The sequence below is a fragment of the Equus quagga genome, chromosome 11 (genome assembly GCF_021613505.1).
Source record: "Equus quagga isolate Etosha38 chromosome 11, UCLA_HA_Equagga_1.0, whole genome shotgun sequence".
Classification (NCBI taxonomy): domain Eukaryota; kingdom Metazoa; phylum Chordata; class Mammalia; order Perissodactyla; family Equidae; genus Equus; species Equus quagga.
Window position 1 is genome coordinate 80,667,652 of NC_060277.1, and position 71,368 is coordinate 80,739,019.

General features: G+C 50.8%; 1 long non-coding RNA gene across 2 annotated transcripts; it reads left to right on the top strand.

Annotated features, from left to right (window-relative positions):
* The first annotated feature begins 25,947 nt into the window (after positions 1 to 25,947).
* Positions 25,948 to 53,903, top strand: LOC124246501 (uncharacterized). 2 transcript variants are annotated; one of them, XR_006890516.1, is made up of 5 exons: positions 25,948 to 26,218; positions 40,598 to 40,733; positions 41,240 to 41,304; positions 41,830 to 41,957; positions 53,835 to 53,903. It is a non-coding gene; the product is annotated as an uncharacterized LOC124246501 (long non-coding RNA). The 2 variants fall into 2 exon arrangements; XR_006890515.1 differs by lacking the exon at positions 53,835 to 53,903 and adding an exon at positions 48,376 to 49,584.
* The last annotated feature ends 17,465 nt before the right edge of the window (positions 53,904 to 71,368 follow it).

The following is a 71,368-nucleotide window of genomic DNA, read 5'->3' on the forward strand; positions in this document are numbered from 1 at the left end:
ATGGGAAAGGTTCCAGGTGAGGAGCCAGGATTGGAGCCCTGCCTGGAGGAGGATGTGCCTGAATTGGGGAGGGGAGCAATCACGGGCAGAGACGCTGCAGGGAAGAGGCTGTGGGAAGAGGCGAAGGCAGCACAGAGCCCAGGGCCCAGAGCTGCAGAGTGGAGGAACCCCTCCCAGGGCAGGGCTAGGGTGGGGCTGCCTATGGCCCTGCCCATGGCACCATCCTCAAAGAAGCAGCAGGGCCCAGGGCCTAGGAGGATGGCCTGGGGTGCTGTCCAGCAACCTGTCCACACCGGCAGACCAGGCCCTGACACAGGCCATTCATCTGGCTAACAAGCCAGCAAGCATTTACCGCATGCCCGCCGTGTGCCAGGGAAGAGGCAAGTATCTGCTCCTGGCCATCAGAGAGCCCAGCAAAACCACGGAAACTGCCACTGGGAAGGAGCGCCTGAGTGCCCAGATCCACGGATGGCCCGGGTGCCGTGCCCTCTGTCCTGCCCTTCATGAGCATTAACTCGTCTTTAACCTCACAACTCCCCTGGGAGGCAGGTACCATCCTCACCATCCCATTTGAGAGATGAGGAAAGGGAGGCACAGAGAGGGGGAGTTCCTGGTCCAAGAGCACAGAGTTGAATTCCCAGGGGAAGAGGCGGCACTGAAACTGGGCCATCCTGCCTCCTCCCCAAGGAGTCCAGGGAAGAGACCTCAGAGCGGCCGTCTCCTCACGCACCTCCTCCCGTTCTGGGGACAGGGAAGCAGGGCACGGGCTGGGTAAGCGACTCGCGAGCCATGTTCAGTCCCAGGCGGATCTGACTGTGGGGCATGTGAAGATGCCCTATGGCCTCCTGCACCTGGGGCGCCCCCGAGATTCACGGCCTGAAGGTCAGGGGGAGAGGTTTCTTCCGGGGGGCGAGCTTTCTTTGGACAAAGGTTCCTGAGCCAGCTGGGTCAAGGTCACCAGACACACATAGAACATAGATGTGCGTGGGTGACTGTGCATGTATGAACACGCATGTGCACCGCATTTGTGGGCATCGGAGAGTCAGCGATCAGGAGCCCCATTTAAGGGGGAACCAGGAGTAGATCTAAGGCATCAGGCCACAGCAGCTGAGAATGCTGCCGGACTTCCACTTACATGGTCGTGAGGCTCTGGGCAAGTGGCTTCAATTCTCTGACCCTCAGTTTCATCATCTGAAAAATGGAGAAAAATAGCACCTACTTGATAGGGCACAAAGTGAGGGTTCGATACTATGTTATTTAATCCTCACAACACCCTCTGAGGTACCTTCCATCACTGGCCCATTTACAGATGGAAAACAAGGCAGAGAGAGGTCAAGTCACTTGCCCAAGCTCACACAGCTGGAAAGTGGGAGTCAGGATTTGCACTCAGGCCGTCTGACCCCTGAGTCCACAACCTTAACATCTGCCCTATTGTGAAATAACAACAATAACACAGGTGTTGATGGCTTACTGCGCTCCCGGCACTGGGCCAACCATTTCACCTGGATTATCAGATAAGCCACCTAGTGCAACCCCTTCTCTTCCAGGGGAGGAACAGACTCAGAGGAGGGAAGGGACCCCTTCTCATGGGGAAGTCTTGAAGCCCAGATTTGTCGTGAGGAGGGGGCTGCCCCCTCCCTGCCCCAGGAGTCCTGTGCTAGGGACAGACACAGGCCCATCTGTCCCAAGACCCAGGTGCCCAGCTCCTGTAGCCTGGCCTAACCCTCCCCATCCCACCCCTTGCCCCAGCCTCTGCTGGTGCCATCTGGCGGGTGGCAAGGTGCCCACCCCCGGGGTATGGGTGCCAAGGGCCAAAAGGGGAGCAGCTGGGAGGCTGGGCTGACCCCATGAGCAGCAGCCCAGCCCCAGGGCTCTGTCTGGGGAGCTGCAGTGGCGTCCCTGCCCCTTCCAGCCCCTGAGACACTTTGTGAGGGTCTCCCACTGCCTGCTAGCCACGCCAGCCGGCCACAGCACACCAGCTCAAGCTGTTTACCATTGGGAACGCCCATCTCTGGAGACTCACCCCTGCCCCACAACTCACTCCAGGGAAGGTGCACGGGGCACAAAGTCTTCCCAAAGACCCTGACAGGGCACTAGCTCACTCTGCTGCCGTGGTTCCTTGAGCAACAACAGCTCACACTTCCGTGGCTCCTACCATGTGCCAGGCTCCGTTCCAACCCCTTTACGTCAATTAACTCATTTACTCTTCACACAACTCTGGGAAGCAGGTGCAGTTATTATCCCCATTTCACTGATGGGGAAACTGAGCTGCCAGGTGGATAACTAACTTGCCCAAGGTCCCACGGCTGGTAAGTGGCAGAGCTGGGATTAGAACCCAAGCAGTCTAAGTTCTGAACATTGATTTTGTGCTTCCTATAGGCCAGGCACCGTTCTGAGTGTTCCACGTGGATCAACTCATTGAATCCTCACAATTTTACGGATGAGGAGACTGGGGCACAGAGAGGTTCTGTAGCTTGCCTCAGGTCACACAGCTAAGAGGAAGTGGTGGGATTTGAACCCAGACAGTCTGGCTGATCACAAGGATCTCAGGGTTTGTGGGTGAAGGGGCTCAATAAAGTGCCGTAAGGATAAATGGAGGTGGGCTCATTCCTGCCCTGTCCAGTCCGGCAGCCTCCTTCTGCCTCCCCTCCCATCTCCTCTCTCCTCTTCTCCCCACTGCCCCGTTCTTGGTGGTCACAGCCAGGCAGACAAGGCCCAGGGAGGAGAGAGCATCTGTGAGCCGGGCAGGCAGGCGGCAGAGGCGGGCAGAGCCTGCACATGCTCAAGACATCTCTTCTGTGGCCAATTAAACAAATTGCAGCAAAACACCATTTTATTAGTATTTGCCCATAGCAGTCTGGGGCTGCAATAAATTTCCTCCTGGCTGCTGCGCTGGAGAGGCGGGCGGAGGGTTGTGTGTGTACGGGGGCGTGGGGGGGGGGGGGGGAGATCCGTACCATTGGGGGGGGTGTGGGGAGCAGGGTGCGGGAGAGAGAGCTGGCATGTTAAGCAGTGGATGGTGGAGGAGAAACATCAGAAATGGCCCTGGGGGCTGCTGGGTATCAGAGTGGCTGTCTTCCCAAACAACCGCTCCGCTTCATCATGAACACGGGGAGTTACAAGGCGGCGCTGTGCACTGCACACCAGCAGCAGTGCCAAAGAACCTGCCTGCCCAGGCTGGGCTGGGGGTGGGCGTGGAAGCCCAGTGCCCAGCTGTGGGTCCCACCCAGCGGGACGGCACCTGCCCTGGGTCTGCCCCTCCCCATGGGATGCCTGGGTAGCTGAGATGGCCTCCTCACTGCTCCGTCTGCCTCCAAGCTCTATTCATTCATTCAAGAAGTATTTATTAAATGCCTGCTGTTTGCCAGGTCCTGGAGTGAACTGTCTGTAAAACATGTCATTCTTCTATTGAAAAAGTCTTGAATTCCCCCCTGGCGCTTTGAGCATCCGTCCCCAGCTCTGAGCCTGCTGTTGAAGAGCCTGCACAAGCCAGCTTCTGCTTCCCTTTGCAGCCTCCTCTCTGCCCATCTAGCATCACGAACACTGCTAGCAGCCGACTCTTAGCAAACGGACAGTGCCAGTGCCGTGTGAGGTGCTTTGCCTGTACCCGCTCATGGCGTCCCCAGCACAACCCTGTGAACGCGGGCTGAGTCACCTGTGATAACAAACAACCCCCCCAGCCCCAGCACCTTAAACGACCAAGGTTCCTGTCCTGCTGAAGCTCCGCGTCCACTGTGCGCTGGCAGGGACTCTGCTCATCGGACAGACTCAGGGGCTCGGACTGATGGCACAGTCGCATCTCTGTTGTTGGGCACTGCACTGGGCCAGGGGAAAAATAAGAAACAGAGAGCTCTGGGGGCTCTTCCTCGGACGTCAGGCCTGGCATCCCCACTTCTGCTCACGACTCATTGGCCTGGACTAGTTACGTGCCCCCACCTAACCACAGGTGGGCAGAAAACACACTCCTACCTGCGCCTAAGGCTATTGACTACCTAATGGCTGCCACAACTATTCTTAGCACCTATCAACAGATGAAGAAATGGAGGCACAGAGAGGTTAAGCAAACTGCCCAAACTCACACAGCTAGAAAGTGGAGCTGGACTTCAAACATGGGCCTTCCCCTACAGTGGCCTCACAGTTTCTCAAACCCAGCTTTCCTCACTCCTGCATGCTTTGCTCACGTCTTGCGTCTGCTGAGAATGCCCTCCCACTACTTCCTTGCCTGGCAAACTCCTACTCACCCATCAAGACCCTGCTTGATATCCCCTCTTCTCTCTGGTCCCAGGGAGAGGGAACTGTTCCCATTTCTGAGCCTGCCCAGCACCTGCCCACCACTATGGCACTGATCACACTGTCCGAGCAGTTTGTGTGCACTGCAGGGGTCCACAGGGGCAGACCTGCTTTACTGTCTTTGCACGCTTGGTGCCTCGCACTAACATTGGACTGGCATGGGGCTGCCTGGCAGGGGTGGGGGCAGCAGGCATTGAGGCCCAGCTGGGCTCATGAAGTGAGAGCTCACTGCCCCCCCACCCCCGCCCCCATTCTGGAAGTCCCTGGGCCAGGCCCTATTGCTCTTGAGGCCCCAGACTAAGGAGCCTAATGAGACCTGAGGCTGGAGGAAGAGAGAACACGCTCTGGAGGCTGGTCTGGGGAGGGAGCAGCAGGCCCCCTCACTCCCCAAAGCCTTCCTGATGGCACGAAAAGGTCGCCAGCTCCTAGGACCTGCCTCCTGGCTTTGGGCCCAGCTGCCGGGCAGTTCCAGTTGAGAAATCTCAGCCACAAAGCTATTCTTTTTTTCACCTAACTAGTTTTCCTCCCCTACCCACCTACCTCCAGGCCCCGAGGGGCTAACTCAGATCAAACCAGTCCTTCCCGGGTCTCCCCACAAGCATGGCTGGGTTTCAGGAGCTGAGCAGCCCCTCCCGTGGCAGGCAGCTTCCACGGTAGAAGATGAGCAAAGAGCGGGCGGCGGGTTAGGGGTTCAGTCCAGGGCACCCCGCTGACTCACGGTCAACCCACCACTCATGGTTCCAGGGCTCCCCCACCCACTGGAAAGAGCCAGCCTCCCCGCCTCCACTCTGCCTTCCTTTTCCTCCAGGAAAACATCCTTACTTTTTAGCCATGGTTCCCTCATTTTGGTGCCCTTCCCTCCACTGCTGAGCCCAGAGGCCGGCACACAGTAGGGATTCAGTGAGTGTTTGCCCAGTACATGAATGAAGGGATAAAATTCCATTCAAAAGAGACAGCATATCTCTTTCTACCCACAGTCAGGAAACGGAGCCTGAGTCCCCATCTTTATCTGGCCGTGAAAAGCACCATCATTTTGCTGATATCAAGCCGCTCCATCCACATCTTAACTTCTGAACCCCTATTGGTATATAAATCCTGCTGGCCCCCAAGAGCAAGGCAACCTCAGCCTTCTGCTCTCAAGAGGATTTCACCAAAGTCCAAGGAAATATGCCCTCGATTGGTCATTCGACAAACGACATTCGCTGAGCACCTACTGTGTGTAGGGCCTGGTGCTGGGAGGCCCAGAGACAGGGAGGCCACATCGCTGCCCCCCGCTCGCTACTCATGAGCCAGGAGCAGAGCAGAGCCAGGTGGGCTCCAGCAGGGGCAGGTCGGGAGCACATCATAGAGACGGGGGCAGCGAGGAAACGAAGGAAAGCCGAGTGCATTTCTTTCTTTCCTTTTCCGTATATTCTCGTATTTAAATATTTTCTAAGGAGCACGTTTTGCACTTGTAATTTTTTCAAGAACTCAAAATATTGAATTTTTTACTGAGAAGGCATGGTGCCCATTTGCAGGAGGCTTGGGAGAAGGTGGGTAGAGGCCTCACACTCTCCCGGACTCAACTGCAGTAGGCTCAGGGGTATGGGACCCTCAGACAGCAAGGCAGGAAGGCCAGGTTCAAGGCCTTGAATGACTTGCAGTGGGAGCCAAGGTTGTGGGCCAGGTCCACTGGGCACGGAGAACAGGGCTGCAGGCTTCATCCTGGCCTGGCTCAGCCACAGGGGAGAAGGGACCCCCCCAGAGATGGTTTGAGTCAGTGGGGATAAGAGCCCCAAGCTCCAGTGAATCGAGTCTAGCGAGTCTAGGCCAGGCTCTGGCACTGACAAATGGCCTGGGGTTGGGGGGCATGGAGGTGTCAGCAGAGCAAGGCTGGGGGATGGGAGTAGGACTGGGTGAGACCCCTGTGACTGGCTGGAGCGAGGAGGGGATACATAAATCTGCACGATTATGTGTGTGGCCTCTTATGTGTACAGAGTGCTTTCACATTCCTAAGGTCTTGTCATCAATAGCCCAGTGAGACGTTATCCCCATTTTTCAGATGAGAATCCTGAGGCTCAGAGAGAGGAAGTAATTTGCCAGAGATCACACAACTAGTGATGAGAGGACTCTTAACCCAAGTCTTCTGATTACAAAGAACTGAGAGTTCTGGGTCGTGAAGGGGACAAAGAAATAGCCCAACACAGCTTCCAAGCCCTCTCCCCAAACAGCTGGGGGGAGACCAGGGAGAGAACAAGAGCCCCCACCAACTTGGTGGTCCTGCTGTAGAGTTCCTAGGCTCTCCTCCAGGACACACTGACTCACAGCCCTGAACAGTAATAGCACTTTGAGGCCTATACGATGCTCTCTTGGGCTTCTTGTGAGCCTTAAAATGTTCAATCCTGAGAGGGGTGGGGCTGGTAAGACTGTCCAAGTTGAAGAAGCTAAAACTCAGAGAGGTGAAGCAATTGGCCCAAGGTCACACAGCAAGTAAAGGTCTGAGCTGGGACTAGACCTGAGTGCATAACTCCAGCCTTTGCTTTCTGGGTCCTCTCTGTGTCTCCATCCATCTTCCTGCCTCCCTTCCCATCTCTCCTCCGGGGGTCGGAGCTGATGGTTTCTGGGCACCAGACTCGGCCATTCTGCTCTGGAGATAGCTGGGCCTTTATAGAGAATTCCCACCCCTTTCTCCAGAGAACAACCTCTAGGAGTCTGGCACAGGCCCCAAGTAGTGAAGCTCTGGAGAGGAGTTTGGGCCAGAAGTGGCAGGTTCCTTTAAAGGCCTTGGTTGAGTCCCCCCATGGGGGCCCCTAATCTTACCTCCCTCCCAGTTTGAATAACCAGTGAGGTCTTGGGCCCATTAGGGGACACCTCTCCCTGTTGGGTGTGTCATGCCAAGGAGGCAACAATGCTGGGCATTGGTGACTGACAGCCGCAGGCCCCAGAGGTGGACGATGAAGATAACTGCTCTTGACAGATGAAGACGCAGCCCAGGCAAAAGCTACATCCTATTTGGCTTTTAATTTGGAGGCCCCGAGAGTGAATTCTGAAGCTCCCGCTCACGTCCTCACGTGCAAAGTGGATCTGACTTTCAGGAAATGACCTGAAGTGAAACCACATTACTTAGCGTGCCTCTAGGATTCACAGCCTTCACGCTCCCACCCCCATCCCCGAAGGGATCAGGGTTTGTGTTCCCTCACACACACCTCTATCTACACACCTCTATCTTATGAGGGGGCAGCTGGCTGGCCTAGACCTCTGGTAACCCCAAGGGTGTGTGGGTGGAGAGCTGTGTTCAGCTATAGGCTTCAAATTGGGAAACTACCACTAACAATTTCATCAAAACCAGAAATCTGCAAATGAGAGCCCATAGGCCAAATCCAGCTGGCCCACCCTTGTTTTTATATGGTCACGAGCTAAGAATGACTTTTAAAAATGTTGAAAAAAATCAAAAGAAGAAATTTTGTGACATGTGAAAATTATATGAAATTCGACTTTCAGTATCCATAAATAGTGGGTCACTGGAGCACAGACAGGCCCACTCATTTACGCGTTGTTCGTGGCTGCTTTTGAGCCATCACAGCAGAGTAGTTGAGACAGATAGTATGGCCTGCAAAGCCTAAAATAAAATAAAAGCTGACTCCTGATCTAAATTCATTTCTCCCAATTGAAAGCATTTAAAAATCAATTGGGGGTGGGGGGGAACAGAAGAGGAGTGGTCCTGAAGCCCTCCCCCTAGGAGGCGAGGTGAGGGAACTGTCTGCTAACTCTTCCAGCATCCCCGTATCTCAGAGGAGGAAGGTGGTCATCAGGCATTCCAGGCCCCGTTATCACATTTAGGAGCACCGGCCCTCATCAGCCTCTGCAGTAGGGAGTGGAGAGAGAAAGATAACAGAGACCTGCTTCTGCCACTCCCTCCTTCAGGGCTGGGTATTGACAACCCACCACGGCAGGAGGAAGCCCCAGGGACAATGGCAGCGCCCCTTGGCCCTACACTCAGGGGTTCACATTCTGGGCAGGAGGTCTAGACAGACAGGTAAACAGAAAACCACCACATGGTAGGTGTGACTTGGAGATGCGCCCTGGAGTGCAGCAGACGCAGGGGGCGGTGCCTAACCCAGCCCGCAGCTTAGGAAGGCTTTCTGGACAAGCAGAGCTTAACCCTGGCTGCACGTGGGAATCACCCAGATGGCTTCGAAAACCATGCCAATACCCAAGGCCCCAGAGATTCTCGCCCCAGCCTCTCAAGTGGAGCCTGGGCCTGGGGAAGTTTGTAAAGGCTCCCAGGTGATCTGAATGTGCAACCAGGGCTGTGAACCCCCTAAACGATGGGTCGGAATTGGCCTGGGAGACGTGCGCAGAAGATGGTCCAGGCAGGGCAGGGGACAGACGGGGACAAAGGCAGGGATTGCCTGCATGGATGTGTGAGCCGTCCCAGCTTGCAGGCCACTGGGACCCTCCCCACAGCACGTCCCCCCACCCACCCCAGGTCCTCAGGCAGCCATTCTCCCCAGAGGAAGTACTCCCCCCCATCCTGATAACCCCCTTATCTCTTCAGGAAAAGTGCTGATCCGATCAGACTCATTCACAAACTGAGCCAATTCCCTGGGCTCAGGAAAAAGAATGTCCCTCGGTGTTAAGATAAGGGAGGAAATGATAATCTACACATCATTAGGTCAGATGACCCCCAGCCCCCATTCCCTCTCCCAGGGTGGAGAGCTCTCCAGGCCCAGGTGGGAAGACACTTTGAACCTCCATTTCCCCTTCTCCCTGACCCCTTGGAATTCCCTCAGGAATGAGGCCTGAAAAGAATGTGTGTGTGTGTGTGTGTGTGTGTGTGTGTGTGTGTGTTGGGGGGAGCTCAGTCAGCCTCTTGGTCCTCCAGGCGCTGACTCACACCCCTATCTTTGATTCTTTGATCGCTCAGGTAATGGCCTGGCCTGCTCTCCGGCGGAGGCAGGGAATAGAGTTAACACCCACGCTCTGGGAGCCCTGACAGCCCGTTTAACAAGGTGTCCAACATCCCATTTCCTCTGCACTTCCTCTCGCCTTAATCCTTTTATGCGAAACTCACTCAGGAGCAAGCCCTGTGAAATTGAGGCCTCTCTGTACACACGGCCTGGCCTGCTCCCTCCTCCTCCCTGAGCACGGCCCCCTCCCATCCCAGGCGCCTGGGAAAAGCAGGCCTGGGCAGAGGAGGGCACCTGGGTGCCCCAGAGGGTCACCCCCAGACTCTGGAGGTTGGGATGCAGATAAGGCCCCCCAGAGATATCTGTGTCGCTGGCCCCGAGGTGGGGCTTCTGGGGTAGCAGCTCAGGTCTGACGGCCAGGCTACCTCCTTTCTCCCTCCTCCCCAGGTCACAGCCCCTCCTGGGTTGGGGGCCCTCAGACCCGGAGTCAGAATTGGAAGAAGGAAGCTCCTGGTGGCTCCAAGGAAACCTCTGACCCCTTGCCCTATCCCTTCCAAGAAAAACAAATCATTAACAATTTAGCATTAACAGCCAGGGGCGGGAAATGAGAGTCCTCCAGGCCATCAGCCAGGGCACAGACAAGAGCCAGGTTCTCCTGGACAATGGTGGTGACGAATATAAAATGTCACTACTCCAGGAAAAAGGCAGGAGGCCCAGTCCTCCCCCTTCTCTGGCTTGGCCTCCTTCTCACCTTCAAGTCAGCGCCCTTCCTGCCCTGGATTCCATTCACCTGCTGCGTGACCCTGGGCAAACACCTCAGTTTCCCCTGGGGAAAATGGGGACAAGCCTCCTTCTTCGCTGACGTGGGGAGCATCTGGCCCACCATAAGCACTCCATCCATGCTGGTGCCCCGGTGGCTTCCCATTCCTCCCCTCCCTTGGACACAGATTCTTTGCTTGACCAAACTTTAGTCTGCCTCCTGAACCTTCTAGAAAGGGCAACCGTGCACTTCCTTGTAAAATCCAGTTTTAGCAAGAATCCTGCTGTGTCAGGTCCCTGCGCGTCCCCCACCCCCCACCCAGGTGATGTCTGGTCGCCCTGGCCTGTCCTCAGCAAGAATCCTGTTTGGTCAGCTTAGTCAGGATCCCCCACACCCCTGAAGTTTCCCATCCACTGCCTCCACCCTGCTCCTTGCCATAAAGGCCCACTTGCCCCTGCGGTATTTAGAGTTGAGCCCCAAATCCCTGTAAAACCCCATTGCAGCCGTCCCACCATTTATTGTGATGGTCCTGAACCAAGCCTGTCTTACTGTCTCTACCGACTGTCACAAATGATTTTTCTTGAACTCCTTCCAGGCCAGCTCCTGCCATCTACCCCCTCTAAGGCCTGCTGGTGGGGCTGGGGGCAGGGGTCTCAGGACCAGTCCCTTCTCCTTTTGCTCCTCAAACCTGCCTTTGCTGAGGACACAGGACAGGTGCGAGCCACACCTGGACAGTCGGCCATGGTGGGAAAGTAGCTTCGGCTTGTGGGGGTTTGTGGCAGGGGCAAGGGCCCCACGGCCCCCAGGCTGTCCCTACCCCTTTTCCTCCCTGGGAACTCAGGGCCTCAGCAGCCTAGCCCAAAGTACCTCTTCCTCAGGAGGGGCCTGTCCCCGTCTGCCCCAACCTCACTGCCTTGTGTACAGCTTGGAAGGGGGTTTGTGGCTGTGCCCTCGGCTCACCGACCATCTTGAGGTTTGATGTGTCCTGCTGGATCAGACACTGCACAGGCCGAGCACATGCCAAGAGCACTAGCAAAGTGGGGCCACCTGAATACAGTTTTGGAAAGAATTTAATATTCCAAAGAAAGCATATAAGTAATATGAAGGAATTGGAAATTTGTTGGCCTTCCTTACACCTATTCATCACTGAGTTGTTGGGTCGTTAAATTACATTTGGGGAGCGGCATCTAAAGATCTCAATGGGGCCCTAATGCTCACCCCATCACAGGTGGTGTTGAAGCACAGACGTCTCCCTTGCCCCCTCCCTGGGTGAGGTTAGGGTGTCGGTCAGCACAGGATTGTAGGACTCTGGGCAGGCACCCCCTTCCTGGGACCTCATTTGATAAAGGAGGGTAAAGGCCCCCCAGAACTAGGGCATCTCCTCTCCTGGGCAGCCTCCAGGCTCTCCAGCCTTCAGGACTGCCACACGCTGCCTACAGGGTCTTGATGTCCAGCCCTGTCAATTTATGGAAGAGGAAACAGAGGTCCAGCCAGCCTCCATGGTTTGGTCCAAGAAGAGGCGCAGCATGCACCGGTGGCTGTGGAAGGTTTAGGCCTCGCCCACTGCCCTCTCGGCCCCAGGCCTCCCTGAGATTTGGAGGAGGGCCTGGCCTGTTGTCAGGGAGCAGCGAGCAGGGCAGAGAAGGATGGCCAGAGGTTCCCAGGAACTGAAAAAAGCGCACATGGAGACAGACCCTGGCCGAAAAAGGGAACGTGAGCTTTGAAGGGAGACAGCAGGGACAGGGAAAGGAGGGTAAGACAGAGAGAAACAGAGAGAAAGGAAGATGGAGCGGCCTCCGAGGAATCCTGATCTTTAAAGCTGACTGATAAAAAGCTTGTTCCAAAGACAAATTCTTTCAAACCAACAGCTCCAATGAGACTTTCCGTCATTCTCCCTATCAGAGCCTGGCCCCTTCTCTCCAGGAAGAAGATGAAAGAACATCTTCATCTCCTCTCTCAGCTCCTGGCCTCCCTCCCTGCCTGTTCATCCCCTCTCCCAGCACAGGCCATAATCAAACCTCCTCTGAGTCTTCCTGGAGGCTCTCCCTGCCCCCCTCCCATTCTGCACCCCCTGCCCCTGCTGCCCCACCTCCCCAGTTCCCACTCCCTCCCTCTAATTCCCCTTTCTCTGCACCAAGAGCACCTCCAGCCCCATTCTCTTTCCTTCTCCTCCCCTCTCCCCGTTTTCCCTCTCTTCACTGTCTTTACCTCTGACGTCGCCCTGGCCCCGCCCCACCGCGATGGCTCATGAGCGAAGGCCCCAGGCTTTCTCCCTGGATTTCTGAAGCAATCATATCAGCCAAAGCTTCTTGGCTGGGGAAATTGAGGACATGAAGCGCCCTCTTCTCATCTCCTTCTCAATCCTTGCTGTCCTGGCCCCTCAGAGGGTCTGAGAGCCAGGTGTGGTCCATGGCCCCTGGCACCTAAGCCAGGCCTCCTTTTGGGGTTGGAGGTGGGCATCCTCTCCTTCCTCTGCCTCCCCTCCCACCTATGGCTGAGGCCAGGCACTCCTCTTCCCATTCCCTCCGACCTCCCCTTGCCCTCTGCAATTAGTTCTGTCTAGTGCCCACAGTTGGGAAACACCTCCCACATGGGTCCCATGCTACCTGTAAGAGCATCTTGGTCCAAGATCCAGAAAAGAATTCCACCTCTTTTTGTTCCCATTTAAGGTCTCTCTTCTGTCAAAATCTCCGCTCCCTTCAAATTCTCTCTCTCTTTCTCTGGAACAATCCCCACTTATTCTTCAAGGCCTTATTCAACTGCCACGTCCTCTGGGAAGTCCTCCTGACTCACCCAGCTGCCCCTTCTGAGACCACTTTGCATTGTAACAAGTTGTTATGTGAGTCCATCCCTGTTGGGATTGTGAGTCCCTTGAAAGGATCAACTTCATCCTTTTATTTAGCAAAGATTTGTTGAGCACCTACTGTGTGCCAGGCTGGGGATGTATTGGTGACAAAAACAGACACAATTCCTCTTCCCCTGGGGCTTACACTCTTGTAGGGGATATAAACCCACAAAAGAGTCACATAGAGGATGGTAAGCAATGTGGTGGAGGGAAGCGAAGGGCGCTCTGGACCCTGAGGAGGGCACCTAACCCAACTTGGAGAGTTGAAAAGTCCTCCTGGAAGAGGGTGAATGAGATCTATTCAGGGGAAGAAGAGGGGAGAGGAGGTCTTGGACCAAGGGCATTGAAAGCACGAGAGATCATGGCTCAGATGGGAACCCCTAAAGGCAGGTAAGGCAGGAGCCGTTGGTGGGAGGGGCAGGTGGGCAGACACGAGAGACCAGGCCTCAGTCATCATCTTTCTCCAGGGCCTAGTGCTGGTTGATAGCCCAGAGTAGGAACCAGGTAAATTTTTTGACATTGAATGAGTGGATTTCAGCTAATACACTCTAATAAAGTGGGTACCATGTGCAGGGCACTGGGGCTTGGGATAGAAGACACGATTTACAAGGATAATAATCATCAACAATGGCTAACATGTATTAAGTTGCTCATCTACTGTGTGCTGGGCATTGTGCCGCGTTTTACAGGTGTCATTCCTCACGAGAGTCCAGTATGGGAGGATTATGATGATCCCCATAGTACCCAGTAGGTGTACTAAGGCTGAGAGAGGTGAAATAAATTTCCCAAAGCCACACTAGAGCCAATATTTGAACACTGGCTTAATTGCAACACACTAGCCTCTCCCCAGACAAAGGAGGGATTGGCCTTGCCAAGCTTGCTGACTGCCATCTTGCAGAAACTGGACCTCTGAACCGCCACCTTCCCTCCCTCGGAGGCAGCCTTTCCAAGAAACCCATTGCATTCTCCCCGCCTCCTCTTTCTTTCCTCTGCCCCCACAGCCTGGGTACTTCCGTTCCTCCCTGGCCTGTCCCCTCCCCTGAAAGAGAGAAAAAATGGAGAGAAAATGGATCTTTAAAGATACATGTATCCATCACTATTATTTACATTCTAATGTGCGTTTGTGGCACAGCTCCAGTGGGGGAAATGTAAATCAGGTGGACACGGCTCCCGAAAGCCCTAAAGAGCTTGGCTCCCCCAAATTAGAATAGAAAATGCTCTTTTAAAATGCACCTTTAATATGTAAAAGCCTGCAGACCTGGGCTCTAAATAAACCAAACTTGAACTAGATGCCAAATAGAGTAGATGAAGGACAGGGGCACAGAGGGTCCCAGGCTGGGGAATGAGACCTAAACAGCTATTTATATTAATGCAAAGAAAGTTCAACATTCTTCCCCTTGATATATGCTGCAGTGGGAGGTGGTTTTTGTCCCACCAGCGAGAATAAAACGTACAGCTCATGATGGGCAGGGTCACATGTGCGAGATAAAAAGCTCCGGCTGTAATATATGTCTCCACCGCACAGTCTCAGCAGGCTTTGAGTTAGATCTGCGGATGACAACGAGAAAGCACTTACTCAAGGTTAGACTCTGCTCGCCAGGCCCCCAGTCACAGCACCCTGTCCTGAGGGAAGGCAGTTGCCTCAAAATGGGCCCCGCAGAGCCCCAGGCTGGGCTCCTGGGTGTTGAGCCAGCAGGTGGGCGCTGCTTGGGGCTGGAAGGTTCCGAAGTCAGGGAGTGCCCGCATGTGCTGGCTGTGGGCTGGGTGCGGGAAGTGTGCCTCCTTCCCACTGGGGACAGCCCTGACTGTCCACAGATTCCCTGCAGACGAGCTCCCAGCTGCCTGGGAAGCTTAGAAAGCAGACATATATGACCAGGGGAGGAGGTGTGCTTTCGCAGGTGTGTGACATGAAGTCCTGGCTGCTTCTTTGTGTCTAAGTCAGGATTCACTCATTCATTCATTCATTTCATGCAGGCAACATTCATGCATTCAACAGAGTGTTCCTGAGAATCTGCAGGACTCTAAGTGGAGATGGTAGAATGGTAGAGGTTCTGGAGGACATAAATGAAGATAATAAGAAGACTGGTTCAAAGAGACCAGCCAGATACGGTGTGTAGCCCTGTGTGGGGCAGTGGAGCGCAATCAATACACATTGGCCTCACCGTAGTTGTTGTTGTTGGCAATGTGTTGGAGTGAAAGGGGACACGAAATGATGACCAAGGCACTGGTCACATCATGAGGACCTTACAGTCTAGGGAGGACTGAGCATACAGACAGACAAACCACTAAGAACAAGTACACATGATAAGCTAACTATGTGCAAAGTAGGGGGTGTGTGCTATGAGGGGTACAGATCAGGATGGACCAGGGAAGGCTGAAAAGAACACATAATACTTGACCTGGGACTCTAAAAATCAGTAGAATCTCCTTGGGAGAAGAAGAGTGGAAAAGCATTTTAGGCAAAGGGAACAGCATGTATAAAGAGATGGCTTGTGAGAGAGTTCAATGTGAGGAGGAAATGAGGAGAAACTCAGTGTCTGTGGGGCCTGAGATGTGAAACAGGGTTGGGAGCAGCAGGAAATGTGGTTGGAGGGGCAGGCAGGGGTCAGCCCACGGAGGACCTTGTAGCCCAAAACAAGTTAAACATTGATTCTGTTTGGTATGGTAACTTACAAATTGAGGAACTGTTTTCCCTGACTGGGGTAGGGTATGCATTTGACTCAAAGGCAACTAACCCCCACACGGGCTCAATTCATGGCCTGGCCTGGGCAGAAAGATTAGCTGGAGCAGCCAGAGGCTCTTCCTCAGTGGGTTAGTCAGGACAGCCTAGGTTACACTGTGGTAACAAACATCACCCAATCTCAGTGACTTAACACAACAAAGACCTCATTCTGGCTCATGCAAATTCTTCGCTGGGTCTGGGCCACTCTCCAGGGCAGCTGCCACCATGTCAGAGCTGAGCGTTCCAGGCCAGTTCCACCACGGCACCTCCATACCAACAAGTGCTTCCATGAGGGCCATGGAAGAAGGCATGTAGAATTGTACATCGGCTCTTAAATCCTTCTACCCGGAAGTGACACGTACAACTTCTGCTCACATTTCATCGGCCCAAATAAGTTACACAGCCTTGCCTAACTTCAGTGGGGCAGGGAGTACAAGCTTCCTGTGTTCCCAGAAGGTAAGCAGAACCCAAAATACCATTGAGCACTAGTAATGTCTATTGCACTTGGGGAATACAGAGAGAGAGAACTAGTTCTTGGTGAGGGGAAAAGCTGAGAAGAGACGGAAGGAGAGGAGCCACATAGCCCCATGGTGGCCATGAACAAGACATGGTTACAATTGTTGGCTACTGAGCAAGCAGGTCTTTTGTTCCTGGCTTCTGGCTTGGTATGGGCCTCAGTGGCTCTTTCATAACGCTCCTCCCAGTTCTAAACCTTGAGATTCTAAGATTTCGTAGAAGCCTTGTGATCTCCAGGAGTGGGGAGGGGATGCTGACAGTACAGAGGAAAGGGAAGGGGGCCCCAGCCAGAAGTCAGAAGTGCCTCCCACTTGCCCTTCCCTCAGAGGAGGAGGGTGGCAGGAGTGGGGTCATAACCCCTGCCCCTCATTCCCCCAAACACCTCCAGATTGCTTCAGGGTTTGGCTCTCAAGGAGTGTAGCTGATGCCACAAATCATAGAGGTGGCAGTCCAGCTAGATGGCCTCCATGGACCTTTACAACACAGATAGGAATCGTGGGGCCAAGAGCTGGGTCCTGCGGGAGGGCAGGGAAGGGAAAGTGTGTCCAGTCTGCTCCTGAAGGATCATGGGAAGGGAGGGAGGAGCCTGGTGCTGTGGCCCAGGGAGGTGGGGGCAGGGAAACAAGAGGAGATGGAGGAGGAAGCAAGAGAAGAAAGCAGTGAAGAGGAAGGAGAAGGAAGGAGAGAAGGAAAGACAGGAGGAGGAGGCAAGGAGATCAGAAGGAGAAGAGAAGAAAGAAGGAAAAGAGAAGGAAGAGAGGAAAAGAGGAGAAATAAAGGGGAAGTAAAAACAAAGAAGAGAAAGGAAAGGGAAAGAAAGAGCGGAGCCGCACGGCACTCCTGGGCCCTGAGAGCCAAACTCAGGGCACCCCAGCTGCCTGGAGGGGAGCCCTGGCAGGCCGGCCCTCCCGCCATAAAGGAGAGCACAGTAGGCCGAGTGAAGATCTATTGGGCCCCGCAGTGCCATTGTCTTCAGAAGGAATTAAAAACAAATTGCTGAGGGCCAGCACATAATTTAAAGACTCACGGCAATTTTATGACTTGCTAATGTTCCTAATTACATGCCCGTGAAAGGCTTAATTAATTGGGGGATGTAGCAAAAAGTGGAGCCTGTGTTTGTTATCATGGTTCCACTGCATTGATTTTAGTGCCTATGGAGAATTTAGGGCCTCTTTATTTGCACAAAGAAAATGCAAGTCTCTCAAAAAAATGCACATTAAGATCAACCCCTCACTGCTATCTAATATACTTTCCTCTACTTAACCAAAGCGCTTGTAATCATATTTTGTAAATGTTGGTGCCGTTAATTGCATTGTGAGGGAAAATAGGTTCCGCTTGGCTGGTCGTGGAGAATTTTATAAAGTTCGTTCCCTGCACCCCATTCCAGCGGACGCTTCCCAGGGAACTTGTGGAGAAGTTGGGATGCCCAGACTCGGAAGTCCGCATGGCTGCCCTGAGTTTCTCTGCTCCTGGCCACCCCTCGGCCTTCACTACCTCTGGCTGCCAGGGCCCTGATGGTGAGCAGAGGGCGCTTGGCCCAGGAGGGCCTGGGAGTGAGGGCAGTGAGCACGGAGGAAGGCCACATATGGATATTCCTCTCAAGAGCACTGAACAGAAGACTTGGTTCAAGGGTGAGCCCAGCCACACTTTACCTGTGTGGCCTTGGATAAGGCACTTAGTTTCACTGAGCCTCAGTTTCTTCATCTGTAAAATGGGATAATGGTCCCTGCCCTACTGACATCATCAAACACGGGAATGGAAGTGAAAGAGGCCCAGATCTAAGGCTTGTGGTTATTGTCATCAGCCACTGTCGCCTCGCTTCCTTCCTCAGGGGACCGCAGGGAAGTTTTCCTTCCAGCTGAGGGCTCTCTGTGAGAGAGGTACAACCACCCCATGCTCTGCCTTTTATAGGGAAAGGCACAGGAAAGTTCTGCAGAGATGTGATGGGTCCGGGGACATAGAGGGGAGGAGCAGCTCATGTCACCTCCTCTAAGAAGTTATTCCTGACACTGTCCCTCCCGAGAATAGGCACTCGCCCTTCCTCTGTGCTCTCCCTGGCCCAGAAACTTCCCGTGGTTGTCATTGTTTGTTTACCGCAAACTCCTCCAGGGCAGAGACGGGGCCTCTCCGCTCTCCATCCCTAGTGGTTACTCCTGGCACATAGGAGACACCCAGTAGCATTTCACTGGATGAATGAATCAACGGACGAAGTCACTAACTTGGGCAATGGGCCTTGATCAGAGTGGGATACCCAGGCCTAGCTCCCTGTTTCTGCCTCTGTGGCTGGGTCCACTCCCCAACAGCTTCTCCCCACCCTGCCCCCCACCTCACACACACACTCCCCTGGGACCCCTATCTGCTGAGGAGGGTCTTCTTCTGCAGATGATTAGAGTGGGAATCTGAGGTTCTAACACGGGCCTTGTCACCATCCTTTCACCACATGGTGACCAAAGTGATCTTTAGAAAAAATGCAGATCAGATGATGTCAAGCTCCTGCTTAAAGCCCTGAAAGTTTTCCATTGCACTTAGACTAAAAGCCAGACTGCTCCCCAGGCCTGCAGGGCCCATCACCGTGACTGCCCCTTCCTCTTTCCCTTACCTCCTTCCTGTATCGCACTCCCTCAAGAGCACCCCAGCCAGCACACTGGCCTTTTTCCGCTCCTCAACAGGCCAAGTTCAGTCCTGCTTTGGGGCTTTGAACTTGCTGCGTCCTCTGCCTGGGATGCTCTTCCCCGTCATCCTTGCGTGGCTGGCTCCTTCTCCTCATTCAAGTCTTATCTCAAAAGCTCTTTCCTGGCCACCAGTCCACTGCTACCTTTAGTCCTTCTCAATTTCCTCTCATCTCTCTTTAATGAGCATCTCCAGTGCTCATTGTTTCGGCAGACTGTCACTCACGGTTGCTTCTTCCTTGTACCACGTGCAGTCCTGGAGTGGGGGCTCATGCTTGAGGAGTTTCTTTTCTGAGAATCCTGCCATGTCTGGTTTGGAAGTATGTCCCTCCAGAGAAGTTCTGTCTTTGCCTCAACCCTAAGGCTGCTACCACTCCTGGTCCATTTTAGTTCATTTATAGCCTTCAGCTTTTCTGCTCTGCAGAGTGGTGGAGAGCAGAGCCCCACCCCCTATGAAGGCAGTGCTGCGGTTAGGAATTCTCAAGACGGGCTTTTTCATTTCACTCAGAGTCCAGGTGTCAACAGGAATAGTCAAGTTCCTCTGTTGATTTCCTTTGTGTAGGTAGACTTTCCCCCCTAGTTCATCCTTTTACTGAGGGTGTAGCTTTCCAAGGGTCTCAGCTTTATGGGTGTGTGTGGGAGACGAGTGTCTCAATCCCCCCTCGCTGCCTTGTCCCCCCTCCCTCTCAAGGCCTTTACAACTCAAAGTTCCATGTTGCCAAAATCGGCAGCAGAAGCTTCAGGTTTCCAGAATCTTCTTTGGTTTTGACCCACGATGATTTCCCTCAATTTTTTGCCACCGCAGCTGTACCTGGAATGGGATGTTTGTTCTATTTCATCCAGCATTTCTAGTGCTCTTTTTGGCAGGGCGTCCATTCATGTACTGTGAGGAATGGAAGTCCCTCAGACGCTCTCAGTCATATTCCCCAGGCTTGCTGTCTTCACAGCACTGGTCACTACTTGAGGTGACAACGACCCTTTCTTGCCTCCTTCCTTGCTTGCTCCCATGGTGTGTAAGCTCCGCCAGAGCAAGAAGCCTGCCCACCTAGCTCCCTGCCGGCCCCGCAACACCTGCAACAGTGCCTGGTTCCTGCCCAAAGGCCTTGTCGTTAGAGAGCCTGGTTAGAGCCCAGCTTAGCCACCCGGAAGGGCTACTGAGACCCTCACCGTCAGAACTCAGTTGCCTCAGTTATTCAATGAGGGCAGTGATTTTTAACCGACAGGAGTTTCTGAAGATGGAAGGAGGTATTTGTCAAGCACTCACTGGGATCACTCTGGACACTCGGTAAATGTAGTTCCTATGACGGATGACTTCCGGGTCCCATGTTGCCCTGTCCCGCCTACCTCCCCTGAAGCCACAGCTCTTCCTGCCCCCCCCCCCCCCGGGGCTCTGCCAATAGGAAATCAGCGCTCCACTCTTCCCCTCTCTGTGCAGGAACGGAGGGGCCCTCTCTGATCTCGCAAATACAAGGGACAAACTCCTTATCTCCAACACGTGGCAGGCCCCCTTGGCCCCTGAGCTGCTCACAGTTTCTCTTCCCTGCCTCGAGAAAACGCCTGGGGCCTGGTGGGAGGTGTGAGGCAGAGATGAGAGGAAAGTGCTCTTCTGTGTAGAGAGGGTGGGGAGAAAGCCCCAGAAGAGGGCCTGAGTTGGGGATGGGGCCGGTGCAGAGATGATGCAGCAGAGTGCTTAACTGCTTCCTGGTTCCGCCACTTACTCTGCTGGTCTGGAGTGAGAATACTTAACCACTCTGGGCCTCAGTTTCCCTATCTGTAATCTGGGATAATAATGGTGGCTACTTCATAGAGCTGTTGTGAGGATAGATAAGTAAGTAAATGTAAAGTGCTTAGAATTCTGCCTGAGATTTATGTGTGGATTTTTATGATGTCAGTTTTGTTCGCTGTTGAGTTTCCAGCACCGTGCATGGTGCCTGGCACATCATAAGTACTCAGTAAGTGCTTCTCGAATGGACGGATGGATGCACGGATGCATGGGCGGACTGGCCTGGGGGGAAGTGTGTGCAGCAAACACCTCAGTTATGCCCTCTGAATTTTGCTGACAATCCTAACAGAGTTTAGATAGAGCCTACCACATCACAGAATCCCACAGTGCTAAGATTGCAGGGTCCTCAGAGGTCATCTCAGCCAGGTGTGGGTACCACGATCCCCAGGAGCTTTTTCAAATGCCTGCTTTCTCTTCCCTTATGGAGCATCCACCTTAGCTGGATGCGGAGGGGTGACTGTTGACTCTGATATCTCTGCCCGGTTGACTGTCCCTGATCTAATCCACTAACCTCATACTGCAGATGAGGAAACTGAGGCTCTGAGAGAGATAGTGTTTGTGCGAGGTCACACAGGAGTTGTGAAAGAGCTAGGACCTAAGCTCCGGCCTCCTAGTCCTGGTGAGCTGCCCTATGAACAGTCTGCTTCCCTGCACCCTCCCTGCCTGGCTGAAGCAACTCAACTAGCTGCCATCTTTTATTCCTGTCTTCCTTTCTTTTTTTTCTTTCTTCTTTTCCCTCCCTCCCTTCCTCCCTCTCTCCCTTCCTTCCTTCCTTTCTTTTGCTGAGGAAGATTGGCCCTAAGCTAACATCTATTGCCAACCCTCCTCTTTTTGCTTGAGGAAGATTGTTGCTGAGCTAACAGCTGTGCCGATCTTCCTCTATTTGGTACGTGGTTCACTGCCACGGCACAGCCTTGGTGAGTGGTGCGTAGGTCTGCACCCAGGATCCAAACCTGCAAACCCCAGCTGCCGAAGTGGAGCAAACGAAACTTAACCACTACACCACAGGGCATGCCCAAGTCTTTTTTTTTTTAAAGAGAAAGGGGGCCTCTTTGATAAGGATATGGGGATGACTTGAGGAATCGCTGGGCAAAAATGCAGCTAGCCTGAGGAAGGGAGGCCGGGACCAGGCCTCGGAGGCATCAGAACCTTCTCTGCATATCCACCTCCTCTTAAATAATCCTTCCCCATTCAGCCTCCCACCTCCATTCTTATTTTTTAAATTATCTTTTTTATTATGAAATATTTCTCGCACAGAGAAAACTATAAACAATAATATAATGAACACCCATGTATCTCCTACCCAGCTTTGTTAAATCTGAGAGTTTTGCCATATTTGCTTCAGATTTATATTTTTTTAAAGAAACAGAACGTTATAGACACAGTTTGAACTCCCCGTCTCTTCTCTCCCTCCCTCGAGGTCGCCACCCTCCTGAATTTAGGGTTGATTCTTCCATGCAAGTTTCAACTACAGATTCTGAACACGTAAGCATATATTGCACAGGTTTGCATGCTTCTAAACAGCATATAAATTGCATCCTGTATGTAAACTTCTGTACCTTGGGTGTTCCGTTCAGTATGTTTCTGGTTTATCCTTGCTGTTACATGTAGCTTTGTGCCATATTCATTGAATGGAGGTCTATGCCTCCATTTATCCTCCATCTATTGATAGGCTGTGATAAGCACCGTGGTACATATCTCCTTGTGCACAGGTGCAAGGGTTTTTCTGGGGCATACAGCAAGGAATGAAGTTGCTGGATGACAGGTCTATCAGTTTTCTATTGCTGTGTCATAAACCACCCCAAAACTTAGTGGCTTAAAACAACATCCCTTTTATTTGCTCACAATTCTGTGGGTTAGGAATTCAAGTATGGCACAGTAGCAACAATTTGTCTCTTTTCCACAATGTCTGGGGTCTCAGCCTGGGCAGCTCGAACATCTGGGATAGTTCAACTGGGGCCATATGTGTGGGGCCTTGGTCCTAGCTGTCAGATGCGTTCCTCGGTTTTCTTCCAAATGGCCTCTGCCTGGGGCTAGCTTGGGCTTCCTCACAGGTCTGTGAGACCTCACAGAATGGTGGTCTCAGAATTCCAAAGGACAAGCCACATTGTGCAAGTGCTTATTAAACCTCCACTAGCCTCACTCGCTCACTCGTGCTTTGGCCAAAGCAAGTCACATGGCCAGGCCTAGAGTTCAGTGTGGGAGGGTGTGGATACCAGGAGATGTGGTTCATCGCGGACCACTGATAGAACATTCTACCACAGTAGGATACAGCATCATCAGTTTCATGAGATATTGCCAAATGGCTCTCCAAAGGTAGTATCAATTTTTAATCTCTCAACTCTTGAATAGTTCCCTCCTAAAGATGTCCCAAAGTTCCATCCACAACAATACATGGGTATTGCTAGACTTTTAAATTTTGCTAATCTAATGGACATGAAATGATGCCATAGTATAGTTTAATTGCATTGTCTTGATTACTAGTGGGGTTGATTATTCTTTTTCCTCCCATCTTTAGTGAGATATAATTGACATATAAAATCGTGTAAGGTTAAGGTGTACAACGTGTGGAGAGTTGATTATTCTTTTCTGTTTCTTGACCATTTCCCTGGGTTTCCTCCCCTGTGAATTGCCTGTTACTATCTTTTGCCCATCTTTCTGTCAAGTTCTTTTCTTCGTCCTATTAACTGTTGTTTGTATTTTCTGGGTTCCCAATTCTTAAATGTTTAACCTGAGTGTGGAGGGAATGTCTCCTCACACTCAATATCCTGGAATGGAAGGCTGTTACTGAGGACCTTGAGGCAGAAACTTAGGTGGGGAGTTTGGGACACTAAGGTTACTTGGGCTGTGACTCTAAATGGCCTCAGCATCTGTCCTGCCCTCCAGGTGTCTCTGCCAGAGTTAGGGTGCAGATGGGGAGACCGTGCGGTTCTCACATGGCCCACAGCCATTTGGCTGCCCTCCTTGCTTCCCCCTTTCCTTCCCATCACTTCAGGAGGAGGGTGTCCTCCTCCGTCAGCACACAAGGCTCCCATGGCCCCCATGGGAAAACCAGACACTGGTCGGAGCAGGACAAGGTGAAAGAGACTACAGCTCAGAGGACCGGGAGATCTCTTATCCTATGGAGCCAATATGCATCCTGTGCACAGGACATTGACCCTCAGCGCAGTCCTGCCTCTGTGCCTTTGCTTATGCTGTTCCCACTCCTCCAAGATCCACCTCAATGCCCCCTCCACGAAACCCTCTCCTACCCCCATACTGGATACAATCTATCCCTCTTCTGACACTCCATAGAATTTTCCTTACACCATTTGTTACCTTTTACAGACCCAAATTTGAGTTCCAGACTGGACGAGATTACTCAACACACAGACGTAGTGCTTTAGGATGCTCCCAAAACAAAACCCAAACCCAAAAGTTCAGCTTTGATAAACCTAATCAGAATTTTGCAAGCAGAAAGTCTAGAAAGAAGTGATGTTAATTTAGGGTATAGCTCTGAGCTGTCTAATTCAATACCAAGTAGCCGCGTGTGGCTATTTCAATGTAAATTTAGATTAATTTAAGTTAAATTAAAAGTTCATCTCATCACTCACACCAGCCACATTTCAAGTGCTGAACAGCCACATGTGGCCACTGGCTACCATATTGCATAGCGCAAATGTAGAACATTTCCATCATTGCAGAAAGTTTTATTGGACAGTGCTGATTTGTATTAGTTTTATGTTTTACAGCTTAATGTTGTTTCTATTTTGAAACACCTATGTCAGGGGAGAAACAAAATCTCTTCAGTATTCATTACTCTCTATTCCAAAGGTCTAAATATTGCCCCTGGTCCCAACTCAGCCACTAATTTGCTGTGTGACCTTCAGAAAGTCACCCTCTCTGGGCCTCAGCTTGCTCATCTGTAAAATGTAGAAGGCCCTCCCTTCTCTGACCCAATCTGGTTCCACCTTGGGAAACAGTTATTTGTGTCCAGGCAGGAAGAGCAGAGGGAGGGATGGGGAGGGGAGAGGGAGGAAGGAGGAGGAGGAGGAGGAAGCGGAAGAGGAGGAGGAGGAAGAGGAGGAGGAGATCATTAATGGCTCCCAGATTCTTGCCTTTGATCAGGTAGTCTGGAGTGAGGCGAGGGGCCAGGAGACAGGGCTGGGAGGAGGAGAGGAAGCAGAGGGCCAGGTGAGGGGTCAGGTGAGAGGCAGCTGCCTGAGCTGGAGGAGGGAAGTCTTCCGCCCTGCTTCTCTCCACCCAGGAAAGAGCTGAGTCGCTGCCCAGGGGCCCGCCCCTCCAGCCCCTCCCACCCCTCCATTATTCCAAGGGGGAGTTTGAGGAGACTGGGTGTTTCTGCTCACCCCCTCCTCCACCAGCTCTCCAGTCCTTGCTGCCACACAGCAAATACAAAGGCAATGTAGGGCTGATGTGCCTGCCGGAGGGAAAGGAAAGTTGGGCTCCGGGATGGAGGCCTGGATGCCTGTCTGTTCTGCCTGTGCAGGTGGGGTAGGGAGGAGAGGGGCCCACCGAAATTAGTGCACTTTGAAATAAGGAAGGGGCAGCCTCTGACAAGCTGTTGGCTTTGGGAACTGAAGCATATAACGGGGTTGGTGACCAGGAACTGGAACTTTTCTTCCATCTTTGGGGTGGGGATAGGACTCTCCAGTGGGGAGACAGCTCTGGATTGGGGATCCAGTTTCCAATCTGAACTCCTTGGATAAGTTATTTAACCTCTCAAAGCTTCATTGCCTCATCTGGAAAATGGGACCCAGGAGACAATAACAACTGTGAGGGAGAAATGAGGCCAACCAGGTGTGTAGATGCTCCATATATATTTGGGATCATATGCATTTTGGGGCCTTCTGAAATCTAAGCTTGCACCCCTGAGGGGAACCCTGTGCACCCCACCCTGACAGCTACCCCTAACCCAGGGCTCTAACTGCACGGTGGGAAGGGGGCCAGGACCCTTTGATCTCACAGGTCGGAAGCTGCAACAGCATCTCTGGAGGGCTGGGCGAGGTGGCTGGGGACAGGGCACTGGCGTCTGGGCCTGCTTGGCTCAGACCCAGGAGTCCGGGTTTCAAAGGCGAGCTTCAAAGGCAGGGCCGTGTTAATGTGGCTTCTTTTGTACCTGCTCAAGGAAGGAAAACCAGCCAGTGCCCCCTCCTGCCCCAGGATGGCAGCTCAGGTCCAGGAGACACCCCCTGCCCCCTTCATGCCCCAATCCAGTTAGTCTGATCTCTCCATCCACAGGATTTTTGTCAAATTAGTGATCAAGGAGCTGATTAGGGTGGGCCTTACCCTGGCTCACCTGTGGCCCCGGGCCACCCTAGGGGTTCTGGTGACTTGTGGGGGAGGGGCAGGGAATGAGAGGGAAGGCAGGCCAGGAACTGCAGCTTTAATGGGAGGGTGACCGGAGGCAGTGAAGCAGAGCGGGCAGGGAGAGGTTTGAGAACCAGGAAATTGGCTGGGAGTGGTGGCACAAAGGTGCCTGCTGTGGCCTGTAGGAATGGGGGAGGCTGAGAGGGACTTCCCTTCACCCCCTCCCCTCCTCCAGCCTTCAGAGGAGGCCGCTTCCCTGTCACCAGACCTGAGGGGGCCCTCCCCTCCTCTTCCTTCACTGGCTAGACCTCCACCCTGGCCAGCACAGGAGGGGGCCCCGCCTGGCTCCCTCACCGCAGGGGCCGGCCGTGCCAGCGTTTCAGTGACCCCACAGGTGCCCTGGCTGGGCTCCAGCGGGGGAGAGGGGTGAAGAGAAGGTGAGTACCCCAGCCCCCTCCCCCTGCAGTGGGGCCGGAGCCACTCCAGCGGAACAGGGCCGGGGCGGGAGGTGGCTGGTAGACAAATGAAGTGCTTATTCTTCTGTCAGGTTACCCACAGCTTGGCCTGAAATCCTGGGGCCTCAATTATCTAGATAAATTCTGCCCCTTGAAGAAAAGCCCCCACTGCTTGGTCTTTGCCCTCCACCACTCCGGTAGAAGAAGTTTCAAAAGTCTGGAACCTTGGACAAGCAGTATTCTCTTGGCACTGATTTGCAGATCTTGATTTCTAAGTGAAGCACCCCATGCCTCTCCCGGGGAACAGCCCAAGTGCAAATTCTTTCACTCATTCATTCATTCATCCAGCAACATTTTATTGAATGCCTATGTGTGTCAGACATCCTCACCACAAGTCTATACATTAGGCATGAGCATCCCCATCTTAGAGGGGAGGAAATTGAAAGTCAGGGGTTTGGGCAACTTGCCCAAGGGCACAGGGCTGAGAGGCTGGTAGACCTGTTAATCCTTTTAGTGCCGGGAGCCCATTGTGTTGCCTTGTACAGTCCAGTCTTGGCTTGGCCGTGGGACCCTGAGCAAGCCCTTCTCTCGGGACACAGCACCACTATTGTTATCTGGGCCACACTTCCTCACCAGTAAAGCGAGGAGGTGGTGGATGGACTGGCTTAGTGGTTCTTTTGATCCTGGCTGGGTATTAATAGGTATTTAAAAAACACTGATGCCTCCTCTCCCACCCCCACGGGTGGTGGCCCAAGACATTCTGACTTCACTGGCCTGGACTGGGCCGCAGGCATCGGTATTCCTTAAAGGTTCCTAGGTATTTCAGTGGCAGTCAGAGCTGAGAACCGCTTGGACTAGAGGATGGCTAGTTCTCGGGGTGGGGGGGAGGGGTGTCTAAGGGCAGAGCCCAGCCCCTTCCCCAGGCTTCTGAGTCTCTATTCTCAGGGTGATTACACTGCAAAGAAACCTGGGGCAGCTGTCTCTTTAAGGAGATGGTGTGCTGGGAGGCATCAGAGGGCCAGCCCTGTGGGCCAGGTGGCTGGGAGGAGGCTGGAGCTCAGCAGGAACCCTGGGAGGCAGACTTCCAAAGGGAGGCAGCGGTGAGGAGGGGAAGCTCCTTCAGGCCTGGGGTGGGAGCAGAGGACTGAGGTCCCCTCTTTTCTGGAGAGAAGCAGCTCCTTGCTCTGACCCTCTGGGCCCAGCTCGGGGAGTGTAGGCCCCGGGAGGGGCAGGGACAGGCTCTGCAACCACAGTGCCTCTGGGGAAGGTGAACCCAGTGCCCTTGGCCACCTGCCCTGGCATCCCTGCACACGGCGTTCTTACACGTAGTCCCCACGTGGGAGGGGAGGGAACTAGGGGCACCTTGACTCTCCTTCCAAAAAGATCTGCTGACAGAGACAAACCTCCCCATCCCCACCCTCTCCGGCTGCGGCTGGCAGGCACCTCAAGAGGTTCAGGAGCGGGAGGGCCTCCTCCCTCCCTCCTTCCCCTGTGCCCATGGCCACGCGCTGTCAGGCTTCAGCAGTCCCAGAGTCTGTGTGAGCTGCTCAGAAATTGGGTACCCAGGGCAGGGGGAAGAGGGAGCCTTTGAGACCTGGGCTTGTCCTTCCTCTATTCAGATTTCAGCTAGAAGAGGGTTTCTCAAACTGTGATGGGCACACACATCACCCCCAGATCTTGTTAAAATACTAATTCTGATTCGGCAGGTAGAGCTGACACTCGGCATTCCCGACAGACTCTCAGGTGATGCTGCCCGTCTGTGGACCACACTTTAAGCAGCAAGAAACTAGAACACCCCCATGGCTGTTCTCTGAGCCTGGCCCTTGGATGGGCCTGCAAGCAGCTGGCACTCACCAGGGTAGGGCCAGGCTGGGCTGACGGCCACCAGCCCCTGGTGCCCCTAAGGAACAAGTGGTCCTCACCAGCCTGGCACGTGGCACCATTCATGGCTTAGAGCCCAGAATGGGGAAAACATAAAATCTCATTTCAAGCCCCAATGATGGTTTGGTTCAGCTTTCCTAGCTTTTTAGGAACTTAATTCCATGCATTTTTCTTAAATGCAAGGCTGCAAGACACTTGCTTAAAATGGTTTTTTCCCTTCTACATTTGAATAAAGACAGGCCAAGAGTGGCGAACACTATTCCTTCCCTGTTTCAGGCCTCTGTTTCGCCCTGTCTCTATGTCTGGGTCGGTGCCTGTCCTTGTTAGCTTTTCTTGTCTGTTTCTGTTCTTCCTTAACTAGTACACGGTTGACACCTGTACAGACCTGCGTCTGAGTCCTTCCTTTGCCACAGTGGATTAGCGTTGTGACTTTGGGCAAGTCTCTTGTTCTCTGAGCCTCAATTTCTTCATCTATAAAATGGGCTCATTCAGAGTGGCTTCGCAGAGCAGTTGTGAATATTTTTATACGAGATGCATAAACATTGAAGCACCTTGTAAAGTGAAAAGGATTGGCCAACGATATGGAATCATTATAGGGCAGCAGTTAAGAGCACAAGAACTGTAGCCAGCGTGTCTGGAATGGAATCCCAACTTTACCAGTTACTAGCTGTGCAGCCTTGGGTGAGTTACCTAACTGCTCTGAGCCTCAGTTTCCACATTTGTAAGAAAAGGATGAAAATATTATTACCCCACTGGATTATGAGGAGGAGGAAGCAAGATGAGGGATGTGGATACTGCTGAGCACCAGGGTCTGGCATAGTCTCACACCTCCTCCCCGCAATTGGGCTTGTACTATTTCGATCCTGATACTCCCGCCTTGATGTCCCTGTGTGGTTAGGTATGTTGATGGCCACACAGTATTCCATTAGATGAATGTATGGAAATTGGCGGCTTAACTCCTTTATTGTTGGTCATTGTGGTTGTTGAGCTGGGGGTCTGGAGTAAAGGTTTACAATGGACAAGAGGAGGCCCCAATAACCATTTCCTTTCCTCCCTTTTCAGCCACCCAGGTGAAAGGCCACTCCCTGGCCCAGGAGCCCCCCACCCCCACCCCAAGGCTTCGAGCACCTGGCCTCCTCACTCAGGACCGCCTGCTGGTCAGGGAGCTCAGGATCCTTCTCCTCCTATGGGTTCCTTTGTTAACCCCTCATGCTGCACTGCAGGGGGGCAGAGGTTACGATTTGCCCATTGCTGTCAGAACCGGACACGTGACCCAGCAGAAATATGCAGGAGACACAGGCAGACAAGCCAGCAAGAAGCAGGGACCTTCGTGAGGCTGACAAAAAAAGCGCAGGCAGGGCCTAGCGATGGAGGTGTCCAGGGGCTGCGGGCAACCCACTCACATTCTGTTTATGCCGGAGGAGGGCTTCCTGGAGGAAGTGGTGGACGCTGGGGCAACACGGTGAGCCCAGCTGAGCAAGGAAGATGTGAGCCTTTCCAGCCTCTCAGGAAGTCCCGCCATTTACTAGTCGTTGCCCCTGGGAAAGACCTTAACCCCTCCCTGCCTCAGTCCATCTGCTAAAGGGGGTAAGAGCATCCAGTTCCTCAGGCAGGTGGGAGGATCTCATGAAACCAGACCTGTAAAGCAGCGCATGCCCCTTAGCGAGGGTTCAAAGGATGTAGCTGCCACTGTTGTTACAGCCTCTCCCATCTCCCGGTCTGAGTCTATCCATCCCCTCTCCCCGCCCCTCCACCTCCTTCCCAGCATCTCATTGCCACCAACACTTTTACAGCCTTCCCTCCAGTAAACTCCGGCTCTCTCCTGGGAGGCATTACCGAGAAGCAGGACTTACTGTGGAATTGTGTAAAGAGCCACCACAAACCTGAAACCCTGGTGTTAGGGCCCAGCCCACCCCTGCTAGAGCAGTGTGTCCAGAGGCCACGGGGAAGAGGGGTGTGGGTGACAGGAAAGACATATGTCCTGGTGGGCAGGGTCTGGAGGTTCCTCAGCTTCAAGAACACGACCTTTGCTGTCGGTAGCGTTGTTTCACAAAGGGCCAGACCAAGCAGCCTCCCGTATCCCCAGAAGACCCAACAAGAGTCAGTGGATTAAATTAAAGCAGCAGAGATTTGAGTGGGATACAAGGAAGGCTGTCCTGATAGCCTGGGATAACACGCAGGAGAGGCCGAGGGTAGCAGGCTGAGCTGCCCTGTCCCGGGAGGGAGGCCTGGACTGGGTCAGGTCCGAGGGCCGGCGCAGGGGCGCAGGGAAGCTGGTCCACTGAATAAACCGGGGGCAGGAGGGTGGATCATTTCGTCTCTCCTAGCCTAGAATTCAATAATTTCCTTTCGGTGTGATACCTAAATTTCCTTTAAGCTTAAAGAAAAAAACCATCTATATGCGCTTGAATGTGGCCTTCAGCAAAGGCCCTCACAGACAGGGGCCCCCACCCTCACCTTCCAAGCTTCCTGAAGGCACGTTTTGGCTAAGAAACAAAGTTCGAGGTGTGAAACCCAACTGTCGATACAGTCACTCTCTGCAGTCAGGCAGAATTAATTGTGTGAACACCATTGATCAGACCACTTAATACTTACAGGGGCTGAGAAGCAGCTGAAACGTAATTTCATTACCAACCCGCTCACCCCTAATGAAACTCCTAATAACTCTCTAATTTTTCTTTCAGATAAGGGCTGATAGGTGGAATGAGGAGAGAGGAGGTGGGGGAAGGGAGAGGGAAACTTATTTTCTCTTCTTTGCTCGACTTTATCTACATAGATCCAAGTTGCACACCAACTCCCAGAAGCATCCTGCCAGAAGTCACTTTAAAGGTTGTGGTCAGCCCTGAGATTTGTGCCTGGGATGGGGTGGTGGGTGGAGGAGGGGCCCAGATTAGCCTAAACTGCAAGTGAGGTTAACAAAAATCAATTCTGATTTGCCTTAGGGTGATTATTTAGTGATTCAAGGGCAGCTGACACCTTTTCAGGCTGAAAAGAGAACACGTGTGGGTTCTCCGGGCCCACAGAGGTAGTCACAGGTTCAAGATGTCAGAGGATAATAATACTGAGAGCGGTTGGGAATGGTCACCAAGTAGTATGAGTCCTGGCTCAGGTCCTGCGGGGGCAGGTGTGAAAGTTCCCTTTCTGGGGCCTGCACACACAGACAGAGCATGGACCCATGCAGTGTGCCCACGTGCACACACAGACACGTGGGCCAATGGAAGTTCCAGGAGGGCAGAAACACTGTCATACTTGCTCTTTTCTCTTGTGCCCTGTGGGGTGTCTGAAATGTAGTAGGCACTCGATAGGTATTTGGAAAATATGCACAAATAGCACGTGCATACGCATACACATGACCTGCACACACCAGGCATGTGTACACACAAGTGCATACACTCTCTCCCACCCTTTGTTCTCTGGGAAGGCAGGGACCCTGGCCGTGTTACTTGGCATTTTATCCCTGGCACGTAGTGGGCACTGGGAAACATTTGTGCAAAGAAGAGCTGGATGAAACCGGCCTCCAGCAAAGCTCATCTGTTCACAAGGCTGGATCCTCCTTTAATTCCCATTTGAGCTCTGGGATCCCCGCTCCCCGGAGGTCAGTCCCACCCTGTCGTGCTCTCAGGGACTGCTGCTCACCTGCAGGAGACCTGTTTACATGGGAGGCTCTGGGTGTCTTTAGCATCTACCTCCCTCGTCAGACTTGTCCTCCCAGATTGCCCCCTGCTCCCCCCTCTACATCAGACCAGGAACTTCTTGAGAGGAAGGCCCTGCCTCCTAACAAAGTGGGAGCTCCCGGATGGCACTCCCCTGCCCCATCAGACCGGGATTTCTCCCGTTAGTCTGAGAGTTCCTAAGGCGGCAAGCCTTCCTCGTTAGATTCTTGTAAGAGGTCCCTCCTCCATCTGTTTGGGCTGGTGAGACGACACCTTTTTGCTTAGCTCTCTGCTGGACCCCCTGGAGTCCCCCAGTGTACGACAGATGCCAGAAAGCCTGCCCAGTGCCCAGGTTCCAGGATTGGGCTCAGAGGGTGGGTTTGTAGGCAGAGGAGAGGGAAGCAGCATAAATAACTGGGCCTGGAGGTGGGTACGTGTGTGCGCGTGCACCAGCGCCCGTGTGCAGACAGGGCCTGCCTTCCCGGACTGAGCCAGTATGGGCAGGAACATCCAGGTTTCTATGACCCAGCTCCACCATGCTCTGCCTAGGACTCCCCCCAGCCCACCTCAGGCCCTTGAATTGTGGCCTTTCTGGGGCAGGGATGGAGGAGGGGCATCCCCCACATCCAGGGCTTCACCCCCACCTTCCCACAGCGTTCTTCCCCGCCCCAGCTCCCTTTACCTGGCTTCTGAGGCCTGGGAAGGAGGGAAGGAGGAGAGAGGGGTGGGGTGAGAGGTGGGGGTAGTGGAGGGTAGTTATTTACAAAGCCTGTGCCCTGGGGACCCTTGTCCTGGACAACAATTACAGCCCCTTAATTAACTGAAATGCAGTCCGCCTGTCGATGGAGGCATGTACCCCACTGAAGTTTGCTGTGCCTGCCGCTGTCTAGTACTGGTTAATGAATATAAATCAGATAGTTTATAGTTAGCAAGCAGGGAACAGGCTGGCAAGGGCCTGAATTCCAATGCAGAATGCCCGAGGATAGGAACATGCCCTCTATAACAGAGGCCAGGGCACCCGTGGGGGCAGCACCGGTGGGGGGCGGGGGTAAGTCTGCCCACCTTGCACTCGGGCTGAGTGTACGCACAGGTGTATGTGCAGCCTGTGCACAGAAGGATCCCCCAGCACAGGCATGCCCTACACACACAATGTTACACACCCACAGAAGTGAAAGACACCCGTGTGGCCCACGCCCTCTACAAGAAACACAGAAACCCTGAGCAAGCATGGCCCCCAGGAACCCCTGGCCCCTGCCCTCTTCTGAAATCCACCGGGCCCCGGCTCTGGGCAGCTTCCCCCTTGGAAGCCCGAGTCCCTGCGCACTGCTCCTGCAAGGGCCAGATCTCCTCTGATCCCCAGGCCAGCTCCCTGCTGATTCTGGGGTCAGCCCAGGCCCAGGATGCTGACTCAGTTTCCCCTCCCCAGGCTGGAGTTGCCAGACTGACTGCACCTAGTGGGGGCTGGGGTGGGATCCCTGGGGTGGGTCACTATGGCTGTAGAACCCTGACTCTAGGCAAGGAGGCTTCCAGAATGTGTGTGGGGATTTTACCCAAGGCCCTCATAGCAGCAGAAGAAGCAGACTGATATGGTCCTAGCTCAGGGCCAGGTTTACAGGCTGGTGATGTGTGTACCCAGCCCTGCGCTTAGAAGCTTTAATGGTTTAATGCTCTTCTCTTGCTGTCTTGGAAGTCTTAATAATTTTGAACAAGGGGCTCTGCATTTTCACTTTGCACTGGGCACCCCAAATCCCGTAGCCGGTCCTGTTCTCAACCTTGACATAGGGCCAGTGGGACAAGGCTGTGGGCAAAGTGTGAGTTTGGGGTTTTCTTGTTTAGGGGGTCCCCGGACAGAGCTCTAGTGACAGGGGTCTCTTGTGGAAAGTGCACTCTATCAGACCTGGGGCTCTGTCCTGCTGGCCTTGTTACCTGGGCAAGTCACCTCACCTCTCTGAGTCCCAAGTTCCAAGGAGATGACCTCCGATCCCTTCTAGCTCAGCCACTCACCCCTGGGGAAGAGGCCAAACCTCTCTGCAATCTTGGTACACACACACACACACACACACACACACACACACACACAACACAGCCAAAGCTTCAACATAGGGCTGCATTGTTACCTCTGGAGAGATGGATCTGGGCGTCCCCACACCCAGGCAAGTCCCAACAAGCTGCTTCTAAAGCCCAGAGACCAGCCAACACATTTCCGGGACTTGTTTACTCCCCTACTAGGGGGTGGGGGGCTCCAGCTGCGGGGCGTGGGGGTGATTGTGGCTTGGAGGGGCTGGATAAAGTAATTGGCATGGAAGGCTTGATGACACCCCCGCGTTCTACCTGCTGGTCCGGGCTGGGAGGGGCCACAATTATTTACTCCTCCTGGGCTCCCCTGTGGGGAGAGCTATGGGCAGAGGGAGAGCATCTGCGGGTTCCGCAGACAAAAGAAAATGATCCTATGACTGCGCGGCGGGAGTGGCAGGGACGCGGGCCAAGGTGGCTGGGCGGCTGAGGGGCGTGCGGGATGTGCACGCAGGGCGAGTCAGCGACCAGTGACCCCACGTGACCGGGGAAAGGGGCGCCGCCTCCCCTGGGTTGCCCCGCCCAGCACCGCGTTGGGTTCTAGTGCCCTGCCCCACCGTCGTGGTGTGGGGCGCCGCGTCTGTGGGGCTGCAGGTCTGCGGGGGGGAGGCTGGCTTTTGCACCCTCTGTGGGCACCTCCGAGGCCCCGAAGTCTGCTAGTCTCGGGGCAGCAGTGTAGGGTGCCCCCAGCCTCCACCCTTATCCCATAGCCCAGGAGAGGGGCAGTCACTTATCCAGGCTGCTCTTTCTTTTTGATGGAGCCGACTAGGGAGGAGCGAAGCCGTGCCAGAGCCTCACACCTCAGTGGGTAGGTCTTTCACAGAGGCCTCTCCCAACCCTGGCTAAGCTGCTGTCAGTACACCCATTTCACAGGTGGAGAAGGACAGCGAGAAGGCACTCACTTCCTGGAGTCCTGCAGCAACATGGCCTTTAAAGCTTGTTACTTCTCCCTGATTCCAGACCAGGGCCCTCCAAGGAAGTCAGCGCTACCACCCCTAATTCTTCCCCGACAGCCGCATCACATACTCCAGGAGGTGGACAGGACTCCACATCCCTGGCAGACTTGGGAGAGAAGGCCTTCCGCCTGGTGGCTCCAATGCTCTGACAAGTATCGCCAAACAATGTGTCCTTATAAACCCTTTCATGGCCTGGGGACATCTGCTGAGCGTCACAGCCCTGGGTGAGGGAGACCAAAGGGCATCAGGAACTGAATGCACAAAGGTTGAAGCCAGAGAAGGCACTAGAAGAGGTTTGCCCTGTGACTCATTCGGAGTTGAAATCCGTCTTGACTGCTAGCCCGGAGCACCCACAGACATCCCTGAGGTGCTGAAAGTAGACTCACCCTAGGGAAGTGGGCTCCCAGAGTGGGGGCGGGGTGGGCACAGGGAGGAGGGTGTTTTTCATTTGGTTTTGCTTTGGTGAGAATCTGGCCAGGCTCTCCCACCCTCCCTTCTCTGAGAGAGAGAGAGAGACTTGGTCCTCAGTTGGGGACATCATGTAAAATGAGTCTCTAAGACATGCTCGGATGCCAAGGGCTCTGTGGTCTTAGTCAGGGAAGGCTTCCCAGTGGGCAGAGCTGAGGGATGCTGTAGCAGGGCAAGGACAAGCCTGGGCAGAGATGGGGGACCCGAGCCTGAGTGGGCCTGCCTCTCCCCTCGCCAGTCTCTGGGTTCAGCAGGCAGCAGGATTGGAACCACTCTCCATTTTGAAGTGAAATGAGGAATCATGAGCTTAGGAAGCCGGTTACTGGTGGAGGATCCCTGACATCACCCCAACAGACAGCGAGACGGATGCTGAGGGGCAGCCCTTCAGGCTCAGAACCGCGAGGGTCAGCGTGCCTGGGACAGGCTCAGGCCCGGGACTGTGGGCACTGCCCCCCTGGCTGGGAGAGGGAGAGAAGGCTGCTTTGGTTCAGGCCTTTCCATTCCACCCAGGAGCCTTGGTCAGAGCTCCCCTCTTCTTTGAGGCCTCCTCAGACCGACCCCAAAATAGCCCCACTCACAACTGTCCCCTGGTCACCTCCTCCTCCTGGCATGCACGGAGGCAGGAGGACACCTCTGGGACTCACAGACCAGCCCGTGAATTCATCATCCTATGTGTCCTCTGAGGAACAAGGCAAAGAGGTGAGGGAGAGAGAGTGAGAAGAGGAACACCGTTGTCTGCTCTGGGGTTGAACTCTAGAAGCCAAGTTCTCAAACTGTCGGGGGTGAAAAGAGATACCCAGCTTCACCCTAGGGGCTTGAAGATAAGGAAGCCTGTGTCTGAGCTCTGCCTCTGAATTCACTGGGTGAGCCCCCCAGGTCCCTCACCCCCTGGTAAAACCAGTGGCCTTGGGGCTCCATGGGTCTGTGGGTGCTACTGGCCTGGGAGAGAGTTGGCAGGGGTGGCAGAGGGTCCTGTGCTGGGTTTTCGTGACCCTCCTGGGACTAGGCTCTTCCCCCTGGACTCTGGCTCAGCCACCAAATGACCTTGGGAATGCCCCCTGACCTCTGAGGCCCTCAGTTTGCCCTTCTGTGCTAAAACCCCCTCCAAGGGATATCAAGAGGCAGACAGAATCTGGGTGAAAAGCCTGGCCCACAGGCCCTGGTTTACTATTATTAATTATTATTCTTCATGACCATGCTAAGCGTCCACTTATACATCATGGGGAGGGGGAGATCCTTCTGTGGCCCCCGCATAGGCCCAGACTCTTTTATTTCTCTCCCCATTTGCCAGATATGATAAAAACCTCAGCCAGCCTAGCCCACGCTGGGGAATGTGTGTTTGGAGAGAAGCGAGGAAAGCGAGGGAAAGGTTGACTGCCTTATCCCCCTCCCTCCCTTTAGCGTGGGTGACACCGGCGAGAAGCGAGCAGCTGACCCGGGTTTGAATTTAGAGTGTTCATTAATACGATATTATGCCATATGCTCCCGCACACTGTCTCCCTCTAATGCAGCCGCCAATTTGCTGAGCAGCCCTAATTAGTAATGGTATAATGAGAGTATTCAGAGGGTAATGTGGTGGGTGGGGACGAGAGCGATAGCATTGCTCCTGGCCACGGTGGGGAGGGACAGGAGCTGGCTTCGAGGGTTGGGGCTGGAGGCGAGGGGTCCACAGCAAGGGGTCATCTGGACCCAGGGCTGGCTGAGGCCCAGGGGGCAAGGTGCCTTCCCCACGCCCCCAGTTCCTTAGGGAGCAGGGGCTCAAGGTTGTGGAGAGGGGTGGGCGGGCAGCAAGGGGGGACAGGGTAGAGGGAGAGGAGAGAGAACCTGGGTGCAGGAGGAGGGAATGGATGGTCCTTTGTTCCTACCCAGACATGGATGCTAGAGGAACTGTAATGGAGATGCTTTGTGTGTGGGGGGGTGTATGTGTGCATGTGTGGTGTGAGAATACTAAAGCCTTTGAGGGTGCCAGGCATCTGCTGGCCCCTTACAATCACCCTGCCAGGTAGCATGACCAACACCATTTTTCAGACGAGGAAACTGAGGCTTAGAGAGGTTCAGAGGTCACTCAACTGGTGGAGGAGCAGAGGACTGGCAGCCAGGACTGGCCGACCCCAGAGCCGAGCAGCTGGGTTTGCCCCTCCCGTGCGGATGCTGTGGTCACGGCTGAGGGGTTGGGGACGGGTACAGCATAGCAGCGCCTGACTGCTCATCCTCCTTGCCCTTCCCTACTTACTCCTGGGTGCTTTATCTGTCTCCTCCTTCCATTCTCAGTCTGCAGTTTCCCAGCCTCAGTTCCTGGGGTAAGAGAATTTGCAGGATCCTAGGTGAGAAGCCTCTCTATGTGATGACCAGGACAGACTCCACACCTTCGTGCCAGTGCCAGCGGAACCTTTGGCCTGGGCAACTTGAGCCTCTGAGCTTACAGCAAAGTCTGCCCCAACCAGGGAAGAGCTGGGGGTCCCAGGGAGCACAAAGTGTCTGTGCCCCAGATTCAGGGCTGCCCCACCCCCTGTGAGCCTCCCAGTGCCAAGGGTGTCCACAGGAGCAGGTGGGTGGGCCCTGGAACCTGCATCTTGGAAACCCTATTGCCAGCGGCCCTCGCAGGCCCCCTCCTTCGCAGGCACGGCTGGGCAGCACTCCCTCCCCGGGTGATCACAGTTCTCCCGCAAACCCACGCTCAGGAGATGAAATATTCATCACGTACATATTGGCTCCTCCAGCGGCTTTTAGGGAAAGCAAATGAGACTGACTCCAGGAAGGAAATGAGTGTGAGGCATGGGGGGGACAATGGTGAGGACAAGGGTGGGGAGGCACCTCCTCCCAGCTTCAGCCTCTCTTGGATCCAGCTTCTGGGCACAGGCTGCACCTTCTATTCCTGGTGTCCCCAACCGACCACATCCCTACCCCCACCCACCAGCACCAGAGCCTCCACGTCTTCTCCTGGAAGATGGAAGTTCACAGTCTTACTCTTACACATCCAGGGAGAGCCACAAAGATCCATCTACCCACCAGCCCCTCTCAGCCAGGTGCTGGGCCTCCAGGGGTGAGCAAGGCAGCAAAGTCCCCACCGTCACGGAGGACACAGATGATGAACAGGCCATAGATGTATAAGATCATTTCAGGTGGCATATGAGGAAACAAAACACTTATCTTAGTTTGGGTGGGTAAGGAAGGCCTCTCTGAGAAGGTGACATTAGAACTGAGACCTGGATGGTGAGGAGGAACTTTCCAGGCAGAGAGAACAGCACGTGCAAGGGCCCAGAGGTAGGAATGAGCCCCAAGTGTTGAAGGAACAACTGGAAGGCCAGCGTGGCTCTGACTCAGGGGGGAGAGAGAGCTTGGAGAGGGTCACAGGGGCCTTGGAAGCCACGGAAGACTTGGGGTTTATCCTAAGAGCAAAGAAAAGCCTTTGGATGCAGGAGGAAGGGCACTGGATTTGGAGCCAAAGTCCTGGGTGTGAGGCCTGAGCAGGTCACTTAACCTTCTAGCCTCACTTTCCTTATCTGTGAAATGGGGACAGGGAAGTCCAGCCCACAGGGCGACTGTGAGGTTTAAACAGCATCATTTATGTGAAAGTGCGTTGCTCTTCAGTGCTAGCCTCACAGCATTTCCCTCCACCTGTCCCTGCATGAGCCCCCAAAGATCAGCCTGGACCGTACCGAGTGATGGACCTCAGAAGCCTGGCATGGAGGTCATTCAATGAGTATTTACTGAGCAACCGCTGTATGCCTTGCTACTGTGATTGGTGCCAGGATGCAGCTGTGAACATGACAGACTCAGTATGGACTGGAGAGAGCTGGACCAGCCCATTTCACAGACAGAGTATGGTAAGGTCAAGGCCACCCAGTGCTAAACTGTGAGAATGAGAGCCCAGGTCCCCTGATGACCAGTCTATTGTTCTCCCCTGGATTCAGACAATGGGTTCCCCTCTCCTCCTCTAGCTGACAGGTCCTCCAACAGCAGGGCCCACCTGGGAGGGAACGTGGTTTCCTGCCCCGTGGTCCTGCTTGGAATGAGGAGGAATTCTTCTGAGGGGGTCAGGAAGCTTTCTAGAGCTTTCCTGGCTGTCATGGGCCTTGAAGGACAGATTTTGGCTGTGAGGAATGGACAGACATCTGGCAGAAGGGACAACAAAGGCTTGGAGACTGGAAGCGTGGGACGTGTATGTGAAACAGCGGGTGGGTCTGTCAGAGAGCAAAGAAGAGGAGCCGGGCACGATGGACCTGGAAGGGCTCTGGCTGCATTTCCCCCAGCAGCGGGGAGCCACGGGAGCTCTTCGAGTTGGGGAGTGGCGTTCTCAGGACTGCTCCTAAGACAGCTCTGGCAGCTCTGTGCTCACTGTATCAGAGGGGGAAAGGGAGGCAGGGAGAGCGGCGAGCAGACTATTGCAGTGGTCCAGGTAAGCGTTAACGGAGGACTCCACTGAAGCAGAGGCAGTGGCAAAGAAGAAAAAGGAGCAATTTGAGAGGCATTACAGAGGAGAACCCACCGCCACCTGAGTTGGGCCCTGGTGGAGTGTGGGGAGCAGGAGGGAGGGAGGAGACAAAGAGCTCTCAGAAGATGGGAGATTTAGCTGTTCTTTATTGATTCCGCGAACATTTCCTGAGTACCTGCAGAGGGTCAGGCCCTGTGCCATTCAGGCAGGAAATTGAGCAAAATTGTGCAAAACTTGAAGCCTTGTGATTTGTGCTCTTCTTGGTTTGGGGGATGGGGAAGTGGGGCGAGGGGTCTTCGGGCTCTGGTGCCCCTCTCAGAGCCTTGATTTTGTTCTCTGTAAAATGAAAGTGTTTCAAAGGACGGTCGTCCTTTGCCCACACAGCTCCCAGGGCCAGGGAAACAGGGCTGACTGCTTCCGGAAGCTTCTGGATAGATCCTCGGAATTCTGGTCACTCAAGCATGTGGAAATGAGGAGGGAGTGAGGAGAGGGGAGGGGCTCTCCTTCGAGGCTGGGGAGGCAGACGCATTTGGGGAGCAAGGAGCCCTGTCAGGGGTCATGGTCCTCTCAGGACTGTGGGGACAGGTCTCAGGGCCTCCTCCTTCCCATCCGGGGAAGCAGACCCAGGAAAGGGACACTTCAGGGACTGTGGCAGCAATTCCTTCAACAACAGGCAGCAGCTAACATTTCCTGGGTCCTCTGCGAGTAGCTTTACACGCATTAGGTCAGTCAATCCTCAGTGTCTCCAGGAACCAGGACTGGCAGCCTCCCATGTTCCAGATGAGGATACTGAGACCCAGATTTCTGAGACCATTCACAGCACCAGGTCTTGGAATTCAGGCTGCCTGACTCCCGCATCGAGCACTTAACCTCTTCTCTGACCCTCTCTTCTGAGAACTCACCCAGGACCTGGAGCCCACCTGTCCTGCCATCTTCTCTGCTAAGGCCCCACCCCACTGCAGTGCAGGGGCGGCCGAATCCAGGGTGCCTTCCTGGGAGCAGAAACATCTGAAGAGGACTGTGGAGAAGAGGTAAAATTTGGACTTGCCAAGATGGGGGAGGGAAGGGCATTCCGAAAGTGCCTTTGCACCACCAGAGCAAAAGTGAGGCGGTCCGTCCTGAGTGCACTGGAGCTGGGGGGCTGAGCCCTGGGGCCCCCTTTGTCGCCGCCCTGTCACTAGTTTTCCAGGAAGTTTGCAGTCTCCCCCTGCCCTCCCCCACCTACCAGGGTGAAGGTTTGTGGGGAATGTTCTCCCGCAGAACTCGGCACGAAATAAATTCCATTCTTACTCTGCAAATGACACTGCACATAAATATTCAGTAAATTAGCAGCACGCTTTTATAGATTTATCAGTCATTGCAGGCACAAAATGACAGGCAATGTTGTAGCTGAAATATTAATGCTGACAAATTAATGATTTCTGAGTAAATGATGTCATTTTTGCACCGTTTCATTAAAATTTACTCACTTCTGCTTCATTTCTGGACCTAAAAAAAATTAAAATCATTTCTTTCTCTCTTTCTTCTTTCTTTTTAGTGTGGGATCGGTTCCCAAACCTGAGAGGGACATAAATTTTCCCCAGCAGCACCCCGGAAACGGAGGTGGGGAGCTGGGCAAGGCTAGCCTCCCCTCCCCCAGGCCCTGGGGAGGAGCTGGGGAGAGACCCCCGGGTCCCAGAGCCGGTTCCTGGGCCTCTGCTCTTAGTGTCGGTGGAACATAGCAAAGTGGGCTCTCTGAGTCAAGCCTGGAGTGAGGGTGGGGATTATAGGGGACCATGGGGCGGGATCTTGGGAAGGGTGTGTTGTGGTGGGGGGCATGTGGGGACAGAAGAATGGGAGGAAGTCATTACCCTTCCCCCTTAGCAAACTCTGAGGGTCTCTCCCATCTTATTTGGCCTCCTTTCTTGCAATAAATTTGGGAGTGCTTAATTCCCGTGACTTCTGTAGTAGGAAAAGGGGTCAATACCAAATGTGTAAATATGGCCGACCCACCTCTCACAAAAGATCTTGGAATCAATAGATTTGAGTCCAAATCCGGGCCAGACCCTTATGCGCAGTGTGACCTTGGGCAGGTATCGTTGCCTCTCTGAGCCTCAGTTTCCTTTTCTCTATCTCCTCATTTCTCAGGGTTCCTGGGAAGATGAAACGGGATGGCGTATACAAGGCCCCGGACAGGGACAGGTTCCCCAGTCAGACACCCCCACGGGACGCCCTCCCCCAGGCTCCTAGCCGCTCCCGGCCCCCAGCTGGGGAAGGTGAGAGGGGCTTCGGGGAGGAGCAGCGAGGCCCCCCGCGCGCCCGGGGGCTGGGGTGGGCCCAGGGTGACCTTGGCGCCTGCGGGGGGGTGGGGGGGGGGGGGGGGGGGGGGGGGGGGGGAGCCCCGCGCCGCCCGCTCGGTCTGGTAACCGTGGCCAAATGCAAACTAGCTCTTGGCCCCGGCCGGCGCGGCGGGAACGGAGGGCGCGAGGCCGGGAGAGGCAAGGCGGACACAAAGGAGAGGCGAGGGAGGCGCGCGGCCGCCGGAGCCGGGCCGAGCCGTATCGGGCGATCTCCGGGCTAATTCGTGTCAGGGCCGGCCTCCTATCTCCTGCCCGGCTCCCCGGCCGCTGATAAAATTGAAGTGGAAATGAAGTTGGACGCTCGGGAGGATCCGCGCGACAGTGGGGGTGGGGGTGGGGGTGGGCGTGTTGCGCCGCCGGGGCAGCTGCTCCTTCCGCGGCCGCCCTTGGCGCTGCCCTTGGCCAGGCCGGAAGGATGGGGATGCCGGGCGGGAGGGGAGGAACGCCCCTGCCAAGGGCCCTACAGCGGCTACAGACTCTGTCCCTGTCCTGTTATCATTTACCCAGCCATAGGAGTGGGGTAGAAATAACACGCACGTTTATTGAGAGCTTACTATGTGCCAGGTGCTTACAGTGAGTTATTCTCTTATTTAACCGCCTCCTATATGAGGCGGATGGAGTGTCCCCATTGTCACGGGTGCAGACACGGAGGCACCCAGACTCGCGGCTGGCCCGGGGACAGCTAACAGGGAACGGCGGATTCGCACCCAGGCGTCGGCATAAGGCAGCTGGGGCGCTTCACCGCCTCCCTCGCCTCGGCTTAGGAGCGCCCCGCGTCGCTGGAAGAGGACACGGGGGCGTGGCGCCGGCCGTTGCGCATGCCTGTTATGAGGCAGGCCTTCCAGCCATCATCTCCCCTGAGCTATGAACCTTGGTAGTATCGCCCCCACGTGAGGAATCTGGGGCTGAGACAGGACGGAAGGGATCAGGCATGGCAGCAGGGGCTTGGGGAATGTGGGCATGCTGGGGTCAGTTCTGGATGAGGTCTAAGCTGCACCTTACTTTTCGCCGGGAGGGGAGTAGGAGCCTGGATTTGACGATTGGCTCTTGTAATCCAATCTGGTTATTATTCACTTATATTCATTTCTATTTTATTCATAAGTTGGCCCCTGCCTGCCTCACCTCTGTCACAGCCTGCCTGTTTCCACCTCTCTCTGGCTCCAGCCGCACTACCAGCTTTAGGCTCTCAGTGCCTAAAGGGAAATTTAGGCAAGGGAAAATTTCTGTTCCGGCAGCTTGGAAGGCTCTTCTCCTGGGCAACTTTTTCATCTTTCAAGTCTCATGATCTTTTAAATAATCCTTTTCATAATATCCATATACACTGATATGCCAAAGTGAATACACTGTATTTTTTTTCAATTGGATACGGAACAGTAACCCAACTTGAACACCTATTAATTAGGTCACAAGGGGAGTCTTAAAACATTCCAGAGAATCACCATTATACAGAACATGTTCTCAGACCACAGCGCAATAAAATCAGAAATCAAGCGCAGACAGAGAGCTAACAAAGCCCCTTGTGTTTTGAAATGAAAAACTTCACTTCTACATAATCTGTAGGTTAAAGAGGAAATCAATAAAAATTACTAAATATTTAGAATTGAACGATTATGAATGCACTTAGTATTCAAATTTGTAGGGTACAGTTAAAGCAGTGCTTACAGGGAAATGTATAGACATAAGTGTATGTGTCATCTTTAGGGCTGTTCACCAAATAGTTCTAGCTCTTTGCCTTCTGTTCATATCCAGGGTAGGCTCCCTCTGTTATGTTTCTGTTCTTTCAAAGTACTTGCCACACGTACATATTTATTTCTGAGCATAGTTTCTTAGTGTCTGCGCTGCTGGCTAGACTGGATACTCCAAAAGAACAGGAGCTATAGCTGTTTTACTTACCATTGGATTCCCAGCATCTAACACAGGCATACAATAGGTGTTCAATAAATATTTGTTGAGGGAATAAATACATTATTAATGAAATGACAACCTCCCCTCTTTCAAAGCGGATTTGAGATGGCCTGTAACAGATACATATAGCATGTTAGTTAAAAGTACAGCTTGGCAGAGAGATGAGAAACCTGGGAGAGTCAGTAATTAAGTGTGTGGTGGGGAGGGAGCAGCACTGGGGGTGCTGGTGCTCAGATGACCTCCACTCTTCCCAGCATCAGGCTTTTGGACAGCTGAGAAGGTGGGCAGGAGGAGGAGGAGGAGCGTCTGGGTGAGGAGCAGGACTGAAGAAGCTGAGTGGATACCCTGCAGACACCAGAGGAGGGATGTTTGGGGAGGCCCTTGGGAACAGAGAACACCAACTAGGTGGGTGGTGGGGAGAGAGATGGAGGCGAGAGGCTGAGCATTTGCTCATTTTGATTCATTCCCCAAGTCCTCTGGGCCCTGTAAGCAAGGGCTGTAGAGCTGCAGCTGGCGTGGGCCGGTGCCTGCAGTGGCTCTGAGCTCCCAGGGCTGCATTCTGGTGCCTCTGGGGCAGTTGGATGGGCCCCTTCTGTGGTCAACAATGGACAAGAGACTACCTCCACAGAACGTCCAGCCAGGCTCTGCCTCGGTCCAGCTGCCCGCCTAGCTTAACTCTCGATTTCCATTTCACAGTAGCTCCTCCTTGAGAGAACATTTGATGATATTCCTTCTCACCGAGTGAGACAGATTAGCTGAGCCATTTTTATGGTTCTTTCTAAGTGCATGGCAAAGGAGTTATTTTCTAAGAGGGGTTTACATGAAGGAAACTCTACTTGGAGTCAGAAAACTATATCTGAGTCCTGCTTCTGTCCCTTACTAGCTGTGTCACCTTGGACAACTTCCACCCCCTCTCTGAACCTGAGTTTCCAACTCTGTAAAAAATGGGTATGAAAATAGTAATATGTACCACACAGGTTAAATAGCACAGAGATAGAAAGGCAAATAGCAATGAGATTGTGTATGTGTTGAGAGATTCTGTAAATTATGAAGTCTTACACAAACATCAAATTTTACTATTATTCAAGATCTTCCTTTGTGTGTGGTCCCTCCCTGGGTCCACACAGGGATCCCTGAGATCCTCTCTAGTTCCTACTGCTCCCGTAGGACACTGCATACCCCCTCCTCCCTGCTGAATCTAAATTAATTGCTTCCAGTGCTGTCTTCCAGCAGCACCACGTATGGGCTTCTTTGGGGCCCTCTTGCTATCTGCCTTGTGTAGGAATTACTTGTGTGTGGTCTGCCCCTCTTGATCTAAGAGTCTCTGAAGGAAATGACCTTGACTTCTCATTCCCAGATCCCTAGGGTTCAGCATGGTGCCCAACACATAGCAGGGGCTCAAAAACGACCTGTAGAATTAAATACTTTTGATTCTTTGTTAACTTATCAAACCAGTATTTTCTGGGAGAATTGTTTTTAGAGTTTTATAAATTATAGAAACACTAAAACTTTAAATACAATTTTGAGAAGAGAAAAAAATTACCTAGAATCCCACCACTATATGTCGATGCTTATTTTCATTTTTGCTTATTCCTTTCCAGTCTTTGTTTTATGCCTGAATAGTTTACATTGCTGCAAACATAGCATGTGTTCAGTGTTTTTTTCATTTCACATTATCTCAAACATTTGTATACTTTCTACATTTTCATAATGATGTTTTTAATGGCATAGAGTAGATGTACCAAAATTTATACATTTTTTTCCAATCATATATGGAACTGTTACCAAAATTGAACATACATTAGATTACGGAGGAAGTCTCAAAACATTCCAGGGAATCCACATTATACAGGACATGTTTTCAGACCACAATGCAAGAAAATTAAAAATCAACCACAGCAAAAGAGCTAACAAGACCTTCTATGTTTGGCAACTAAAAACCAAACTTCTAAATAATTCATGGTTAAAGAGTAAATCCATGAAAATTAATTAAATATTTAGAATTAAATGATAGTGAAAGGGTTAACAATTCTGAACCACAATACATGGATACTGGAATTGAACATTTAAGTTAATGGATGGGAGCCAGGCTTCTCGTTGTTGTGGGAAGTTATAGCTAAGTAAAGCATTGAGGCTAGAATGGTCCATGTGGCAGTAGATCAGAGCCTGAGACATCAGAGTGAATTTACGCTTAGTTTAATATAGATACAGGTGCTTACTTACAGAATTATATACAGATATGTGTGCATATGTGGGTTAGTATACACACACATATTTCCTTGCTCTGCCAGCTGAGAGGGCCTAGAAACAATGGCCCCAGTAGCAATGGGCACACCTAGCACCCAGATCTTGGTTTCTAATACCATTCTTCAGTAAAAGGAAGCAGGGTTCCTTGGAGAAATGACTGATTCTAGAACTGGGGCAGGAAATACACAAGATGAGCCTGGAGCATTTCGCAGTGCCAGAAAGTGAGAGAGTGCTCAAATATGAAACCACTCACATTGATGAGGTTCTAAGAGACATAGGAGCCAACTGAGAGCTCCTAGCATCCCAAGCTGAGCAATTTGAGCAACAAAATAAATAATGTAGTATTGGATTATAACCCAAACTAAATATCCGTGAATCCATACTGGTTTATATAAATGGTTGAATAAATAAATTAGTAGGGAGAATAGACAAATCTCCTGTGTAGAAAAATTACAAATAATTTATGTAGATACTCTGCCCTCAAGGAGGTGGAGTCGACTCCTTACTCCTTAAGTGTGGTCTGTGCACAGTGACTTTCTTCCAAAGAGTACAGTATGGAAAGGGAGAAAAAGGAGTAATTTTACGGTGGAGAAATCTGATAAACACTACGTCAGCCAGGTGATCAAGGTCAACATCAGCCGTGATAAGTCATATTGATAGTCTGTACCCTTGGTTTGATGTGATGAGAACAGCACTTTACCTCTGTGGTTGCCCTCTCAAAAACCCTTAACCCCAGTCTAATCATGAGAAAAACATCAAATGAATCTCAGTTGAGGAACATTCTACAAAATACCTGACTGATACTCCTTAAAACTGTCAAGGTCGTGAAAAACGAGGAAAGCCTGAGAAACTGTCACAGCCAAATGGAGCCTAAGGAGACATGAGGATTACTGTAATGTGGTACCCTGGATAGGATCCTAGAACAGAACAGTGGATAAAAACTAAAGAAATCTGCATAAAGTATGGACTTTAGTTAATAATAACATATCAATATTAGTGCATTGATTGTGACGAATGTACCACACAAATGTAGGTTATTAATCTAGGGGAATTTGGGGGTCATGTATATGAGAACTTCCTAGGTGCCATCTTCACAAATTTTCTGTAAATCTAAAACATTCTCAAATTAAAAGTTTATTTAAGGATGATAATAAAAGTACTAGGTAAAATTGGTAAGGAGCAGTTAAAGCAGGATTTAGAGGAAAATTTATAAACTTAAAAGCATTAGTGCCGTCCAGCAGATATTTCCAGCACTTTGGCACATGGTAGGACTGCACTTTCTGGTCCCTTCATGGGGCCAATGGGTTGTGAGCTGAAGTGATTTGTGTCACGTCCAGGAGCGAACATTTAATGACTGGTACAGGACCATCCAGTGATCTCTTTCTCTCTGCCATGGCAACCACCAGTATTTCAGACATAGGCTGCTCTCCGAGCTGATGGCCTAGAGTGAGGCAGAACCCCCAGCCAACCTGTAATAGACCAGTAGTACAAGAGAGAAGTAAGCCTTTACTGTTTTAAATGACTGGGATTTTGCTGGTCATTATTGTAGCGTAATTTAGTTCATCCTAACTGATATAGCAAGTATTTAAAAATATGTATCAGACAGATTGCTTTCAGCTATTAAGTAACAGAAAACCCAGCTCAAATTAGCTTAAACTGTAAGGGGATTTATTATCTCTATCATAAGATGTTCTGAGGCAGGATTAGTTAATTCAAAGGCTCGGTGATGTCATCTTTCCATTCTGCCATCTTTACTTCCAAGTTTACTGTTCAAGCCACTAAGTTTTGGGCTAATTTATAATGCAGCAATAGACACTAATTAACAGTGTGTAAGGATTAGCCACTTGGAGCTCTGGTAGCCATTTGCCAACATGAAGGGAGCTAGCTAAGAAGTGAGGCTAGTCATTAAAAGAGTTTGACACTGGCCAAGGTTTGTGATGGAGATGCTAGCTGTCCACCAAAATCCAATTTTTTTCTTTTTGCATGCTAACAGAGTGGCACTTAGGCACATGGCAGCCTAGCTGGGCATGACATTTTCCAGCGCTTTTTGCAGTTTGGTGATGCTATGAGCTATGCTGTCACTAATGGAATATGAGCGGAAGTGAGGTGTTCCCCTGCTGGGCTATGATTCTTACAGCAGCAGGAGTGTTTTCTCCATGTTCTTTCTTCTTCCTTCCCTCAGACTGGAACTCAAATGTGGCAGTGACCCAGATTTCAACAGGGAACGATTGAGCCACAAGATGGAAGGCACATGGGCTCCTGACTGGTTCCGTGGAGCAGAGTAAACCTTGTTCTTTAAGTCACATGATTGTTGGAACTCTTGTTTTGGCAGCTTGTTTTTTTATCCTAATTAACATAGTTAATTAACACAGATAAAATAAACAATAAAATAGAATAGAGAGCTCAGGAACATATTCATATCCCTATATGGGATCATGGCATATGTTAGAGATATCGCTAATCACAGGGAAAAGAAAGACTAGTTAATAACACAGCTGTGACACGTCATTCACAAAAATAAAATGTAGATGTTTTAGTGACCTAAACATGAAAAACAATTAGAGGTTAATATTTTTCATAACCAGAATAAAGAAAGATTTCTCGAATAACACAATAAGAACAACGAATAAAATAAAAAATAGATTTATTTAACTTTATTAAAATTAAATCTTGTCTAAGGCAAAATATACCATAAGCAAGACTAAAAGGCAGGCAATTTACTGGGAAATATTTGCAATATATAACGTATCTATCAGAATGTATAAAGAATGCCTATAATCTGTAAGAAAAAGACAAACAGCCAACAGAAAAGTAAGAAACAATATGAACAGACAATTCACAGAAGAGGATAGTCAAATGGCCACTAAAGCCATGAAAAGAAAAATGAGATACTTTTTTCACTCATCAGATTGGGAAAAATTAAGAGGCCTAGTAATATAAAGTGTTGGTGAGAATGTGAGGAAAATGATACTGCTATACACGGCCGGTGGAAGTGTAAATATTTCCATTCCGAGAGCAAATAAGCAGCAACTAATAACATTTAAAAATGTGCATACTCTATGACCTATTCAGAAAATTCAATTTCTGGTTTTGTTCCCTGGAGAAATTCCGACATGTGCATACATAAGATGTACACTGTACTACACTATTGTTTAAAGTAGCCAAATATTGGAGACAATATAACTGAATATCTGTAGAGGAATAAATTAATGATATATGATATGTTTATACAATGGGATATTATACAACACTTTAAGAGGAATGAATTAGATCTATACATCTCCACATGGATAGTTTTAAATAATGTAATGTGGGTCAATAGAAACAAGATTCAGAATAATATGGAAAATATACCACTAATATACCTTTTAAAATGTAAAAATAGTATAAATTTTTTTTTAAAGATTTTATTTTATTTCCTTTTTTCTCCCCAAAGCCCCCAGTACATAGTTGTATATTCTTCGTTGTGGGTCCTTCCAGTCATGGCATGTGGGATGCTGCCTCAGCATGGTTTTGATGAGCAGTGCCATGTCTGCGCCCAGGATTCGAACCAACAAAACACTGGGCTGCCTACAGCGGAGCGCGCGAACTTAACCACTTGGCCACAGGGCCAGCCCCAAAAATAGTATAAATTTTTAAAAAGTATATTATGAATGGATGTCAAGATGTTTTAAATGGAAGGATTCACCTCAAACTCAGAATAATGGTTCCTTCTTGGAGAAAGGGGATAGCACTGGGAGTGGCAGTGAGAGGGGAGTTTATGCCTGTAATGTGTCTTTTCCTTAAAATAAAACAAAAGCAAGTAAATATGACAAAATGTTAACTTTACTAAAGGTGTCAGTCAGGGTCCAATCAGGAGACAGGAAGAACACAGGGAAAATTTAATATAAAGAATTCCTAACTAATTAAGGTGGTTAACTCCTCAGAGGGTTAAAGAGCCCGCTGAAGGATACAGGAGTAGCAAATGAGGGGAGCAGCTGCTACGTCCAGGGCTAAGAGAGAGTGTGCCCAGGAAGGAACACACTTGCGAGAGGGCCCCTCAACCCAAGGCCAAGAGAGGGTGTGGCTGTGGACCTCACGGAATTCACTGAGGTGCTTCAGCCAGAGGTGCTCCACAGCTGCCAGGCGATAGCTGGCAACCAGGACGCTGCCCACAGGGTGCAGCGTACCTCCCTGGAGGGGAGCATTGCTGGCCCTCCCATATGCTGCTGGCAGCTGTGCCACAGGAGTGGACATTGCACGGGAGCCAGGAGGAGATGGCCCTTCCTCTGCTATGCCTTCAGTGCTCCTCCAGCACCCTCTCCTCACCAAGCCTAATGTTGTGCCAGCTGATAAAGGGGAAGCCTTTACAGGGTGCAGCTCCAATATCCCAAAGCATGCACACCATGGTGGATTTGGAGCTGAGAGGCAATACACTGACAACTAGCACACTAATGATGGACAGTGGGAATACAGGTGCTGGTTATATTATTTCTCATTTAAGGCTCTCAGAATAAAAGTATTAAATGATTACAAGTTAAAGAATTTTTTAAATGATATTTTAAAGTTAACCAGTAATGAAATAAAAACTTCTTCCAGAACACTAGGGAAGAAAAGTAAAAGGGACAGTGGAGATTAGAAGATCAGAATCTCAGAAAGAAAGAATAAAACTTAACCAGAAGGTAAAACCAAGAGGCATTTGTTTTTGCAAAGGAATTATTTCCCTTCTATCAAGAAGACCAAATCAGTTAAATACCAAAAAAAAAAAAAAAAATGTAAATGGGTAAAACCTCCTTATTAAAAGACAAAGACTTAAAGATTGAGTCAAAATTAAAATTAAATTATATGCTGTTTATGAGACACCCTTAAAACAAAGAGACAGAATTTAAGAGTACCAAGGTGAGTTTTTCCCATGACAATTCTATCTTACTTGGTGTCCTTTCTTTCTTCTTTTCTGTACCTATCAAAACCCTCCTAATAGATATATGTAATTGTCTGTACATGCCTGAAAATCTCTCTTGACGAATAAGCATGAAGCTGCTAACACTGGTTACCTCTGGGGAGGAGAGCTGGGTGATGGGGAAATAGGAGTGGGAGGGAGGCTTTTCTGCATATCTTTCTGGACCTTTTGAATTGTGAATCATATGTACATATATTACTTATTTTTTTTAATAATAAAAACAAGCTCCCCCACCAAAAAAAACTAAACAAAAACTAAAACCAAAACCTTATGATCTTTAAGACATAGCTGCCCCCTATCCTCAAAAAATTAAAAATAGAATTACCAAAGGATCCAGCAATTCCACTTCCAGGTATATTCTCAAAAGAATTGAAAACAGAGCCTCAAACAGATATTTGTACATCCATGTTCATAGCAGCATTATTCACAATAGCGAAAAGGGGGAAGTAATCAATGGATGAATGGATAAGCAAAATGTGGTATAACCATACAATGGAATATTATTCAGCCTTGAAAAGGGAGGAAATTCTGACATATGCTACAACATCGATGAACCTTGATGACATTATGCTGGATGAAATAAGTCAGTGACAGAAAGACAAATACGGTAGATTCCACTTATATGAAGGGCTTAGAGTGGTCAAATTCATAAAGACAGAAAGTAGGATGGTGGTTGCCAAGGGCTGGGAGGAGGGGGGAATAAGGAGCTATTGTTTAATAGATGCAGAGTTTCAATCTTGCAAAATAAAAAGAGCTATGGAGATGGATGGTGGTGACAGTTGCATGACAATATGAATGTACTTAATACCCCTGAACTGTACACTTAAAAATTATTAAGATAGCAAATTTTACATTATGTGTATTTTACCACAATAAAAAAAACTGGAAAAAAAAGACACAGCCACCCCTTTCCAAGGGCCCTCTCTACCCGCCCACTCCCCACAGACCTCACCTTCTCTGACCCTGTGTCACTCTTAGGAAAGTCCAGCTCATCCCTAGGTGTGTTGGTTTCCTGTAAACAACCACAGACTCAGATTCTTGAAGACAGGGGCCTTGTTTTATTCTTTCTTTTTTTTTTTTTTTTTAAAGATTGGCACCTGGGCTAACATCTATTGCCACTCTTCTTTTGTTTCTTCTTTCTTCTTCTTCTCTTCCCCAAAGCCCCCCAGTACATAGTTGCATATTCTAGTTGTGAGTGCCTCTGGTTGTGGCATGTGGGATACTGTGCCTCAGCATGGCCTGATGAGTGGTGCCATGTCCTCACCCAGGATCCCAACCAGCGAACCCTGGGCCGCCCAAGCAGAATGCGTGAACTTAACCACTCAGCCACGTGGCCGGCCCCTCTTTTTTTTTTTTTTCTTTTTTTTTTAACTCTGTACTCTTGGTGGCAAAATACTTAATGACTACTTGATAGAATTGACACATTTTGCCTCCTGGACGAAGCTTACCCTTGGAGGGCACATGTTCTGGGGCTCTGGAAGTAGAAACACTACCAACTTGATGGTATGGTGGCAAGAGCCCAGGCTTGGGAGTCAGCCGACCAGGACTAGGAGACGGCTCAGCCACTGTGGCCGACGCTGCCCTGAGCCTCAGTTTTCCCCTCCAAAAAATGGGATGATAATGTGTGATGAAAGACAGTGTGGGTCATTCTTATCCGTCTTCTGCCTTGAGAGAGCTCACAGATCAAAGGCTTGTTTCTTTTCCGCCTATGCTTTTCCAGTCTCTATGTCAAGCAGCAGAGAACAGAACTCTGTTGAGGGAACAGAATATTCCTTAGTTATTTTTTCCTTTTTTATACCTCTTTTTCCTTTTGAGATAATTGTAGACTCATACGCGGTTGTAAGAAATAACACAGAGAGATCTTGTATACCCTTCATCCAGCTTCCCCCAGTGGTAACGTCTTGCATAACTCCAGTACAACACCACAACTGCAAATTGGCATCGGTACAGTCCACTGGCCCTGTTCAGATTTCACCAGTTTTGCACACACTGGTGTGTGTATGTGCGTATGTAGTTCTCTGCAGTTTTATCCCATGTGCAGATCTGTAGACCCCTCATGCTACCCTTTTAGAGCCACAGGCCTTAGTTACATTTAAGGGCTCCTGTTTCAGAAGGACATTTACCCTGTGGATCACTGAGGGTTCTTTCAAACATTCCAGTCTACCCAACCCCACCATCTCTTTTACCTTGCTTTCTCTCCCACATCCTAAATGTTGTCCCTTAGAGAGCTGGAACAAGTAACAGGTGCATCAGAGAATTCCCTAGTCATCTTGATTAGAGTGCATCCCTATGTCCTCTGGAGACCCTTGGACTCGGGCAGGGCCCCTGTTCCTCTGAGTGGCAGGCCACTCATGTCATCAGACATGCACTAAACCCGCATTCCTGTCTCCCTCTAACCCTGTGCTGAAGAGAAACTATCACTCTCGTTTCCTGATTAGAAGGGATGGTTGGCTCCTGAGAGTTGGACATGCCACCTGGTTAGTGTGGTCAAGTCCTTCAGTCCAGCCTGGGCTGCCAAGAGCTCACGTTGGCCAGCTCCTGAATCACCTTTCTCTCCCTGAGTGGGAGTCCTTTAAGCTGCAAGTTCCAGTTCTGGGTCCTTTTATCCTCATAAGACACTATAGTCATTGGGTGTTTGGAGTCATGCCAAGGGAGCAGCCGGTAAGACCAGGGACCCAGAACTCTCACCATGTTCCTATCAGGTGGACTTGTTCACTGAGGAGTGGACCCCGTCAAAGGTGCCTGGTCTTTTGTTCCCTGGAATCCACTTCTCAGGTATGTGCTGGGGTCCCTTGTGGCTTCACTGATACTGGTGATCTACTCTCTCTGAGCCTCAGTCTCCCCATCTGTAAAATGGGACCAGTAAGCCCTCATAGGGCTCTCTCGGTGCTTAAGTGAGATCACCCTGGAGTAGGCCAAGGGCATTGGTACCAAGCACTCAATGAGAAAAGCTGTTAGCTGCCATCCTATTTGTCATGCTTCTCCTGCACTCCTGAGTCAACTCCCATATATGTCACTCCCCTGGGGCTGGACTTCCCACCCTCACCTTTCCATATCTTTCTCTAGATTAATTGCCCTAAGAGTTGGGTCTCCTCTTCCCAAGGGTGGGAGGAGAAACCAAAACAGGTGGTGTGTAATCAGGGACTTAAAATGACTCAACTGTCCCCTGGCTGCATCCCCTGTTTGCCAGGCCATCTAAGTCACTTCCAGTTTTACAGGATTAACTTGCTTGCTCAGACTCCCAAAGAAACCCAAGGTCTCTCTCACTGTCTTTCAGGGCCCAGGACAGAATAACTCAGGGCTTCCCCTGGGAGAGGGAAGGATGAATAGTGGGAGGCAGAGCCCAGATCTTGCTTCTTTTCTTCCTCGGCCCCTCACCACCCCCAGCCCTGCCGCCATTCCATGAAACCTGGCACCCCGGGGTATCCCTGGGGCGGGTGTGGGCCTGCTGGCCCATCTCTCTTTACAGGGAGGCAGGATTTGGCTAATAAGAACCAGCTGTGTTGTTGGTGGGTTTTACTCGGCCCCTCCCCTGCCCTTGCTCTGATCGCTGTGAGAAACTGATGACAACCTGTTTGACCTCTGACCTCCGAACTTGACCCACTGCTAATACCTCCAGCTGCTGATTGCCAGCGGAGCCCTTTGTCTCAGGCTGTTTGGAAGCCAAGACAGACAAATGATTTCTATTTGTCCTCTGGTGCCTCGGATGGAGCTGATCGATAGGAACCTCGAATGATGTCAAGGATTTGTCACTACGGCTTATGAATGACAAAAACGCTCCTTGACCCCCTCCCCCCCATCTTCCCCTTCCCCAAAGAAACACCTTTTGGGGGAAAAAGACTGAAAGCCAGAGAAGGCATATTGATTTTTCTTTTTTTTTTTTTTTTGCTTTCTTAAATAGCAGCTCAAGCCACAAAAGAGAAAAAGGCAACACTTTTCTGTGCTAAAATGCGGCAAAAAGCTTCCCAGAGAATGAGGCTGGTGATTAGATCAGCTATTGCGTTTAAGTACCACAGGCCGCTGCACGCAACTGCTCCACTTTGTCTGCCAAAGGCTGCTCTAATTTCCCCCCCATCTCGGAGCATCCCTTCTTGAAGGAGGCTCTGGAGAAGGCACTCTGCTCTCTCTCACTTTGTCATCTGCCTCCAGCTCACGGACCATCTCTTTCCTTTCCCTCTTTCTCTCTCTTCATTTCTCCTGGTTGGGCCTGGGTTAGGCTCCCTGGTCTATGGGTCTGAGCCAGTACCAGCCTCTCTTCATTTAGAGACTATCAGCAGCCTTTGAACTTGGATGGTTCCTTGGAAAAGAGGAGGCAAAGGGTGGGCAGGTGGTAGCAATGAGGGCGGAATCTTCAGGCAATGCCCTACTGGAGGCCAAATATGTGTGGGAGCCTCCAGAGTGAGCAGCTGTGGCACTAATGATTCAAAGACTCAGTTTTCTTATCTGTGAAGTGGCCATGGCAATGGAATCTGCCTTGGAGGGTTGCTGAGAGTATTAAATGGGATAATCCATGTCAAGAGTTTATACTGTCTTGCAGTACATAATGGTTGTTCTTGTGTTTATTATTTTTAGCTGTTATTATTTGAAGACTTGCTTCCAATCTGGATATGGTGGGAAAACCAAATGAATGGGGCGCTGGTGGGACAAGCTCTCTAACCAATGTCAGAGTACGGTTCTGCAGAACACCAGAATGACTTCTCTCTCCAAGCACCGGCCCTGCGCATAGACAGCAAGGAATGCCTGCTCTTGAGTGGGCTTTAGAGTAGCTACAAGGATGCAAGATGACTTAGGCCCTCACTACTGTTCGCTTGGACTATTACAGTAGCTGCTTACTTGGTCTCAGTCTCTCCCATCCACACCATCATCAGAGCTACCTCCCCATCTCAAAGCCCGATCGTGACATTTCTCCATTTAAATCCCTCCCGTGTCTCCCCATTATCTTCAGGAGAAAGCCAAAACTCCTTATCCTGGCATTCGAGGGCCTCCCCAGCTTAGGCTTCAACCTATCGTCTAGGTCTCCCCGTGAGCTCCCGTATCAGGCTCCCTATTTTGCAGTCATCAGTTTTACAGCATTCTAACCATACGTCCTGTATGGTCTCACTACCAGGCCTTTGCTCAAGCTGGTCTCTCTACCTGGAATGCCCCCTTCATCTCCATTTTAGTAAGAATTCTCCTTTCTTTCTCCATATCCTCCCACAGCATGCTAGCACTGATGGCCCCTGATCAGAACGATTCTGCCCACTCTCCTGACTAGACTGAGGGCTTCTGGAGGCCAGGAGCCATGCTGTGTCAGAATCCCTCCCACCAGTTACTGTAATTGAATGGAATAGCTGGAGGGTGCTTGAAGCTTAGAGCAAACTTAGCAATCAGTGAGGGATGGTGGGATGGGAGTGTGGGAGCTGTACTCTGGTGAACAAACGATGACGGTAGGCCAAAGAGTTGAGTCTTCAGATTGATCAAAATGTGAGGCGATAAAACTCATGGTTATTGCCATTGGTGACTCACAAATGGCTGTTTAATTTAAAAATTTTCAAACACTGAAAATATACCAAACTCACTTTAGAAAATTCAAGCAATATGGAAAAGTATAAAAAAGGGAATAAAATTCTTGTAAAATCCTCTTGTATTGATTAGGGCTATGTCTTCTGCAAGAGATAGAAAACTCAGCTCGTACTGGCTTAAGCATAATGGGATTATTGGCTCATGGGACTGAGGAGTCAGGGGTGCAGATGGCTTCAAATGATGCCCTCTGGACCGGATTTCTCTCTCTCTTCTTGCTCTCCTGCATCCCTGATTCTCCTCCAAGCTGGCTTTATGCACAGGTTCGCCTTTGGGGTTCCCAGGTGGCTGTGGCTATTCCAAATCTCACATCTCTCAGTTTGAGTCCAGCAGGGAAGAAGGACCGTCTATGGCAGACTGTGTTTTTCATAGGAGGCCACCATATCTCCCATCTCACATGCTCTTCTGCAACGTGACCCTGCACTTCCCCATCAAGAGATGGAGTCTAAGTCCCCTCCCCTTGGATCTGAGCTGGCTTTAGTGACTCATTTGCAACCAATAGAATGTGGCGGAAGTGACGTCAGCAGGGTTTCTGAGGCTAAGTCAGAAGCACCTTTGTAGCTTTTGCCTCCATCTCTTGAAGTACTCATTCTCCAGATTCTTCCCTCTTGAAGACACTCCCCCTTGGAACCAGGCTGCCATGCTGTCAGAAGCCCAAGCCACGGGCAGCCCCCAAGTAGGTGCTCTAGTGGACAGTGCCAACTAAGCCCAGCCTTCAAGTCATCCCAGGTGTCAGATGTGTGAGTGAAGAACTCTCCAGATGCTTCCAGCCTCCAGCTGTTCAAGTCACCTACAACATCCCAGCTAGGGCCCCAGACTCTGTGTAGCAGAGCTAAGCCATGCTGGTTGCACCCCTTCCAAACTCCTGACAACAGAATCTTATAAAATGGTTGTTGCTTTACACCAATAAGTTCTGGGTTACCAAAAGGAGGGAGGAAACACAGAACCCACTATTCCCACCCCCTAGAAACTCATGAACGCCCTTCCAGACACCTTCTTGGTTCTAAGTACACATATAAGGTACAAAATTCAACACTGATAAAACATGCTCTACATGATATTTAGAAACTTTTTAAAAATTAATGGCTCACAGGGCTCTTTTGATGTTGGTGGACTCGGATGTGCGTTATCATTTTAAATGGCTGCATAAGATTCCCTTATATGAATGAACTATGATTGATTTAACCAGTTCTCTATTGATGGATCATTAAGTCATTTCTTTTTTTTTTTTTTTTTGCTATTATAAATAGTGCTGAGATAAACATCACTGCACATACAGCCTTGGGCACATCTTCCAGTGTTTCCTTAGGATAAATTCCAAGAAGTCGAACTGTAGATTCTAAAGTTATGCACATTTTCAAGGCTTGCCAAGGGTTTCTAAATTGCCTTCCAGAAATGTACCACTTTATGCTCCCCTTGTCCCATCAGCAGGGCACGAGGGTGGCCATTTCTCCGCACCCTCCTTGGAATATTTGCCTATTAGAAAAGTGAAAAAAATGACTCCTCATGGCTGCTTTAATTTGAATTTCTTTGATTACTAGTGAGGTCAAGCACCTTCTCATATGCATATTGACTATTTCTACTTCTTCTTTTGTAATATTGCCTGTTCGAGTCCTTTGACCAATTATTTTTATTGCAGCGTTCATATATTTTATTATTGATTTATAAAACCTTTTTGTATATGACAATGTTAACCCTTTGTTGGTCATATGTCTACAAACATTTGTTGCTTGTCCTTTAAGTTTGTATAGGGCGGGCCACTCCATCTCGATAAGCAAAGCACCCAAACAAGGCAGAGGACAAACCTTTGGAAGCATTTGGCACCTGGCAAGACAGGTAACGGTAACCACTCTTGTCAGAAGGGACCAGCTGCCTACAGAAGAATCCAGGACTGGGGAAGCCCCGGGGCGCACAGTCCTGGAAGGAGACTCCGATGCATCCCCCAGAAGAGGGCAGGAGATGCTGAAGGAGACAAAGGTCAGACCTGGGAGGAGTGAGGCAGAGGAAACCAGGAGGCCAGGGACTCTGCCCTCTTCCGCCGCAGCCCCTGATAAAGGCTGCTTCTGCAGCAGGCTCCATCCTGGTGCAGGGCAGCTACCTCTGGTTGGTCCCTGCTCCAGGGGGCACCTTGGGGGCAGTGTCAAAGGCCCTGCCTTCGGAGGCCCTTAGAGTCTGCCAAGCTTGGAGAGGCATTTATAAGCAACCAGAGGAGTATGAAGGTGATTTAGCTCAGGGGGTCACTGAGGGACTCAGGTCATTGCCCAGGAAACAGGACTAACTGTTCAGTCTGAAGGGCAAGGCAAGGATTCTGTTGTGGATGCTCTGCCCCAATCCTCTTTTCTACTATGAGTGTGAGTTGCTAATGGCTCTTAGCTGCCCCCGTTCCCTGGAGAATTGCCCTTGGCAAATGGGAGCTTCCTCATCTGAGAGGTTACACACACCACTGAGTGACTGCCATGAGGGGAGGAGCGGGGTGCAAAAGGCCAGCTCCCTTGCCTCGAGGAGTGACCAACTCTGGTGGAGTTGATGCTCCAGAGCTCCCTGGGCCATCAGGCCGAAGTGAGAGTCCAGCTGAGACTGCATCCTTGCATACTTCTTTCCCTTGCCTAATTCTGCTTCTCTCACGTCCCTCTCCTGAGACAACTCACCCTATAGATCACATGTACCCAAATCCTTGTTTCAGGCTCTGCTTCTAGAGACCCTGATCTGAGACAGAGCCAGAGCTGCAAGTTCAGGAGCAGGATGGGATGAGATGAAAGGACAGGGGGATTCAGAACTACGGCCGGGCTGTGTGAATGAGGATTCAGAACTATGGCTGGGCTGTGTGAATGGGGATTCAGAACTAAGGTTGGGCTGTGTGAATGGGCGCTGGAATCCTCGTTGCTGGGAGAGATGATGTGGGGGACATTCTGTTGGCTGCCCAGCACTCATCGCCCCTTCTTAAAACCAAAACCAAGATTCCCTTTGGGCCACTACTACTTCCCCATCCTCCAGGGGGTTTGACAGGATTGTACCACCCATCGCTCCAGGGACAGGCTCTGGACTAATTTAATCTTCGTGTTCCCCCACCCTCACCTCTGGCCACAGTGATTGATTCAAGGGTGGGCATACAAACCAATCAGAGTCAATGAAATGCTGGGGCTTCTGGGAAAGGGAAGTGCCCTCCTTTCCACTTTAGTGAGCTGGTGTCTATCCTAGTGCAGCACAGCTATTTCTGCCACCTTCTGGAGCCGAAGAATGAAGACAACCATGGGCAACTGAACCAAGAGATGGATTCTGGTTATGTCATTTGGGCTCTGAATCAAACTGCACCTGAAGCCAGACCTACACCTCAACTATATCATTATGAGAACCAATAATTCCCCCATTTTCTGAAGCCAGTTTGAGGAGGGTTTTCTGTCACTTGCAACCAAGAGTCTTAACAGACATGCCTGGTGTGTGCTGCACAGTTAGAGCAGGGATTGAAAGTCAAAGAAGAGTATCCCCTCCCCTGCCTTCCTTCTCTTCTACTCTAGGCAGCCTGCTCCCTGCCAGGCTCTGCCATGTTCACCAGCGAGGCCAGTGCAGGCCAAGCCCACCACTGCTATCATTCAGCTTCAGTGGCCGATTCCCTCCACTGTGGTCCTCAGGTTCTCACTCTCTCCCCCAGGGAATTCATCATCTCTTTTTTGCCCCTCCCTGGGATGGATCAAAGGGAGTCCATTCTAGGCAAGGGGAAGCAAGGCCATTTCAACTGCCACATTAATTAGGTGGTGAGGTCGAAGCATTTCCTCTCAGGGCCAGGATCCAGGAGGCCGTAGGGTGTGGGGAAAGACCACGGACTTTGGAGCTAGACAAACTTGGCTTCTAGTCCTGGCACTTCCCAGTGGTGCAGGCTGTTGTTTGGCCTCTCTGAGCTTCAAGTCCTCCATCTGTAAAGTGTGAATAAGCATGTCACACTTACGGGGCCCTAGAACACGGAAGTGATAAGGCAACTGGCTGGGCCTCCTTAAGGTGCATGGGGGGATGGTGTACAGATCCCTAGGCCTGACAGAGGCAAGGATAAGGCCAGTGCCTGGGATTCACAGGGGGAATGCCAGGAATCTGGCCAAGGGACAAGGCAGATTGGGGCCTGGTGCACCCCTTCCCCAGCCAGCCCAGGGCCTGGGGCTCAAGGTGCCTACAGGGGGAAGTTCAGTGGCATCTGTGGAGATAGGAAAGTGGTCCAGGTAGGACCAGGCTGAGTCCTCTCCCTACTCCACACCTGGAGGGAGAGGCCAAAGTGACCAGAGCTTCAGACAGAAGGTGCCCAGGACAGGCTCCCCAGCAGTTTCTGCTGCCCTGGGTAACGTGAGATGGGGAGGGGGCAGCAGATCTCTTTCAGGCAGACCTCCTTCTCAAACACATTAGACAAGGCCCTCGAAGGAAGGTCCTGGGAGAGCTCCACAGGGAGGAAGCTAATGTTCACCGCGCACCTGCTAAGCCCCAGGCCCTGGGGCATTAAGTCTACCATCTTAGCTAAGGCTCACAGCAACTTGGGGAATAGGCACTATTCTGCCCATTTTGCATATGGGGAAACTGAGTGCTCTGCCCTTCAGTAGCTTGCCTGAGACCAGTTGAGCGATGCCAGAGCCAGGATTCTAGCACAGGTGGCTTAGGCTCCAAAGAGCTCCTGCTCTCTATCACCAAATCTGGGACCTGGGTAAGTGGTACAATGACACCTCTGCGATGGCCCCTGGAGGAAGCACCTTGCCTGTACCCTACAGCCTCCTGAGATCCCAGGCCTGATGTGTGACATCTAGAATTGGCCTGGAGCCAACCAGGCTGGGCCCAAGAGGCAATCCTGGCTCAGCTGCTGGAGGAGAGAGGAAGACAGGAGAGAGAGTCCCTAGGGACTCAGGAAGGTTGCCTAGTCCCTATGACGGCACCTTGACCTCAGCACCAGCTCCACTGCTCCCTGGGAGGCAGTGCTTACAGAGGGACTGGGAAGGATGCCTAGCCTTGAGGGGCAACGGAGGGTGTACCTCCTTCCAGAGACCACTTCACAGGGATCTCCCTCCGGACTCCCGAGTCAATAGGGTTCAACAGAAAGAATGGCCAGAGCTTGGAGTCACACAGATCTGGGTTCAAGTTGAGCTCTAACATTTCCCATCTGTGTGTCCACAGGCCCATCACTTAATCTCTGAACCTCAGGTTCTTCATATGAAAGATCAGAATGCTGCCTCCCTCCCATATCCTTGTGGGGACTGAAGGAGGAAAAGCATGTGGAAATGCCTAGCACCCCACCTGGCACACAGCAGGTGCTCCATAAATGTTAGTTCTCTGTTTGAAACCCTCATTTGACAATAAAATCTCATCTAGCCCACTGAAGTGATTAGATTATAAATAATACCTGACATTTATTTACTACTAACTATGTGCCAGGCATTGTTCTGAATGTTTTACATCTGTTACCTCATTTAATCCTCAAGGATCCCATGAGGCAGATACTATTATCTCCATTTGACAGATGGGGTAACTGAGGCACAGATGTGAAACAACTTGCCCAAAGTCACATGGCTAATAAGCAGCAGAGCCAGGATTTGAACTGAGGCACATCTTGGCTCCAGAGCCTGCGCCGTGAGCACTGCCCTCCACCGCCTTCCCAACTCTGGCCTAGCCCATGCCCACTGTGGGCTACCAAGCCCCTACCATGAGTTAGTGCTGTGCGGGGGCCAGAGGGGACTAAACGAGATACATCTTGGTCCAGGGCAGGAGATAAAATGCACAGAAACACAAGTAAGAAAGTGGTAAATGTCACAAGAGAAAAACTGAGTTGCAAGTTGAAAAGAGGGAAAGATCAATGCCAGGGACTGAGGGGGAGGGCATTCCAGCAACAGCAAGGACAAAGGTGTGGGGGTGGGAAGCCTCTGTGAAGGCGCAGGGTACATAAAGGGAAGTTTTGTGATCAAGTTTAGAAGGATAAGTTGGGGCCAAATGAGGAGAGCCTGCTTTGGGGTTTGGGCTCTGCACTCAGGGGAGAGGGGGCTGAAGGATTCTCTGGAGAGAAGTGACACAAGCAGGTTTGTGTCATATACACCCAGCTCTGCCTGCAGCAAGGAGGAGCCATAGGACTTGATGGGGCTGGGGACAAGGGCCCAGTTGGGAGGCAGTTGTAATGGTCTGGAAGCACACTGATGAGGGTTTGAACTAAGGCAGGGACCATGAGATGAGTTACCCTCTATCTGTCCCCCTGGTTGCGGGGGGTGGGGGTGGGGAGTGGACCGCAGCTGATGCATCCTAACTCAGCCAGCCCCATTCCCTGGATGGTCAGCCTGGCTTTGGCCACCTGTTCCCATCACCCAGTGATGTAGGCTGCAGGGATCATTAACCCAAGCCATGAATTCACTCTCCCTCCCAACACATCTGGCCGGATAGAAGTCCCTCCTCCACCTCCACTCCCCCTCCAGGGGAGAAAGAAACTGGGCTTCCAGCCCAACCGAGCATTTCCCTCCTTGCAAGAATGCCAGAGACACACACCTGCCACTGTCACTATTCTTCACTGCTCACTGGTACCATGCACATCTACCTGAATCACATGGTGCCACAGAAGGAGCACTGGACTAGCAGGCAAGGGTGCTCGTCCAGCTCTGCTGCTCATGAGCTCTGTGGCCCTCAGCAACCCACTTACGCTCTCTGAGCCTTAACTTCCTCATCAGTAAAAGGGGGATAAAATGCCTGCCTTCCAGGATTGCCATGTGGACTGAGTGTACATGAATATCTCCTATAAACTTTTGAAGTAGTGTAAATGTTGAATTTTGTGTACATTTTCATTCATCCCACCAATTCACGGGGAGTGAACGTGCCTTTGCACTTCCACATTTGTGATCCTATTCTAGCCTTTGCTCACCCTGTGAGGGGGAAGAATTTTGCTTGAAACGCAAGCTATCTTCACATCCTGTGTATGACAAATGGGAAAATGGCTTAAGTTAAAGGAGGAAAGATTTTATCAGAACTAACTTCCCAATGCAGGAGGCTGGCTGGTTCCTGGAAATCTTCCCAGAAGAGAATCAATTAAGTACTTTGCCCAGAGTAGACACCAAATAAATTGTTGAGTGTAATTGACTCTGTCATATTTTCCAGGAGACAGGAGAACAGACCAGATATGTTCTTAGACCCCTCCCCGATCTGACTTTCTATGCATCATACACATATATGTTTGCAAATCTGGTCATGAGTGAGAGTTGAGGGTTGGCACTCAGCAGACCTGCTCCAAACCAGCTGTGTAGACTTGGGAAGATCTCATGTCCTCTCTGAGCCTCTATTTCCTCCCCTGAATGCCAATCTGAATGAGAAATATAATGAACCTCTTAGGATCGTGTCCACATTTAACATTCTACAAGTGATTATTGAATGAATGAATGAATGGCACTCAGTTAGGTGTATGATTAACATTTGCTCTTCTTTCCTCTCTGGCCCTGAATCTGCCCACCTGTCAGATGTGGGCATTGGGCTGCCTGTCTCCAGGTTCCCTGTCAGTTCTGGCTTCTGCGATCTGCCTCTGTGCCCGAGGCCCAGGCTGGGAGTGGGGCAGCTGGGGGATTTGGGGTCTGCATCTTCACGCCCAGCAGCTTGGGCTGCCCTCCCGTTTCAGGGCATGGGCAGCAGGTATGCACTGCTGTTCCCACGGGGCCGCCGGGCCTAGCCCGGGGCTCCTTTTGCTGGGAGAGTAGCTTGGGCTGCAGCCCCACATTGACCTGCTCTTAACCCCCAGGAAAGTTACACAAACTCCTCCACGCTCCGCTGGGAGCTGGGTCGCAGGAGGTAGGGGCAGGAACAATACTTCCCCTTGTGCCCTCGGTCTATTCCACATCAGCACACATAGGGGAGGGGCACAGGAGGCAAGCAGGAGGGGGCAGCCCAGCTCCAGTTTCAACTATGCCTGGAAATTGGATCTTCCTCCCTGGCCGGAGCTCCCTGGGGCATGAAAAGGGGCTGGAGTCCGGGTCTCAGCAGGAGCCTGCTTTCTCCTCCCATGTCTCCCACCTGTGCCTCGTATTCAGGGCAGATCTGCAGAACTTACCATTGCATCTCCCTTCAGCAAATGGACTCTGGTCCCATGATGTACCTACATGGAGATGGTGGGGAGGAAAGTGTCTAGTCTAGAAATCAGGAAGCCTGGGTATGGTTCTGCTGTCATCAAGTAAGACACCAAGAGTTGGACTAGCTAACGGCTGAGAATGCAGGATATGGAGCCAGGATACCTGGTTCAAATTCCAGCCTGTCATTTACCAGCTGGTCACCTCAGACCAGGTACCTACCAGTCTGACACTCCACTTCCTCATCTATTCTAATGGTACCTACCTCCTTGGGTTGTTATGAGGAATAAATGAGTTCTTATGCACAACACACTTAGAGCAGTGTTCAACAAATGCCAGCTGTATGGCTTGCTCTCCGTGCAGGGTTAGTGGGAAGTGGAGGCAAGTGTGGTCCTCCCTTAACTTCCCAGGGAAGAGCAAATTGTTCAAATTGCCTAGAAGAGAATAGAACTACTTAAAGTACATGAAACTAGCTGTCGAAATTGTGAAACATAATCACAGTTTTGAGTGCTCTGTGACAGTGCAGAAATTGCAAATTTTTCATCAGGCAAGAAACAAAAAGCAAAGAATAACTACAGTCAACCCCATCACCCCTCCCATTTGTGTTCTGCATGCCCATCTGAATTAGTTTGCTCATGTTGATACACGCACAGCTTTGCATCGCTTGAGACACATTTCTTATGCTTCCTCAGTCACTTTATATTTAGGCTATAGTTGGTAGTGGTTGGTTTCTTTCCAGGTAACTGCTGTTGTTTGAAAACAACATCAAAACAAAAGTCTCTCCCCTTCTCCCTGACAATCTGTCACAGCCAAGCCTCTCTATAGCCTCTGTCCCTATGTCCTTCTTTTTCAGTGACCTTCTTTTTGTCTCATGACCCCCTCTTCTCTTCCTGGGTTCAGAATTCCTACAAGAGAACAAAGGGAATCATCAATGTCCCAGAGTGCAAGCAATAATCATGACTCAGAGTGCGAGGGGTTTCAGGACCAAGGACAGCAGCACAAGTGCCCTCACCTGCTTGTCCTCCATTCTCAACCATTTTAGTTATGACTATACCTCCCGGAGCCTGGATGTCCTCCTCTGTAAAAGGCAGAAGTGGAGGTGGCTAGGAGGGCTGTAAGTGGTCAAGAGCATCTCAAAGGCCTTTTACAGCTCTGTGACCTAGGATTCTTTAGCTTTATGTTTGACTTCCCTTCTATTTCTCTCTTTCTCTGCCTCCCTCCTTTCTTTTCCATTTTCTTTCTTCCTTTTTTTTTTTTTTGATAGGGACCTTCCATTCATTCTAAGGGGTGTTTATCCATCACCCAGGGAGAGGAGCCAAAGGACAGAGCTCCTCATGAGAGAGCAGCAAGCCAGCCCTCAGAAACCCTCAAACTCAGCACTGAGGAGTCCACCTGATCTCCCCTCTGCCCCTAGTCTCCTAGAGACATCGTGTTAGTTCTGGTAAAAGGCCGAGCTGCTGTAACAAAGAGACCACTGGCCTAAAGAACAGAAAGGTTTACCTTGTTCTCATGTAACATTGTGAGCAGGAGGGCTGCGCTGCTCCACACAGCCAGATAAGAACCCACTCCGTCCATGAGGTTTTTTCCCACCAGCCCTTGGTGATGTCGGCACAGTCATGCTGGGTCACAGGCATGTTCACACAATGTCTCCAGGAAGGAGAGAAAGTGTGAACAGTATAGGGGTGGGGTTTTTTGTTTTGTGGGTTTTTTTGAGGAAGATTAGCTCTGAGTTAACGTCTCCCGGCAATCCTCTTCTTTTTGCTGAGGAAGACTGGCCCTGAGCTAAGATCCATGCCCATCTTCCTCTATTTTATACGTGGGATGCGTGCCACAGCATGGCCTGACAAGTGGTGCATAGGGTCCACACCTAGGATCTGAACCGGTGAATCCCAGGCTGCCAAAGCAGAATGTGCAAACTCAACCACTGTGCCACCAGGCCGGCCCCACGAGTAGTGTTTTTAAGGTCCAGGCCTAGAAGTAGCAACACATCACTTCTACTCTCATTCCATTAGTGGGGACTTTGTCATGTGGCCATACCAAGCTACAAGGGGCTGAGGAATTTGGTCCCTAGCTGGGCAACCATGTGCCAAGCTACAACTTCACTGCTTTGGAAGAAAAGGAGTGTGGACTTTGGTTCAACAACATTATCCTCTATCTAATGGATGAGGTAGAGCTGTGGAAATCAGAAGTTTTGCTCAGGGAAAAGGAAATGAATTTATTGAGCCATATACCATGCTAAGTGCTTTCCTATACACTTTAAATGCCTTGGGGTCTCATCCCCCAAATGTCCAATCTGGTTACTTCCCCAATCTTTGCTTGTGCTGTTTCTCCACCTGGAATGCCCTTCTCTCTTGGATAAGTTTATTCCAGCCTTCCCTCAAGCTCAAGAACCATCTCCTTGATCACAGGATTTTACAGCCAGAAGGAACCTCAAAACTATTTAGGTCAATGCCTCATTTCATAAGTGAGGAAACTGAGACCATAGAAGGAAAGATTCTTGCCCAAGGTCACACAGTAAAGTATCCACATAGCTGGACAGCCCATAGCTGGGGCTCAGGACTCCCAGTTCAGTGCTCCTTCTTCTACACAGCACTGAGAAAACACTGCCTGCCCCCACAGGTCTCTGCTCTGCCTCTCATCATGCGACTTTGAACTAATCTCTCAGCATCTCTAATCTCCAGATTTTTTAACTGTGGAATGAAGATGTTGGGTCAGATTATCCCTAAGGTTCTATTAGGACACAGACCCAGTCATTTCACAGTGGGGCCTCCCCAGACTTTCAGATCCTGGCCCCTCTTAATGATGCTAAGACACCCCCTAAAAAAACTGTACCAATCCCTCCCAACCTCCTTTTATAGATGAATTCACAGGAGAATCAACAGAAGGGCTCCTTTCTTCCCACCTCCCCAGGGACCAGGCATGGGGCTGAGCACTTTACATGCTGTTATCTCATTTCATCATTAAATTTTTTTCCATCATCCCTGGAAAGTATTTTCTCCCCAATTTTTAGATGAAGAAATGGAGGTTCCGGGAGGTTAATGGCTCTCTGAGGCAAATGGATCAGCTCTGATCCTGGGATCCCCACTGTGGAGAGGTAGGACCAGTGGGGAAAGTTACAGGGAGATTTGGCTTGATGCAATAAACAGCTTCCTGCTAGAGCTGCCCCTAGAGAGAGGCTGCCGTGGAAGGGAGGGGTTTCCTGTTCCCTACAGGTGTGCACACACAGGGTGAAAGATCAAAGCACGTAGCACCAGAGGGGTAGAGGCAGGGGCAAAGAGGTAGACCGTATCAGCGATTCCCAAAGATTATTTTAGTTGATACACTGGTCAGCATTAAATAACATTTCTTACACAGAGCAAAAAATTACCCCTCAATTGTTTTTCAAACGTTCTGATTTTGACCAGGAGAAGGTCTTGCTTTGGTGCTGGAACAGCTGGCACTTCTCTACCACTTCTTGGTTCCCTTTTTAACAGGAGAGATTAAGCCTCAGGCTCAGCTGTGGAGCAGTTGGCAGGACTCGCTAGAATGGAATGACACGTGGTTTTCTATTTTATTTATTTTTATGGTTGCCTTCTTTCATGGCAAATGATTTTTGTTTCTCCATTACTGCTGGGATATGAAGTTTCATTTTAAAACATGAATATATTTTAAGAATGAAAAGCCACAGACTGGGAAAAAATATTTGCAAAATACATATCTGATAAAAGACTTGTATCCAAAATATACAAAGATGACTAAAACTAAACAATAAGAAAATTCAAGAAGTGGGCAAAAGATTTGAACAGTCATCTCATCAGAGAAGATATAGAGATGGCAAACAAGCATATGACAAGACACTCCACACATGTCATTAGGGGATTGCAAGTTAAAATAACAATGAGATGCTATTAACTACCTATTAGAATGGCTAAAATCTAAAATACTAACAACACTAAATGTGGAGCAACAGGAACTCTCATTCACTGCTGGTGGGGATGCAAAATGGTACAGCCACTTTGGAATATAGTTTGGCAGTTTCCTATGAAACTAAACATACCCTTACCATAAGATCCAGCAGTCATATACCTGGGTATCAACCCAAATGAGCTGGAAACTTATGTCCACACAAAAAACTTTGCATGAATGTTTATAGCAGCTTTATTCATAATTGCCAAAACTTGGAAGCAACCAGATGTCTTTCAAAAGGTGAATGAATAAACAAACTGTGGTGTATCCATACAATGGAATATTATTCAGCGTTAAAAAATGAGCTGTCAAGCCACAAAAAGACATGGAGCAAACTTAAGTGCACATTCCTAAGTGGAAGAAGCCAGTCTAAAAGGCTAGAAACTGCATGATTCCAACTATATGACATGTTAGAAAAGGCAAAACTATAGAGACAGTAAAAAGATCAGTGGTTGCCAGGGGTCAGGGGGAGGGAGGGATGAACAGGTGGAGCACAGAGGATTCCAGGGCAGTGAAACCGTTCTGTGTAATGTTGTAAATGTGAACACACGAAATTATGCATTTGTCAAAACCCACAGACCTGTACAACACAAAGGGTGGACCCTAGAGGTCGGCCTGGTGGTGCAGCGGTTAAGTTCGCACGTTCTGCTTCAGCGGCCTGGGGTTCGCTCTTTCAGATTCCGGGTGCAAACCTATACACTGCTTGTCAGGCCATGCTGTGGCAGTCGTCCCACATATAAAGTAGAGGAAGATGGGCACGGATGTTAGCTCAGGGCCAGTCTTCCTCAGCAAAAAGAGGAGGATTGGCAGCAGATGTTAGCTCAGGGCTAATTTTCCTCAAAAAAAAAAAAAAGAGTGAACCCTAATATAAACTGTGGACTTCAGTTAACAATAGTCTAAGAATATTGGTTCATCAATTATAACAGATGTACCACAGTGATGCAAGATGTTAATAACAGAGGAAATTGTGGGCAGCAGCAGAGGGGGTATACAGGAACTCTGTACTTCCGCCTCAATTTTTCTGAAACTCAAAAGCTCTCTAAAGTCTATTCATGTAAAAATAAGTGAGTGTATTTAAGTTTAAGAGGTTTGTTCTCTAGTAATTCCACTTCTAGAAATAGAGATGTGTACACCCAAGACCTGTCCAAGACCCTTCAGAGCAGCACTGTTGGTAACAGCTGAATGTCCACCAATAGAAGAGTGGATAAATTAAGTGTGGTACATTCAAACTATGGAATACTATACAGCAATGAGAGCAAAGTACTATTACATGCAACATGAATGCATCTCACAAATATAATGTTGAGTGCAAGAAGCCAAATACTAAAGAGTCTATTCCATACGATTCCATTTTTATAAAGTTTTAATAAATACAAAAGTGATCTACAGTGTTAGAAGCCAGGAGAGTAATTCCCCATGGAGGAGGTTTGAGACTGCAAGGGGGTCCGTGGGGGTTTCTGGGGTCCTGGTAATGTTTTTCATGCTTGGTGTCAGTTACACAAACATGGTCAGTTTGTGAAAAATCCATCTGGATATCCACTTATAACTTGTGTAGTTTTCTGTGTGTACACCGCAAACTTTTACACAAAAGTGGGTTCATTAACAATATTGTATATGAACTGTAATAGGGGGTGAAACCCCATGACCCAGCATTATTCCCCCAGGCGCACACCAATGTGTTTGTGTGGCCACCCAAGGCAGGTACAGGACTATCCACAGCAGCCCCAAACCAGAGAACACTCAAGTGTCTATCAACAGGAGATTGGATAAATAAATTGCGGCATATTACCACAATTGAATCTTATGCAGCATGTAGAAAGGGCAGACTATTGCTTCACCCCACACCACAAACGGAGCTCACAGATAAGATGCTGAGTGAAGGAGGCAAGATGAAGAAGAGGGCCTGGTGGATGAGCCCATTATATGAAGTTCAGAAACAGACAAGACTAGTCTATGGTTACCTCTGGGGGGTACTGATGCGGGGAGGGCAAGAGGGAGCCTTCTGGGTGCTGGAAATGCTTCATATTGTGATGGGGTGAATTCACATGTGGAAACTGACCAAGCTGTGCACTTAAGTGCACTCTAAGTTTTAAAAATACAGGGGACCTCAAAAATGGTCAGCATTATGAAAGTCGAATGCAAATGACTGAAGTTTGGGAGATAGTGGACAAGAAGTTCTTCTGAGGGTTTCCTGTCCTGAGAGCAGGATTCTCTACCAGCAGCACTACCACCCCCTCCCCACCAAGAGCCCCGAGGCATAAGGTCAGCCAGCGACCTGCCCTTTATCTGGCCTGGCGATCAGTAGAGACACTGGGTTTAGGGGGTCAGACGCCAGTTGCCCCCACTCAGTCCCCAGGGCCAGCTCTGAGCCCTGCAACCCGAGTCTTCAGGATCATGAGGGCAGATTCCTGCCTGAGCCTTTACAAACAAACGAGCGGGCTGCAGGGGTTCCCATGCTGCCATCTCTCTCTGATCACCCCCAAGGCATGACGGACTCTCTCCTGGGATGTCCTAGGCCTCCCTGGCCTGCCCCCATCTTAGACTCAAGCACCACTGGGCATCTTCCCATGGGCTTGGCCCCAGTGTCATTTTCATCCTTCTGGTCTTCACCAGCTTTTCTACAGAATCACTGTGCGACAGACCATGTGCCTTCACCTTTCCACACCTCACTTCCA